The following is a 72,089-nucleotide window of genomic DNA, read 5'->3' on the forward strand; positions in this document are numbered from 1 at the left end:
TACAGAGACACTCACTGGAACACCTCAGCAAGCAAGAGTCCAAAAGTAGCAGGCCCAAACCCAGAACCTCAACCAATGGCTGATACCCAATGAGAGACTCCCCCCTGGGCACACAGAGGACTGGGCGACCTGGAAGGCACTGAACAGACTGCGCTCTGGCACCACGAGATGCAGAGCCAACCTTCAGAAATGGGGCTACAAAGTGGAATCCTCGACATGCGAGTGTGGAGAGGAGCAAACCACTGACCACCTGCTGCAATGCACCCTGAGCCCTGCCACATGCACAAGGGAGGACCTTCTTGCAGCAACACCAGAGGCACTCCAAGTGGCCAGATACTGGTCAAAGGACATTTAATCAACTCTCATACTTACAAATTCTGTAATCTGCTTGTTTGCTTTGTTTCTGTTAGAAATGTAATATAATTTGACTGGTTGTTCTGACACGACAAAAAAAATTTTTAAAACTTTTATATCCCGATCTTCTCACCTCCGTAGAGGGACTCAGACCGGCTTACAGCAAGGATTCAATGCTACTAATACAAGTTAAAACATCATACAACAATACAAGATTAAAATACATATAGATAAAATACATATATTCCAAATTGCCAAGGTAAAATCATGTTCAACTCAGTCCGCATATGTGGTCACTCACTTTGGTCTGTAATCAGTCTCAGCCATTATTCTGGGAATGCTTCGTTCCATAACCAGGATTTCACTAGCCTCCTGAAGGACAAGAGGGAGGGGGCAGATCTAATCTCACTCATGAGAGAGTTCCATAGCCAAGGGGCCACCACAGAGAAGGCCCTGTCTCTCGTCCCCACCAAACACGCTTGCGAAGGTGGTGGGACCGAGAGCAGGGTGTCTCTGGAAGACTTGCCCTTACATATTATGCATGGCTACCATGTCTCCTTTCAGCCTTCTCTTCTTCAGGCTAAATTGCATAGAATTACGGAAAAAATAGACCCATGTCTGATCCCACAGCAAGCTGGCTTCAGGAAAGGCAAAAGCTGCACATCTCAAGTGCTGAACCTCACTCAGCACATAGAAGATGGCTTTGAAAGGCAGCAGATCACAGGAGCTGTCTTCATAGACCTGTCAGCAGCCCATGATACTGTGAACCACCGCCTCCTCCTGAGAAAAATGTATAATATCACAAAGGACTACCACCTCATCTGCCTCATAGGAAACCTGCTACAAAACAGGAGCTTCTTTGTTGAGTTCCAGGGCCAGAGAAGCAGATGGCGGAAACCGAATAACGGCCTGCCTCAGGGGAATGTGCTTGCTCCATCCGTGTTCAACATCTACACAAATGACCAGCCACTGCCAGAAGGGACAGAGAGTTTCATCTATGCTGATGACCGTGCCATTACTGCTCAAGCAGGGAGATTTGAGATGGTAGAACAGAAGCTTTCCGAAGCTCTAGGTGCTCTTACTGCCTATTACAGGGAAAACCAGCTGATCCCCAACCCATCTAAAACACAGACATGTGCCTTTCATCTCAAGAACAGAGAAGCATCCCGAGCTTTGAAGATCACCAGGGACGGAATCCCACTGGAGCATTGCAGCGCACCCAAATACCTGGGACTCACTCTGGACCGTGCTCTTACCTACAAGAAGCACTGCCTGAACATCAAGCAAAAAGTGGGTGCTAGAAACAATATCATACGAAAGCTACTGGCACAACCTGAGGATCACAACCAGATACAGTGAAGACATCTGCCCTTGTGCTATGCTACTCTGCTGCTGGAACACATCTCACCACACTAAAAGAGTGGATGTGGCTCTTAATGAGACATGCCGCATTATCACGGGGTGTCTGCGCCCTACACCACTGGAGAAATTATACTGCTTAGCCGGTATTGCACCACCTGACATCCGCCGGGAAGTAGCAGCCAATAGGGAAAAGACCAAGGCAGTGACATCTCCAGCCCATCCCTGTTTGGGTATCAGCCAGCACGTCAACGACTTAAATCTAGAAATAGTTTTCTTAGATCTACAGAGACACTCGCTGGAACACCTCAGCAAGCGAGAGTCCAAAAGTGGCAGGCTCAAACCCAGAACTTCAACCAATGGCTGATACCAAATGAGAGACTCCCCCTGGGCACACAGAAGACTGGGCAACTTGGAAGGCACTGAACAGACTGCGCTCTGGCACCACGAGATGCAGAGCCAACCTTCAGAAATGGGGCTACAAAGTGGAATCCACAACATGTGAGTGTGGAGAAGAGCAAACCACTGACCACCTGCTGCAATGCAACTTGAGCCCTGCCACATGCACAATGGAGGACCTTCTTGGAGCAACACCAGAAGCACTCCAAGTGGCCAGATACTGGTCAAAGGACATTTAATCAACTACCAAATTCACAAATTTTGTATTCTCTATTTTGTCTGTTTGTTTGCTTTGTTCTGTTAGAAATGTAATATAACTGACTGCTTGCTGATGACTCGATAAATAAATAAATAAAAATATTCAGGCTAAACATGCCCAGCTCTTTAGGCCGCACCTCATAGGGTGCATGAAGTATCATTTGGACGTGGACACTTCACCCATTTGTTTACAGCCAAATACTGCAAGCAAGGCTTTAAATATCCATGAGGAACCTAGGCCTTAAATATTTATGAGGAACCTGGTTTTTCTCTGCTAGGAAATCACCTCATTCCCTTCCAACGTGCGCACTATTGTCTTCTTTGTCCTTAGTCTCACTGACATCTCCACAGGTTGGCCTGTTTCCCGCCATTTTCACCCGGGGAAGCGGATCCCTTGCTGCGCATGCGCAGTACCGCCACCTCCCCATCTCCTCCTCCTCCCTTCCCTGAATGAAAGGAGCGTCGCGTCGACGTCACGATAGAGTCCCGGATGTGTCAGGTCAGGGCGCTATGAGGAGACCACAAGGGGACGGCCGCAGCCACCGCGAATCGCTATCAGGTGAGGCGGAGCGGGCGGCGAAGGCGACTCAGGACGTGTAGGGACAAAGGGAGGGGGACACGCCGCGCCCACGGAAGATCGGCTCCAAAATAAGGAGCCCAAGGGGCCTGACGCAGGGAGAAGGGGCGGGGCAGAAGGGGAAAAAACGTTGGGGCGGGTGCTGCGCATGCGTCGCGGCGTGAGTGCCTCCATTGGAATGGTGGCGCATGCGCATTAACTCAGAGGCCTGCACAGAGCGCTGCGTCGGAAAGGGAGGGGCAGGTGAAGTCCGGGGCAAAGTTTGAGTGGCACGCCGGCCTTTTGCGCCTGCGCAAAGGGAACCAAAGGCGGAACAGTCACATCCTGCAGCTTCCTGGCTTCCCTTCCCCTCCGCCCCTTTCTTGTTGCGCCTGCGCATAACGTTGCTGCAGGGGCCTTGCGGAATAATGATCCTCTGCAGCTGCGCAAGGGGGAAAGGCTTGCTAGAGGGAGACATGCTGCCAAATAGTGAGCCATGAGTGTTGTTGCTGCCGCTTTTCACCAGGGGGAAGGAAGAGGAGGAGGAGGGGCCAGGGACGGTGGTGGAGAGTTATCCTTTGGGGTAATTGTTTTGATCTCCCCCCACTGCTCCCGCCTGGGCCACAGACTCCCTCCCTCCCGTTTAGCCTAGAAGGGAATAAAGTGGCAGAAGTTACTTACTGAGGCCAACAGGTAAGAAGAGCTTCTCATCCTGAAGCATGTGTGTGGGAGCAGTAGGCCTGCCTTCCTCCCTTCCTTATGGCAGTTGGGGAGTGAGATGGTGCTGAACCTAAACAAACTCAGCTCAGATCTGGCGTGCTCCCTTGGTTAAAGATGATTGGTGTGAACTTGTTGATGGAAGTCTAGTGAAAGTAAAAGATGTTGGCTTCTAGTAAAGGGACAGTTCTCCACCTTGACAGATAGGCCCTGAATAGCCTTTGGATGCATTCTGCCTCTTATCTTCCTAAAACCTTTTCCATCACACAAACCCAATCTTTTAAAAACTTACAATGGGAAATGCAGAGCCCTTTGAGAGGAGGATGGGGGTCCTTCTACACAGCGCTATTTCCCAGAATATCAAGGCAGAAAATCTCATATTATCTGCTTTGAAGTGGGTTATCTGAGTCCACACTCAGATGTGAGATTTTCTGCCTTGATATTCGGGGATATAGGATTGTGTGAAAGGGCCCTGGATAGGTATGTAAGTGGAGGCCCACTTTGTTTCTCTGCCAATGGCTCGTGAACACTGTAATGCCTTATCAAACCTTTTGAATGATAATTGAAGTACAGTAAGTATGATTCTGAAGGTGAAGGTGCATAAGCATGGCACAGGAACCGTGTTGAAATTTGTCTTGCTGTGACTCAAAAATAACTTGAGCGAAAAGTTCAGTATTCTTTGCTAGCTCAGTATCTGATGATGTTTCTGCATAAAATAACTTTGAGCAGATGCCACACCACCTGTCAACTGTACTGCAGTGGAGGGCAAAGCTATTTATTTATTTATTTATTTATTTATTTGAGACATTTATATGCCACCCTTCTCACCCCGAAGGGGACTCAGAGCGGCTTCCAAGATACACACACACACATACATATACATATATATACACACACACAATACATTATACCATTAGCACAGCACAATATCAATGCTATACATATATTGTATTATACAATTATATTGTAATATTACATGTAATATAAGATATATAATTATAATATATTATTATTATTAGTAGTATTATACTGTATTACATTATAATATTATAAATATTATATGTATATACAATCAGAGGCGGCCCTAGGTAATTTTCAACAGTAAGCAAACAGTATTCCCCCCCCCCCCCCAACTAATCACTGATATATATTTTCTGTTTGTCGTGGGAGTTCTGTGTGCCATATTTGGTTCAATTCCATCATTGGTGGAGTTCAGAATGATCTTTGATTGTAGGTGAACTATACATCCCAGTAACTACAACTCGCATATGTCAAGGTCTATTTTCCCCCAAGAGCGCCCCTGGGCAAAATCAACTATACTGCAAATGCTTACTTTGCGTAATGGGTTGAGCCGCACCTGTATACAATATATTATATTATAGCATAGCACAGGAGACAAGGTGGAACTGTCCCCTGTCTTCACTCTGGCTCAGAGCGGCGGTTGTTGCTGGAGGGAGGGGTCTCCAACTGATGATATATGCAGGAGACAAGACGGAACTTTTCCCTGGCCTTCATTCTCTTCATTGCTTAAAAGCTTCCTCCACAGTTATAATAAGCTAATGTCAAGCCAAGCTTCCAAATACAGTTTTGGCAAGCCCTTTAATAATAATCATCATTATTATCATCATCATTAATTTATTACTCATCTCTCCTTCTACATTGATTTTGCCATGTGGACATTCTTTTGTCTTATGTTCTTCAGTTGTATCTGTAATTTACTGAAACAAACACAACCAAACTTCTTGGGTTAGGAATGAGGACCAATTGAGCCAACTTGATGAGGACCAATTGAACCAACATTGTTGGATTAATCAAGACTTTTGGACAGTTTTACCCCACCAGATGTCCAAAAGCACATGATCAATGCCATATAAGATCAATAAGATGTCATGTAGACTATAACTTCACTATCCCCAAAACTGTTGAGAGTGTATCCCTTCTCTATCTATAGTAACTTATGAAAGTATTTTTTTTCCATCTTATATGAAGTAACTTCTCAAAGTGAAGATCTTCCATCACACATTGAGTCATGAGCTCTGGGAAGAGCTCCACAACAGGGGTTTGAGTGTAAAACATCTTGATATGCCTTGCTGTTAAATCCTGGCACACAGGGAATAAACAGCAACACGGAGTCCAATTGTTAGATGTTAGCAGTGAGTAATTGCAGTGGAAAAGATAGGAATGCAGCATAGTAAGAATGGAAACATAACTAATTAGATGGTGATGATGATGATGATGTAGTGCCATTCCACATCATGATTCTTAGTTGAGATTCCTGGGTAGATTAACCATTTCAGCCAGTTGGAACTGTTGATTGTATTGGTAGACAGGTGGAAGGAAGACTTTAAAGAGCTACTCAACTGATCAGCCTGATTAGCATGAATGGCTTTTAAGAGATCAGACACTTTTATAAACTGCTTCTTGTTTTCTTTTTAGGCATGCATTATTACCACTGATGATTTATATAGGCAGGAGAGCTAGTAAAAAAGGAGACACTAGTTATTTTTATAAAGCTAATTTGCAAGACTGTCTTAAAAGTCCAGAATAATGACTATTCAGAAGTGGTAGGTTGTTCCACGGGGTGTTAATGAGGCAGCGATGCTCTTTAAAAATTAGGTTGTGAAGTGGTGAATTTAAACTACAGAAGGAGAACTGTTCTTCTGTGAAACAAATTGGCCTAAAAGGTATGAAATTCCTTTACAGCCTTCTAAGAAAAAATACTGAAAGGAAAAAAGAGGGCAGAGCAACTTTAGGGTTCTTGGTATAGAAAGTTAGAAAGGCCAAAATAGGCCTTCACTGCAATAAATTATTTATTTTTCATTCTTGATGTAGATAAATTAAAAAGAAGCACTAAAACAAGGGAGAGCAAAATGTGACCATGGAATCACTTGCATTGAGCAGTTTTTGTTGCCCTCAGACCACTATTTTTGTTGGGTTGTATACTTTTCAGATAGAATTAGATGGTTAATTCTGGTTATTGGCCACCATTGCGTTTCTTGGCACAATCCAAAGTGGTGGCTATGACCTTACATTGAAACCTTACATGGTTTGGATCCAGGCTATTTGAAAAACGGTATCTCCCTACATAAGCTATCATGGTTAGAATCAGTACTTGTATTCACTTTGGTAAGTAAAAGGAAATAACCATATACAATATCAGTGACAGTAACAGAGTTTTGCTTTGGGAGTTCCACTTAAATAAGCAAGTGTTACCATTGTTGGAATAACTAAACCAAGAGCAATGGAAGGCCAGTCACCTTGCCTTCTTGTCCTGTATTATGTTTTTAGTATCACTGTGGCCCATAGGATGTGTGTGCATTAGTAGATTTCTTCTTGTACCTCCTGAATTCTTCCATCAGTGTCTGAAAGCCCCTTAATTTTTAAAAATATGTCTTGGCAAAATGTTCAGGCAACTTTTTCCTGAATATCACATTTTTTTTAAAAAAAATCTCTAATCATATGAGCACATGAGCTAGCTCTCATGCACACATACAATCCCCCAGAACCTCTTACTTCCAGTATCTCAATTTGCCTCTGTAGTCTCTTTCAAAATGGTGAAAGAGAGTGATGTCACAACCTGTTGCTCTTTTGAGAGAGTCTGTAGAAGAAATTGAAGGAATCTGGGGTTAAATTTACCCCTGTTCCCAATTCTGCTGTGCTTGGAGTTGGCAAAGTGGGCAGTACCAGCGGTTCGAATATGTCGTAATGTTTGGGAAAGTATTACATACTGTGTTGCCAGTATGCATACATTTCACCACAATTGCCATAAATACCAATTGTGGTATATATGCATATTCCATTATGCATGCATTTCACCACAATTGTCATAAATACTAATTGTGGTATTTATGTGTATATACTTCTGCATATCTCCTTTCCGCTATGACTGTTTGTTACAATTTCCCCTATCAATACTACACAAAGCAGTGGTGACAAACAATAATTGTTGGCCTGAAAAGGTGATAATCAAGGCTTGAGGTGGTGTGCTTATAGTAGTTCTCCTTGCCAAATGTTTATATAGGTGTGCCATAGATACTGTAGCTATACTGAGCATAGCTATCCATCCACTCTCTGAGAGAAGGAACCCTCTCAACTGCAGGTGTGATAAGCTAGTTCTCAGAGCAAACTCTCAGAGTGGTATGTGACAGGTTGATATGGATTTTGTATTGGTAAAAAAAAAAACCATAACAAAGTGCTGCTTTTATATATGGTTAGGCCAGCACTCTACCAACTAAAACACAATGCTGATCTTCATGATATTCTTATCATTGACGCACTGCTATTTGCAAACAGCTTTTGGCATTGTTGTTGGCAGTGATGTAAGGGGAAAACTTTTCAAATGTATTGTATTGACTTTAAGGGCTAAATCTCACTGCTGTAGACTCTTAGAAATCAGGCAATTTAATCAAGGGTTGGATGATTAATGTTGAATTTTTGAAGTAAATATGTTACATTTTTTCCTCAATCAAGCATTTGTGTTCAAAGTTGTTAGGATCTTACCTTTAGTACGAAGTCCAATAAACAAATTAAATTTAGGGCATTGGAAAGTTTTCTAACTCAAAGATTTACAGAAAATTCAGATATCTGTTTAATGCTACACTTTTTGTTAGTTATAGTTACTAAACTTTGATTACTTCGATGAATTCTAACTGTTTGAAGCTGTTTGATTCTCCTTCCCTTTGTCTGATTTGAGTAGTTTCCCTTTGAAATACCCTATTGCATACATTGTGATGAACATTCTGTTGTGTTTCTCTCCCTCATCCCACCTCAAATGCTTTTAAAGCATAGGTAGAATGTAAAGGGGCTTGAAATCTGGATCCTCCATATTTGGGTATGTGTGTTGCTCTTTAATCCAACTGTTTTTGTTGGTGAAGTGCTTTCAAAATCATGGCTACCTAAAATCCCTCTAATGCTGCAAGCTTGAATTTTCATGTGCAAGGTATACATTAAAAGAAAGACAGGAAATATTTGTAGCAGAAATAACACGAAGTCTACATTTATTATCTCTTGTTGTCTACTTAAACCCCATTTACACTGACCATTTAATATAGTTTCAAACCAATATTGAACAAAGTGGTTTTGCTGTGCAGGAAATCTTGGAAACCAGTTTGAGGTCCAAATGGTGATTACAGAGTATTGGTGTGCATATATTTTCCATGCTTTTGTTTGTCTGGCTGCTGCAGTTTGAAGCTAGCGTTGAACTGCATTAAATTGTCAATATAGATGAGACCTCAATCTTCCATTCATTGTGTGTTGCTGTCCACTTTTGCAATAAATTGCATACTTGGAGAATTTTAATGTGAAATTAGATGGCATGTGAAATTGGCTAGTATAGAAAAAGAAGACAATGGTAAATTGCAATCTTTTTAACTTTTAGGGCAGCCCTTTTACAAGAATTTGAAAGGTGGTATTTCCCAGATTTGATGTAAGCTTGGCTGTCTTCTATACTTGTTCATTATTTCACATTATTCCTACACAACCTAGGAACTTCCTCATATAATCAGGCATGGGCAAACATTGGCCTTCCAGGTGTTTTGGACTTCAATTCCCAGAAATCCCAGCCAGCTTACAGGCTGTTAGGAATTGTGGGAGTTGAAGTCCAAAATACCTGGAGGGCCATAGTTTCCCATGCCTGCAAGCTTATCCTCTAGCACTAAATTTCTGCATTACATTTTTCTTTTTTCCCATCCAGTGTATAAAGCTCTCCTTACATGCTATTTGAGCTATCTAGTTGATATGCAGTGTGGTTGGAAGACCACTTCAGTTTTGAAAAAAATAATAGTTTTTAACATTGGAGAGATTACTGCAATCACTTAAAAGATGAATTGCAGTCCTTGAAGGTTCCAGGATAATCAGTTCACCATTTTGTTCCAAGAGAGAGGTCAAGCATTACAAAAACATGCTGCTTTTGCACTTACTTGTACGTATTCTAGGTTCTCTCCAGAAAGAGGCAACTGATCTGTGAGTAAAAGCAATCCCCAAGTTACGAACAAGACAGGTTCTGTAGATTTGTTCTTAAATTAAATTTGTATGTAAGTAAGAACATGTACATTTTTAAGTGTAACTCTATTCATCCATCTACCTACCTACTTACCTATATATTATAAACATTGAATAGCATAGGGAAAGGTTAACACACCTCTAGTGTTTGTTTTGCTGTCTATGCTCCTGTTCAGAAGATTTCACCTCATTTTCTGTCCCTGTGATAACTGCATTTTGAACAAATTTGGCTCGTTGTGGAAACAAGGATTGGTGATAAAGCTTCAGTGGAGACACCTTTTCCCCATGCTAACTCTTTCAGGAGTGAATTTTTCTTCTGAGAGATAGATTTCTCTCACTTCCTGTTCTTTCACCTCCGTTTTTAACTTTGAGTTGTTTGTAAGTCAGATGTCTGTAACTTGGAGACTGTCTGTATTTGTAGTTTTAACTCCCACTTTGCCCTTATAGCAAGTCTAGCCAAACTCAGCCAATGTCTGAAGTGGCTATATGTTTGGATATTTCGAGATCTGTTTCCAGGCTGGCCTGCAAAAGTCTTTTCACCTCGTGCTGTGTCAATGTTCATTTTCCTTTTTGAAAAAAAAGCGATCACCAAAATTCCAGCAGCTTATTCCACTAGGACCTGCTGTATTCATAAGAGAATAGTCGCAACAGTATTTGGGATATCCGTCATGCTTTTGTTCATTTTGTTTTGGCATTCTATGCCTTTCATCCCGGACATTTCTGAAATTCTTAGAACAACTATAAAACAGGACCACTTTTCATGTGATACATAGTTATGAACCAGAAAATTTCCTGAGGGCACATTATGCTGTAGTGTAATTAAAATTAAGCAGATCTTTGCATGACCGTGGATAGCTTGTGAGTCCCATCTAAATTATTTTTAAGTTCCCTGAAGAAAGAACAGCATATCAACACACATATTTTAATAATTACACTTAGTTTAGTGCCCATGGATCACGGTGTCTAGAATTGTTTCCTCAGTGCAGAGAAACTCAGATTTAAAGAATTCTAAGCAGCCCCAGAAGGCAAACAGGGCAGTGTTAGGGTTGTTACTGTTATGATAGTTCTCAGAAACCGGGAGTCCCTGGTACTGGTGGTTGTTTGTCAACTTCCTGTCCTTGTATTAGAAAGTTTATACATGCCTACTGCTCATAGGACATTAAACATATTTGTACTCTGTGGAGAAGGGTGGCAGAATCCAGTGTTGAGTGCCTTTTTTTGGTCTAGATTTATAGCCTCTTCCAGCCCAAGGCTTTGGAAAAGCATTTGATGCAACATTTCACAATATAAAATAAGCTTGCATGTAAATAGAGCCAATTAACCTAGGCGCTTGGCAGCAGATCTATGATAAATAACTTGCTTCTATCTGAAGTCAGTTCAACCCAGTTTCACCTGCCTGTGCTCTAATATAGAAAGTGATAAAAGCTCATTTAGTTCTCCCTTAATTGTCATAACTTTACCGCTCCCTGCTTTCAAGTGCTTCTGTATTGTGGAGCAAAGTAGTTACTCCTTCCATAGGGACCAGTTAGTTCAGCCAGCCAGAACAAATATTATTTAATTTAAATTAACTTGCCCCATTGTGTAAGCTCTGTAACAAGTATCAACATTTAAAATAAAACAAGTACATTAAAAACCTGCCTATTTACTGGCCTTTCTTCTAACTATGTGTCTCTTTCATCAGTGAATTCAGTATGCACTGTCCAATTCATTGCTCCCGCTTACTATGATTATACTATTATTTCCTTCACCTCTGTATATTTTGGCTCCTTGTGCTTCAGTTTACTTTTTCTAAAGCTACCCAGCTCTCTTGATTTGTTTGTTTGTTTTGTGCATCCTTGTCCCCTATGAACCTCCTGTTTCAGTCTGTCTTTTGTGGCAATCTCTAAGGCTCCTTCCACATTGTCATATAATACAGATTATCAAAGCAAATAATCCACATTATCTTTTTTGAACTGGATTATATGATTCCACACTGCCATATAATCCAGTTCAAAGCAGATACTCTGGATTTTATCTGAAAGTATAGAAGAGGCCTAATACATATTCTGATTCAAATATCTATGACATCTCCTTTCAACCTATACTTATCTAAAACAAAATAATATGCTTTCAGCAGAAACCCTATGATTCTGTCAAAATTACTGTGGTTTTCACAAGAATCTGGAAGTTACCAATATTGACTCAACTACATATTAAATTCTCGGTTGCTAGACTTCAATTCCCAGAAACACCAGTCCTTGTAGCCAATGGTACAGGATTCTGTGACCTGTAGTTTGAAATCTGGGAATTTTCAATTTAGGAATTACTGCTGCATGTCATACAGCACCTCAAATCAGATTCTTAAGTCAGTTGAGTTCAGTAGTAGTAGTAATAGGTCATAGCTATTCTGCAGATAGACAAGTGGAAATAACACGTGAATCATTTGAAGCATTCAAATATTAAATTAGTAAAAGAGTTCAGTTTCACAGTGAAACATATATGTATGCATGACTCAAGGCAGAAGGACCTGTGCCACACCTTGAACACTAGGTAGGCAGTTTTGGGAGAGAGGGGAAAAAGAAGCAAGATCAAATGGCTTTTAAAAATAACTGGAAGACTGAAGCCTTATAGGAATTCTGAAAGATGAATTAGAACATCCTCCCAGGTATTTTGGACTTCAACTCCCAGAAGGCTCAGTCGCCTTGGCCAATTATCAAGACTCTTTCTCTGTTTAGCACCACTTCGCATAGGGAGATGGTGCCCAGAGTTTGCGGGCTTCCCATCTTACCTCTTGTTTTGCTACATTTCCATCAGCTCTAGTTTCTTAGATATGGTTATAATGATTTTCTATGAGCAAGCAGATGAAAGCTGGTGGATGGCATGTGTTCTCTGTCTCAAAACCTAGACCTGATAAGAGAAAAATGAAGCCATTTTTGGAACCAGCAGGTGAAATGTACTCAGAAAAATGTCTAATATTTGAGGCACCAAATTGTGTGTTAGCCAGTCTTAAGTGATGTATAAAAATATATGGTGCTTTCAGATATGATTGATCATAAATGGTTAAAGAACCCAGCAAGGTCCGTGATGCAGGGACTTGATAGGAGGAAAGTTCCTTGTTGGCTTTGCTTGCTTTCGACACCATTAAACATGGTGTCTTTTGGGAGTTGGTTAGAGTTTGGAGGTTGCTCTATATTCCTAGAAAGGCACTCTCAGAGATTCCTGTTTGACTCCTTGGCCACTGGCCTGCAGTGTCTCTCAGAATTCTGACTTGTCCCCTATGCTCTTTAACATCTACAAAACCATTGGGAGGGTGTCCAGAGTTTTGGGGTGAGGTGTCACCAGTATGTTGATGATGTTCCTCTATTAGTTCAGTGAAGTTGTTTCTCTGATAAACTGATGCAGGCAACTGTAATGGAGTGGATGAGGGTGAACAAATTGAAGCTGAATCCAAACAAGGCAGAGGTACGCCTATTCAATCAAAAGATAGATCTAGGACTCGGGGCTCAGCCTGTGTTTGATGGGTTATACGCCCTTTGAAAACTCAGAATTGCAGTTTTGAGAGGATTCAGCTCCAAACCTAGAGGCCCAGATTTCAGCAGTGACTAGAAGTTCTTTCGCACAGTTAAAGGTAGTGCACCAACTGCACCCATTCTTGAAGAAGTCAGATCTGGCCAGGGTATACACGGCTTGCTTGTATCCTGTTTGGATTCCTGTATGTGCTCTACATGGGGCTGCTTTGAAAAGTGCTCTGAAACTTCAGTTGGTCCAAAGAGCATCAAACAGGTTGTTAACTGGCGCTTACTACAGGGAGCACATATCTCTTTGTTGCAATAGACCCACTGGCTGCTGGCTCATTTCCAGGAACAATTCAAAGTTCTGTTTTTGATCTATAAAGGCTGGTATTGTTCCATTATCTGGGCGGACTACAAAAGGGGGCCTAGACATAGAAGGATAGTCCATTTTTATGTGGGATTGGAGCTGAAAGAGGAAAGAAATTCCCCCATTTTCACTTGTTGTTCTCTTTCTCGCCCTTTCCCATATCATAAATGGTGGTTGTTTCTATGACAGCAACATGGGTGGTGGGAATAACAGGAAAACTGGGGGAAATGGTTTAACTCCTTCATCCCCCCCCCCCCATAAAATGGACTGTCCTTCTCTGTCTAGCACCCCCTTGTGGCCTCTGCCCTGATAATGAAATAGTACCAAAGTTGTATATGATTTGGGTCCAGGTTATCTGAAGGGCTGTATCTTCCTTTATGAGACCCTTAAAGGTCTATAGACAGAGGGGTCCTTCTCTCTGTCCCACCAACTTCTCAGGCTCATTTCATGGGAATAAGGGAAAGGTCCTTTTTAGTGGCTGCTCCCAGACATTGCAACTACCTCCCTAGAGATCCCAGGATGGCACCATCCTTACTCTCCTTCCACTGGCAGATCAAAGCATTTTTGAGACTTTTATGAACTGACTAGAGTTGGGCTTTTAAAGCTCTGCAATGCTGTTTTGAAGGTTTATGTACAGACTTTTAATGAACTGTAATTATTTTTAATGTTTGACAATTTAACTTTATAAATAGATTCAATTGTTTTTTAAAATCTTATTTCATGATTTATTAATTCTCTTGTATAGTTTTTAATATCTAACATTTTAAATATGTGATTAGCTGCTTTGGGTTACATTATTCAGAGAAAGGAAGGATATAAACGAATAAAATAGTCACTAGTGGAGCAAAGATCCTTGCATTCATTGTGGTCTTGCCAACTTCTGGGCCTGGGTCTCTGATACCGTAGACTTGTTGCTTATATTATGTTTTCAATTACTGTCTCCTTTGTAGAACTAAAGATTATTTTTTAAAATATTTTGGAACTGATGTTTTGTAATTATAAATAAGAAAAGTTCAAGATGGATGTGGTCAATAGCTCCAGTGATTCTGTAAAGCTTCATGTATAGAATGGAATATTAAGTTCTGTCCTATTGCGGTAAGAGATATGATTTAAATATTTTCAGTTTACCAAAAGAATATATGTATATGCGGTAAAAGATTATGGAAATAATCCTTTTTAAATAATGATTAATGCCTTGAAGAAGAAAAAAGTCCCTACACTGCCTTCTATCTTGATTTAAGAAATGAAACAATCACAGTGTAAACACATCATGAATTCTGAGGTGGGAAAATTCTTGTCACCTGAATAACTAAATATCTCCTTGAAGTGCCATAGGATCCTTTGGGTGTTTGTTGCCATAGGTGCTATAATAATTCAGTTTGACGTCATTTTAAAATGCCGTGGCTCAATGCTATGGAATCATGCAAGCTGTAGTCTTGTGATGTTTTTAGCCTTCTCTGCTACAGAATGCTGGTGTCTCACCAAACTACAGCCCCCATGATTCCAAAGCATTTAGCCATGGCAGTCAAAGTGCTGTCAAACTGCATTAATTCTGCATGTAGATGCACCCATAGTTGCCTCTCTGGAAATTGTTTCCATGAACTGTGAGAATGATTTGGATATTTAAAAGAGTCACATATTGGCCTATTGCCATTACCTTCCATCTGTCGGGGTGGGGGGGGGGTGGGGTTCCCCCAGTTATTTTCCTTTGAGAACTAAGCCTGGTAGGAATTCATTCTGGTGCCTCAAAAACGGCATTTTATTCCAGCATTATATAGTGACCACTAAGCCAGAGCTGCCGAAAGCATTGTGTTTTCTGTTTCCCTACTGATAGACTAGGAACCGTTTTATCCTTCCTTCCACTTTTTAATGTTTGTACTTGTCACATTCTTTTGACTGACTGACACCGTTCTTGCCATGTTAAAGAAAAGCATTAATGGCAGTTTCCTTTCTGGCCTGTTAAGTAACCTTCCTTACAAATGGTCCTTTGTTTTGTTTTTTTTTGTTTTTTTTGGTTTCTTTTATGGCTTGACATTCAGACTTCTTGTCCTATTTATCTGTGTGCATCTTTCCCCTAATTATTTCTCCAATTCCTTGCTTTTGCCTTGCTGATTCTATTGTCCCTTTCATATTAGTGTCTTCACACCTTCCCATTATCCATGGTTTAAGTAGTTTTTCATTTTTGTGTCCTTTTTTTCATGATCCTGTTATTAAAGATTTTGTGTAACAGATGATTAGTCTGTTGCTTTGGATGGCTCTCTGATCCTTTTCTCTTTGTTGATTTTCTGTGGGCCCAGCTAAAGGTATCAAGACTGACATACTAGTTTCTGCTCCATTTTCAAAGCTTAATCTAAAAAGCTAGATTTATGTGGAAACTGTAGCCAATTGGAATTACTACTTTGAATGATGCAGCATCATTTTATTTTCTGCACTGGTGCACAGCGAAGAATGAGATGTATCCTATCCTGGGCGTGAAAATGGTGCTGGAGGAGTAGCAGTTTTCCATCATCAAAAATGAATGTGAGATTCAAGTCAAACCTTGAACTTTGGCCAACCTTTGCAGTGTAGAAAATGGCACATATAACTTTGGCAGACAAGTCTTCTATGTCCAATATTGAAATGAAGTGTCTGCTTAGTTTTATTAAAAGAGTATTCTCTGTTGAAAGGATTTTATTTTTTTTATTTTTTGCGTTGGCCCATGGTCTTGTTTACTGAAACAGAATGTCATGGGCTTATCTGTGCATGCTACTATTTTGGAAGACAAATGATTGCCTTTCTTTAAAAGGTTGTTCTGACACTTTCTGACTAGTGCATAACATACAGAAAAAATGTAGCTTCAATCTTATACTTCCTTACCTGGGTCCCCATCTGCAGTGCCATTATAATGCAGATTGAACTGCATTATATGGTCATATAATCCAGTTCAATGAAATTAAAACTGCATTATATGAGTCTACGCTGACCATATAATGCATTTCAATCTGTATTATAGTGGCAGTGTAGATAGGGCCTGGAACTAAGTAGACATGTAGTGGTCTCTATTTTTTTTTCAAATGAGTAGATATGTACATAACTGTACATTAAGTTGGTTGGAGCGGTGCATTTTTATCTTTTATGGCTGGGTTTTATTCGTCATCAAATTTTAAGAATTATTGTTAAAAGCAACAGCAACCACACATCCAGCAATATAGAATCATAGAGTTGGAAGAGACCTTGTGGGCCATCCAGTCCAACCCCCTGCCAAGAACCAGGAGGTTACTCATTAGATGTTGGTACATCAATGGTTGGAACAGTGCAAATACTGGAACCTATTTTTTCTCTTAAACCTGAAACCCTGAAATTTGAAAAGTAACAATAAAGAAGTCAAGTACACGTCTTTTCCACACCACAGCCAATCTTTGAGTTTGGATGAGAATTAGAAGGGGTTTGGTAAACCAGTGTACACACCAGCATATTATACAGGTTCCTTTTGATATTTTGATTCAAACTGAGAAATAAGTAGAAGACGGTGTATCTGCTTCTAGTCCTGGATAGAACTATCATTGTTTTCCTTTCCAAACCACTCATGTTTCTGTGTGTAGACTGAGGATAATGTCAGGAAGTTTTTGTTTGACAGCTAGTTGCCTAATATTGAATTGAGTTTGGGAATGCAATCAATAGGATTTTGGATATATTTGTATTGCTATGTTCTAGTAAAACAGGACACACACACTCAGTACTTCTGAGGTTTTATTTTCCAGGGACTGCTGCTGCTTTCATAGATAGACATATTTGAATATTTGTGTGCTTTGTAAACTTGTTTCTATGGAGGAAAAAAGAAATGTAAGGCATATTCACAAATATTCAAAACATTTGGCCTATCTTACCATAAGAGGATGTTCTAGAAATAGGAATTCTTCACCATATTTAAAGGAAAGCCTTTTGAAAGACTATTTTCTTTTTAGAACCAATGTCAACAGAGGAAAACACAGGTAAGAATCATGGATCATAGTTGGAGATGTAAGAGCTAACCATACACAGTTATTTTAAATAATATGAATAACAGGAAATAATCGACAGAAAGTCTTCTTCCTGCACTCTTCTTGAAAAAATATGTGTGATGAAATATGCATGCTGTGTGTTTTTAGAAAGATCTAAGTTTTTAGGGGAATGGCTTCAATAAAGTATAACAGTTCATTAAAGCAAAAAGCTATATGTAATTATTACAACACATGATAAAATACCTTTACAGTAATTGCATGAAAATTAAAATGATCAGTAATAACCTGGAGCAATAGCATCAAGGAGCAATAACAGTCGCGTTGTTTTTTTAAACGGAAAATTCTAAAAGAAAATTTAAAATGTAGCATTTAATGTTAGTCTTAAGAGAAATCGTTTGGTAAGGCATGACCTTTTAAAGATCATGTCCTTTTGGAAAACCAGAATCTCCATAACCTTTTGTAAAAATATGATTTTCCAGGGAAGAGCCAAAAACTCGTTTGAGTAAAATTTTCTCTTCAGTGGTATATATCCACATGTACTTATGCAAGGCAATTTGGCTTTCAGTTGTCAGACTGATAATCTAGTTGTCTCTGATCTGTTAGGAACAGAGGTTATGCAAAAGCACAACATATAGCAGTTCTTCAGAAGTGTTCTTTTCAGTGCTCAAAAACATCTATTCTCCCATAAAATACCTTCGTTTAAAGTAACATTTCTGGATTACTCACAAGTTTCATGTATTCAGCATACAGGTACATAACTTGTCAATCCAGTTACAGATAGGTTTGAAGTAGTTTCTCTGTGCAGAGAACACAGGGCATCTTCCTTGTAATCAACAGCAACATGAGTTTGCTCTTAACAGTCTCATGACATCTCTGTGTCCCAAAGTGGAGTTTGAGATATGAGCAGCTCCTCCCTTGGTTACTTACTTAGGCGATCCCTCGTTGTCCAGGTAGGATTGTCTTCCAAGATCGGTGTGCTGGCGGAGGGTACGTTGGTGATTGTGGAGCCCTATTCTTGATCTGCATCTTCTCCCTTAGTGAGGGCATTGGTTTCCAGACGGCAGTCCTGGTCGGAGTTGGCTTGACGCGCCTTCCTCTTGGCACCTTTCGCTCCTTCGCCCTACATTTGTGCCTCTTCAAATTCTGTAGCACTGCTGGTCACAGCTGACCTCCAGCTGGAGCACTAAAGGGCCAGGACTTCCCAGTTCTCGGTGTCTTTACCAGAGTTTTTAAGGTTGGCTTCGAGCCTGTCTTTAAATCTCTGTTCCTGTCCTCCAACATTTTGTTTTCCATTTTTGAGTTCAGAGTAGAGCAACTGCTTTGGGAGATGGTGGTCAGGCATTGGGACAACGTGGCCTGTCCAGCAGAGTTGATAGTAGAGGACCATTGCTTCAATGCTGATGGTCTTTGCTTCTTCCAGCACGCTGACATTTGTCCACCTGTCTTTCCAAGAGATTTGCAGGATTTTTTAGAGGCAATGCTGATGGAATAATTCCAGGAGTTGCATATGACGTCTGTAGATAGTCCACGTTTCGCAGGCGTATAGCAGGGTTGGGAGGACAATAGCTTTATAAACAAGTACCTTGGTATCCCTATGGATGTGCCGGTCCTCAAACACTCTGTGCAGCTCCTCCCCCAACCTCAAGAAACATAGAGTAAAGGGAAAGCTGCATACCAAAATATACATATACTGTATAATACAGTAAGCAAACAGAATAATACAAACAAATTACTAGTGGAGGCTTGAAGAAGGTTGCAGTTTCCAACAAAATCATCTTTAAAAATTGATACTTTAGACTTTGTCTGAAAGTCTGTATTGATGGAGAAATACACGTTTCAGTCATAGTAGAATTCTATGAAGAAAGAGGTAGAGTTTAAAAGGGCTGCATGACCTCAAACCTTGCTCCTTATACTCACCAGTCAAATTGCTCAAACTATATAAACGGCTTCTGCGATGTACATATCTCAAAATACAGAGATATTATTATGGGCAAAATCAGTTGGGATCAAGCAAATAGGAGCAGCAAGTGGTTTATACATTAAACACGTGCAAGGGGTCTGGGTGCCCTGGCATGTGGTCCTAGACCTCTGTTGCTTGAGGTGAGGGAGGGAGGAAGTTGTTTTGGTGAGCTGCAAGTTCTGCACTTTGCTTGTTCTCTCCTGCTGAGGATGTACAGAACAAAACTTGCAGCAAGGGCAAGCCGTATCTTGCTGAAAAACGAAGGCGAAAGTGCTCAAGACATGCCTATCTGCTTTGGCTCTTTGAGGAAAGTAAATAAGCAAAGAACGGTAGGTCTTGCTGTAAGAACAAGAAGGAACACTTTGTAAGGGAAAAGACAAAAGCCAGACGCTGGGGGCGAGAAGAATGAGCAAGAAATTTGCAGAGAATTTATTCTTTGAAGCTATGCAGCAGATTTCAGGGCCTTTCCTTCATCTGTTGTGCTGGGAGTTGGGCCCGCAAAACTCTGATTCTGCAGCACTGGAGAACAAGAACAGCTGCCCCAGACTCCACAAAGCAGAGATGAGGATGCAAAGTGTTTGCTGAATTGAAGGAATATTATGGCCTTGCTGAGAAGAAAGGGACATGTGAGTGTGATGTTGTCCGATGACTTGCTTCTGAGAGAGACAGAGGCAACACCTTATTGCCCTGAGGAGTTGTCACGGGAGGCACATTGTCTGCTTGAATATTTAGGATGTGATAGGGAGTTTGGTAAGACTAGTCAGGCTCACTGACAGTCACCCCTTCTTGCTGCTCTAAATGACTACGGGACACAGCTGTCATCATGTTACTGTGAGGCTGTAGTTTATAAGATGACGGTCAGGAAGTGTGGGTGGGCAGGTGATGTTTTGTTGCTCTTTCCTATTGAAGGAGAAAATTTGGATTCCTGGAGCAGGGTCTGTGCTTTCATAATGAAAGTTTTCTCATGGGAAATCAGTTATATCTCATGAGGATTGAAATAATGTTTTTGGCTAGAATTTTGTAAACTTGGTCACGGAGTAGCTATAAACTAACTTCATAGGGAACAACAATTCAATCCTAGATGACAGCATGATACGGGTGGTAGTTTGAATGAAAGGGTGGGCAGCAGGGTGGGTATCTTTTTACATGTAATCAGACCAGTAATACTTTCCCTTATCCCTCCCTCAAGCCTTTTTTTAATGGACAGTGAAAAAAGATTTAATTCTGGAATATTTTCTTCTAAAATAAATACCTAAGACAGGAAATTAATATATGTGCTTACTCCCCCCAAATTCTTTGGTAATGCTATCTGACAGGAAATCTTTTTCATAAGATAGTGTGCAGAATGATATTACAGGTTGAGCATCCTTTATCCAGAATTTTAATACTCAAAAATTGTTCACATGGATGACTGAGATAGTGATATTTTCCTTTGGGATGGTTCGGCATACACACATTTTGTTTCACGCACAAAACTATTCAAATACGAAACCAAAACAATTTTTGTGTTTAGACTTGTGTCTTATTTCCAAGATACCTCATTATGTACATATGTGAAAATACAGATATTTCAAAATCCAAAACATTTTGGATAAAGAAGCCCCAATCTGTATGACAACTCCTGACTTCGGTTTCCTTTTTATTTCTCTTTGTGGAAATTAATGCTTTTTCTCTGCTTGACACTACAAAGAATTGAAAGAGATAAAGTAGTTTTTCATGGCTTCTTCTGTTTTTATTGTTTTGTGTCTGCTAATAACGAAGAGCCAAAACCAAAGAGATTCCATGCAGTTCAGAACTTTGTAGCTTGATTAGTAACAAAAAGTAAGAATGCAAAGTCATCTTTCCTAAAGTCATTATTGTCTGTATAAATTGTACTCTTTAAATACCAAACACAATAACCTAATGTCAGTTAAAATTATACATAACATACTAAGTTCCTAAAATATCATAATGACTTGGATTCTGTAAAATGTGCTGATATAATGTTTTTGAAGAAAATTGGTAAAAATGTTTTTTTGCCCCATATGTCTTGGAATTTTGCATATCTTATAAGGAAACGATTGGAGTATATAATCCATGGTTTCCGTATCAAGTGGAGATAACTTGACATTCTATAGATATTTTGGACTTCAGTTCTACATTTACTAGTGCTGGCTGACAGGAATACTCCATCATAATATTTTAAGGGCATTATTTTCCTTACTATTGGCTGCCTACCAATGTGCACAGTATGGAAAGTAAACAAGGTAAGCTTGAAATCCTAACACGGAAAGACAGCTAAGTGTTTCTTACTGGCAGTTCAAGGTGGGAAAGTAAACCAGGAACTATTGTGTAGGTTTGAGTCCAAACAATGCAGTGAATGAAAGTACAGTAATTAGGGCACATGGGTAAAAATGGCCATCTAATCTTGGGAATAGTGATTTCATGATAGTGAAAGCTGTGTTAGTTCAACCTGGATCTTTTGGAAAACTGATTTTATCAATTTTTAAAAAAATCAATTGATATAAATACTTAAAGAAGGAATTTTGATAAAAACAAACTGATTTTAGTGAGCAAGAAAAATGGCAAACTGTCTTAAATAAATAGTACAGTGTTCCCTCACTTATTGTGGGTGTTACGTACCAGGACCACCTGCAAAAAGTAAAAATCCGCGAAGTAGGGATGCTATATATATCCCACATTCTGTGGGTGAGGCAGAAGCGAGGAGAGATTTAAAGGCACTGTACACTTTTTTTTGCTAGCTATAAGGAAGGGGCTATAAGGCCGTGATTTACATACTACTTTGTATCATCTCTCTCTCATTTTTTATTATTGGCTGCCTATCTCCCGAGGGGAAGGGTGAAACCCCCTTCCACACTCCATCATTGCCAGGAGGCAAAAACCCGTGAAACTGCGAGTCCACAAAAAGTGAACCACGAAGTAGTGAGGGAACACTGTAGTCTGACATATTCCAGTTTAAAGGGGAAAACTAAAGGGATGAGTGCATACCAGTAATTACAAGTTGTATCATCAGAAATATATAGTTCAAATGTTAAGGAGTAATGATTTGTCCCTGTTTTTTACTTGGATTACTTTGTGCAGTTCTGAGAATCACAGTTTAAGAAAGATGCTGAGAAACTAGAGGCGCAAAATATGGAATCAACTTGTATGATATCACTTACAAGTCCTTTTAAGTTTCTAAACTGATATATTTTTACTGAAGGAGACTCTGCTTTGTGAAAAAATAAGCCAATTGATCTATCTGGTGGGCAGATCTTTTTGTAAATTATTTGCCTTGCACTCAGGTATTCCGAAGATATTCAAGAAATATAAAAGCCTGAAATTTTCCTCCTATACACCACATTTTAGAAATTGGAACCTAATTTTGGAAGACTGTTCTCTCTCTCTCTTTTCATCTCAGAAACAACTGTTCTTTCCTTAATGTTTAAAAATGAGGCCTAGAGACGTAATATATATTTTTTTAAAAAGCTGCAGATGTGGACGGAAAAAACTCTGTTTCCTAATTTTCTTAGAGAAAAAAATGCAGTTAACACTCTTCACAGATTGAAAGTCATTGTTACTTTAGGAATAAAAAATATACGTGTAACTTGGTGGCAAAGTGGGTTAAACTGCTGAGCTGCTGAACTTGCTGACCGAAAGGTTGGTGGTTTGAATTCTGGGAGTGGGAGCAGGGTGAGCTCCTGCTGTTAGGCCCAGCTTCTGCCAACCTAGTAGTTTGAAAACATGCAAATGTGAGTAGATCAATAGGTACCACTTCTGTGGGAAGGTAATCACACTCCATGCTGGCCACATGACCTTGGAGGTGTCTACAGACATTGTCGGCTCTTCGGAATAGAAATGGAGATGAGCACCACCCTCCAGGGTTGGACACAACTAGACTTAATGTCAGGGGAAATCTTTATTTTTAACTTGGTTTGACATAAACTTATTGTATTTGATACATTAAAAGTACAGTTTATACAAGCAATAATTAAAATTACTTTTCATGTTCTTACATTTCTTGTTCCAAATGGAATCTCAAGGTCCTGAACTGTAAGGAACCTCTTTGCATAAAATAATAAAAGCAGAAGAACCTGTCAGTCGTAAAATAAAATGATTTTTATCTCATAGTGTCAAGCAGACATGAAACACTCATTCCCATAAGAACAAGAGAAGAGAAACCAAGATGCAAAACTGCAGTGATCTGATGTTGTACATAGTTTTTTTTAAACATATTTTTTTTTGTTATGAATTCTTCCTTTTAACATAAAAGGTTTCCTGTTAAATATCTGCCTCAGTTAATGATGTTCCTGGGTATTTCTTCTTTCACCGAAAATTTGATACCAGAGGCAAAAATAATGTAGAAAGAAGACAGATAGGTTCCCATACCGCAAAAAAGTAGTACAGTTCATACATGTTTCGGCAAACATCTTATTCAGAGCTTGCAGTGTGTAGATAAGAAATGAAATAACTATGTCAAGTAAGCCTCATCTGCGTGACAACATTTTGAGCCTTCTAGAGACTTCTTGAAAGGTTCTTCTCAAAATCATCCAGGACTGACATTTTCTTTCACCAGCTTCCACTCCTATGATTTCCATGTTGTTGACCAGTCTAACAGATCTCTGCTTTCTTTTTTTAACTTGATAGGAGTAGCTGGTGAGGTAGGCATATATGCTCTCCCCCTCGTAGAATCATAAGAGTTGGAAGAGACCACAGAGCCATGCAGTCCAACCCCCTGCCATGCAGGAACACACAATCAAAGCACACCCTTTTCTCTGTTTCTTTTCCCCCTCATCTTTAACGATTGTCCCAATACCGATGCTGTTAAAAAAAACTTCCAACTAAACAGAGAATGGAAACCAAAAGAGGGGTCATGGCTGGTGTAAAAAGACTTTTGTAGAAAGGAGCTTCTTTGTCAGAGGCTTTGTTCACTGAGAAATGCTATATAGTGCCAGATCTATTTTTTCGATTTCTCTGATGGGTGTCAGGGGAAGGATCTGGAGGGGAAAGTTTTTTCCCTGAATTTGTTGGGGTTTTGTGTGTTTTTTTGATCTGGAGTTCTTGTGCGGTCTGCAAAAAAAATACCCATGCCACTTATCAGAACGGTTCCTTTTCAGAGCTCTAGGAGTATGGTTGCCCTACTTGGGCCTTTAAAAAAAGACACTTCTATTCTGAAAAGCCTGGGGTTCCACTAAACATGCTGATGTCTTCAAGTCGTCTGTCATTTTATGGAGACCTTCTGAATTTCATAGGTTTTTTTTTCTTAGGCAAGGAATATTCAGAAGTGGTTTTGTAACTCTGCAGACTGGGTTTTGAAAGCCACTGGGTGACACTTTCTCAGAGGAACAACAACAACCTTTGTCTTGTTTCTTATCTGTTTAGGCAGCTTTTCGAAAAGTTTTGAGTTTGTAATAGTCTATAATCCAGCGTTTCTTAACCTTGGGGTTGGGGCCCCTGGGGGCGGTTGTGAGGGGTTGTCAGAGGGGTTGCCAAAGACCATCAGAAAACACAGTATTTTCTGTTGGTCATGGGGGTTCTGTGTGGGAAGTTTGGCCCAATTCTATCGTTGGTGGGGTTCGTGATGCTCTTTGATTGTAGGTGAATTATAAATCCCAGCAACTACAACTACAACTGCTTGCTGGCCTCATGACCTTGAAGGTGTCTACGGACAACGCTGGCTCTTCGGCTTAGAAATGGAGATGAGCACCACAGAGTGAGACATGACTGGACTTAATGTCAGGGGACTACCTTTTACCCTACAATTTCCAAATGTGAAGGTCTATTTTCCCCAAACTCCACCAGTGTTCACACTTGGACATATTGAGTATTCATGCCAAGTTTGGTCCAGATCCATCATGGTTTGAGTCCACAGTGCTATCTGGATGTAGGTGAACTACAACTTCAGAACTCCATGTCAATGCCCACCAATCCCTTTCAGTATTTTCTGTTGGTCATGGGAGTTCTGTGTGTGTCAAGTTTAGTTCAGTTCTGTCATTGGTGGAGTTCAGAATGCTCTTTGGTTGTAGGCGAACTATAAATCCTAGCTAAAACTCCCAAATGCCAAAATGCCCCCCCCCCCCAAATATTCAAATTTGGATATTTGTGCCAAATTTGGTCTAGTGACAAGATATACCCTGCATATCAGGCATTTACATTATGATTCATAACACTAGCAAAATGACAGTTATGAAGTAGCAACTAAAATAATTTTATCATTGGGGGTCACCACAACATAAGGAACTGTATTAAGGGGTTGTGGTATTAGGAAGGTTGAGAACAACTTCTATAATCTGTCTTAATTTCCTCTGCAGATGGACTACACTTCTGTTGATTATGATTTTAATTATGTCTGTAAGCAGTTTTGAATGGTCAGAAATGGAGATGTGAGCATGTTGACTGAATTAAAATCTTGACTTGAAAAATTGTGCTTTCACTTGGGAGCGTTGGTGGGTGTTTTTGCCGAAGGCAGCCCAGTTTAATACCAAATTGTGGCAGCTGATAAAGAGACTGTAGTTAACCAGCATCTGCTTATGTGGCCTTTTCTGATCTTGCATAAATTATGTTAGTTGAAAAGAGAACCAATAATGTGGTGAAATGAATCCTGCTTCAATACTCCTGCTCCACCTTAATACCATGTTGAACACCCTATTTGAGAGTCAGGTGCTGTGTTGCCACAAGTTTTCAAGAAGGGTGGTATTTCAGACATGCAGGAGCAGAGAGCTGTCTGGAGAACAGGTTTTGTCTGCTCTTTTTATCTTATTGATTGGCATTTTAAAATGTTCACTCTAAAAAACAGTATTCTGTTTTTTATTATCAGGAGCTGCCTGGGGTGTTAATGCAAGAAAGCAGGATAAAAAACAGAGGGAGAAAAGAGTCCACCTCTTTTCGTTGCTTCTCACTGTGCTGGCAAAAGAAACTTCAACTACTCATTATTTGTCAGCATGTATTTTCCCCATAGTGATGCTAGCATCTTCTCTATGGGAGCAAACAGAACTTTGGACAGGACTGGGAATGCACAAAGGCTTTGAGAAAAGCATTTGATGAACAGCTTGGACACCAAGTGTTTGTTTCCAGAAAACGTGCACGCAAGGGGACAGATAGGAAGGTATACTTTCACACAACGAACCACAGGAATTGAAACAGTAGAAAACCAAACTACCTCGCCACTCTCTTGTGTAAACTGCCTTGATGCAGAAATCTGGAGTTGGCTCAAAGTTAAAATGGAGCAACCTGTACTTTGTGCATAACTGCCAAAGTTGTTCCCTCACCAATTAAAGTACACTACTCTCTGTAAAAGTCTTAAGAGATTGTTCAGTGGAAGCAATTGTCTTTCTGAGTGCCTTAATTTGACAGCAGTGTCTTGAAACCTGAGCTCCTGGGTACCTATCTGTGAAGAATGTAAGAATGAAGACTGCCCCTTGAGTACTGGGAAGGGGAAAGATAGGCCAAAGATGCTGACTGTGGAACTGCCTAGAATTTAACTCCCATTTATTTCTGTGCCCTTTCTGTGCTTTGTAGTTACAATCTCTGAACTAAAATGTTATTCCCTAATCTTCTGTGATTAAAAAAGCATTTTACACAGGTTCCAATGGACTCTCATCAAATTTGTATATACAAAAAAAGAAAAATACCAATACTGTATATGCTTTTTCAGCCCCTCAGGGTTGACCACTTGAGAATACAAGTCACCTATGAACTGTGTGGATCATAATAAATTGTGGCAAGTTCTTGGTGGTAGGGGGATAACCACCAAGTAGCAACAGTTAGGACAGACCATGGAACAACAGACTGGTCCAAGATTGGGAAAGGAGTACAGCAGAGCTGTACTCTCACCCAACCTATTTAACTTGTATGCAGAACACATCATGCAATGTGTGAGGCTTGATGGATCCAACAACAACAACAACTACAACAACAACAATAATACTTGATTTATATTCCGTTCTATCTCCCCAAAAGGAATAAGGGCGGATTCCAAACATAAAAGGCAAACATTCAGTGCCCAAATACAACAACAATACATCCATACTAACAAAATTTATACAACCCAACATATAAACATGAATTATAACTTAACAAACTAACATTAAATAAAAAGCACAGCCTGTTATAACAGACATAAGACAAAACTCCAAGGCTGGAGTTAAAATTGCTGGAGAAAACATTAACAGTCTTAGATATGCAGATGGTACCACTTTGATGGCTGAAAGCGAGGAGGAGCTGAGGAGCCTTATAACCAAGGTGAAAAAGTAGAAGGTGCAAAAGCAGTTAAACATAAAAAAAATCAAGATTATGGCAACCAGACTGATTGATAGCTGGAAAATAGAGGGAGAAAACGTGGAGGCAGTGACAGACTTTGTATTTCTAAGTACGACAATTACTGCAGATGCAGCCAGCAGCCAGGAAATCAGGAGACGTTTACTTGGGAGGAGAGCAATGTCCAATCTCGATAAAATAGTGAAGAGTAGAGACATCACACTGTCAATGGAGATCCCAGCATAGTTGAGTAATGATATTCCCCATAGTAACCTATGGATATGAGAACTGGACCATAAGGAAGGCTGAGTGAAGGAAGATAGATGCTTTTGAACTGTGGTGTTGGAGGAAAATTCTGAGAGTGCTTTGGACCACAAGAAGATCCAACCAGTCCAGGAAATAACGCTTGACTGCTCACTGGAGGGAAGGATATTAGAGGCAAAGATAAAGTATTCTGGCCACATAATGAGAAGACAGCAAAGCTTGGAGAAGATAATAATCCTGGGGAAAATGGAAGGATAAAGGAAGAGGGGCCGACCAAGGGCAAGATGGATGGATGTTATTCTTGAAGTGATTGGCTTAACCTTGAGGGAGCTGACGGCCGACGGAGCTCTGGCGTGGGCTGGTTCATGAGGTCACAAAGAGTCAGAAGTGACTGAACAAATAAACAACAACATGAACATCTGGCACATTGAGGAGAAATCTTTTCTCTTTGCTGTTTTTAATGATTTTAATACATCAAAATGGAAAACAAATAAAATGGACACAGTGCCGAGGAAAACAAGACTTTTGCACACTTTGCCCTTATCATTTCCAGGTGGAGTCAGTTCCATTGCCAACAAAACCAAAAGTGTTGTGAAATCACTTCCAGTTTTGTTAAATGTTGCTGTTGGAAAATTTTTGGTAGAACAAAATGGCTGTATTTTATGGTGGTTTAACCATTTTATGACTAGTATTTTGGTTAAAACATCGTCTGGATTTTTAAAAAGTGGAGGACCTAGATTTGTGTGTCAGGGATCACTAAAAGGAGCTTGAGAGCTGCACATTCCTCACCCTCAAATTACAGGATCTTAATTAGGGAAGGCACAATGTCATGCCTAAGCTCTAGAAAACCAGTGTTGTCTGAACCTGTATAGCTATTTCTTTTATACCAGCGGCTCAGTATTAAAACTTCTGCTGCTCTTACAGTAAGATAGCTGCATAAATATAACATATAATGGTCTGCTTTATGCCACCCATATAAGAACACAGTGTTATCTTGTTTGATCAGACCATTTTGCTTCAACCTATGGTTGCTAAACGCTTTTAGAAAATCACAGGCTGGGTCTGGTGATGAAAGCCATGATTTTCAGCATCTGGCAGTCAGATGCATATTGTTTTTGAACATCAAAGTCCCCTTTAGCATCCATGCCTAATAGCTGTTAATAGCTCTCTGTATCTGTGAGTACAGTAGGAGAAAGAGATGACATGGTAGATAAATTCACTTCCTATCCCAGCCTTTTTTAACATGGCACATTCCAGATGTGTTAAACTGCAGTGCCCATACTGTTCTCTGCCTGGAAATGATCAGACTGCAGTTCAACACATCTGATGATCACCTGGTTAGGCATGCTCTGATGCTTCTCCCTCAGCAGGGCACAAAAAAGAGGGAGCAGAGTGCATTTTGTGGTTATCTGTATTTTTTACTGCCCCCTTCCTGTTCTCTGCTGTTCTCTCCCATTGTTTCCGGTGATAAGGATATAATGATACAACATCAAGGCTGTCATAGCCACACACACACACACACACCCCTTCACCTTCTGGATCTGAAGTTGTGTCTAGATCATCTTTCTTCATGTGATGTTGGTGTTCCGAGAATGGAAGAGCAATAGCAATTGATTTTCTATTCTTTGAAAGCAAGTTCTGATGGAAGGCCTACTCTTGTGGGAGACCAAAATGATCTTCCAGGTCCTATAGGATGGCACCTCCATATAACTAAAAAATCCATCCTAGCTGATGGCCAGTCATGCATTCTCTGGCACATTTCTCTCCTTGATATTTGAACCATCTATTTTTAAACTAATAATACCCCAGTGTACTTTAGAAGGGGGACTCTCTATCATCTTGATCATTTTAGTTGCTCTTTCTGGATCTTCACCAGTTTCATCGTTCTATCTATCTATCGCTCTATCTATCTACATAATAAAAGTGATGAAAATGTGTATGTGTGTATATGTGGTGGAGGTGTCCACGTACACAGACAGCCTCTGGCCTCCATAAACAGCTATAACCTACAGTGGCAATAAGCCATGAAAAGGACCCCCTCCAAGGACATTTCAGGTTACAGCTGGCGCTATGTACATGTCTCTCAACCTCTGCCAATGTCCTGCCCAAGCACCATACTGCCCACCACCCAATGAATGCTTTCATTCAGGGATAATTCCATCCTAGATGTTCAGTGTTCCCTCCAGAATGAACATCACAGAGTTCCTTTCTGTCTCTCCAATGGTGTGGAATTTGCATGACCCCACCCACTGCCTTTCCCTTAACCTTTTCATACCCTTTCCTATGGCACATAGCAGATGATACTTGATCAGCGACTGAAAAAGAGGCTAGGGGGGAATTGACCTTGATTTATAGGAGTTGTAGTTCACTTAAATCCAGAGAGCACTGTGAACCCAACCAGCAATGGATCTGTACCACACTTGCCACAGATGATAGGATTTGGAGTACCTTCACTCACTTCCTGAGACCACTGCGGCCCCCATGGATGATGTACCTGGACCAAACTTGCCACACAAACACCCCACCCCACCCCATTCTAGTGCAGTTTGGGAAAGGATGGACCATGGATGATGGGATTTGCAGTACCTCCATCCACATCCAGAGACTACTGCGACCCGTGCGACTGATGGAGTTGGACCAAACTTGCCACACAGATTCTCCATGACGTACTTTATATCCTGGTGAGTTTTGGGAGAGGATGGACCAGGGATGATGGGAAGTGCAGTACCTTCACTCACTTCCAGAAACCACTGCAATCTGAATGAATGATGCACCTGGACCAAATTTGGCACACAGACTCCCTGTGAAGTACTTTATGTCCTGGTGAGGATGGGGGAGTATGGACCACAGACGATATGATTTGCAGTACCTTCACCCACTGCCACAGACCACTGCGACCTCCATGAATGACAGGCCTGGACCAAACTTTGGACGCAAACCCCCCATCACCAACAGACCATAATGTTTGGGGAACGGACCCCCCATGGGAGTTGTAGTTCGCTCTGCACCCAGAGCACTCTGAACCCCACCAATTATGGATCTCGACCAAACATGGCACATACTGAAGAGGTTTGTGGGGGGACCAAGCCATCTACTTGGGAGCTGTAGTTCACCGTGCATCCAGAGCACTCTCAACCCCGCCAATAACAGATGTGAACCAAACATGGCACACGGAACTCTGGTGACCAACAGAACATACTGGAGGGGTTTGAGACACTGACCCCTCCCCCCCATGTGGAAGTTGTAGTTCGCCTGCACCCAGAGTACAGAGCCCACCAATGACAGATCTGGACCAAACAGAGTTTGTGGGAGAACTAATCCATCCACGTGGGAGTTATGGTTCACCCTACACCCAGAGAGTATTCTGAGGCCCCACAATTGCACACGTGACACACAGAAACCTGATGGCCAACAGAACGTACTGGAGGGGGAGGGGGATGACCCACCCACATGGGAGTTGTAGTTCACCCTGCATCCAGTGTACTCTAAACCCCATCAATAATGGATCTGGACGAAACTTGGCACAGAGACCCAGCGTGCCCAATTGTGAATGCAGGCAGAGTTTGGGGTGATTTCCCTGGGGATCTGGGAGTTATAGTTCACTGAGGTCCAGTGATACTGTGACCCTCGCCAACAATGGGCTGCAACCAAACTTGGCACACAGGTCCAACATGGCCCACTGTGCATACAGGCAGTATTTGGGGGGTGGTTGACCCACGATTCTGGGAAACTGTAATTCACCCACATAGTTATGTTTTTAGTAATGGGAGCATTTATAAAAAAACAAAATCAAAGACTGGCTTTTTCTAATAAATAACGTTACTGTTAAACTAAATGATGTTACCCAACACTCCAAAAATGCCTTTCTCAAATATCCCGCACATTGCCAGGTACCCAAGCTAGTTCAAAATAATAATCAGGGTTATTTTTATGATCCAGCTACCTTTGTGTGCACGGATGGCTGTGATCACACATTTTCTGTTCATCTAATCTTTTCTACAGCTCTTCATGTTTAATAGTTTTACTACTTTGCTTGATTTCCTGCATCTCTTCTTATAGTATTTAAATAACTTATTTCTAGTTTTTATCATTTCAGTTTAGCAATTGTTCCATCAAATAATTTCTTGGCTTGTCTTAATGTCAGTTCCCATTTGATTTGACAGGCTGCATACTCTAATTCTTCATGTGGGCAATAATTCAAATTATGTGACTTTTACTTTATCTGGCTACTTTCCTATTTAACCACACTGACATCTTTTTTTAATTTTTTGCTTTTCCCTTTCTGTGATTAGCATTGTGGTAAATAACTTCCAAGCTTTCTGCCGTGATCTGATCCTCTTAATTATATCTTTCAGTTTCCTTTTACCTTATCAGCTTGCTGTTGGCTTCTTGACTTTGTGCCAAGGCACAGTTGTTTCTGTGTAGAAATGCTGTTTCTTTCATGATCTGAAATTACATTTACCCAACTTGTTGAAGAGTACACGGAGTCACTTGATATTATTAAACAGAACCATCTCTGTGATTTATCACCATTTAGTGTTTTGATCAGTCAAGCAATACTATATCCTGAGTATTATGTACTCTGCATGATCAAATTGCCTCCAAGGCAGCCTATATCTGTAATGAAATATAACAAAACAAGGACGTGCATTCTTTTTTTTTTCTAGCTTATATTGATCAGCCATATAGGATTTTTTGCAGTCGAGATATAGAAATCTTTTTATGCCTTATTTGAAAAATAGTATCTCTTTCTGAAAGACTGTTACAAGCTCAGAGAAGGCCTTTCTTTGGACACCACTGTGTCAAAGTTTTTTGGTGGCTGTTCCAAAACCGTGGAATTTCTTGCACAAGAGATGTGGGTACTTGACATTCTTTCACCACAAAGTAAACCTTGACATTTAAACAAACCCTTTTATAATTAGCAGGTTATGGCTGAAAGGGGCAGTATAACCATTTTATAGTTATGTTTTTTTCAATGCTTTTAGATTTTAAGTTGGAGTGTTTTAATAGGATCACCTAGAGTGGAATCCTGTATGGAATTTAGACTAGACTCCCATATGTGTAAGCTTCATTGTTATGTAGAAACACAAGAAATCACAGCATGATTGTTCTAGTTGCTACTTACTGGAAAGCAGCTGCTGTGATCAACAGAGGTCTGCTCCCTTGTTGCTCAAGAAGCAGCTGACTGCTGTTTCCATGCCCTTCCTTAGAAATTGCTGGTGTGACAAACATAATCATGATTTCTTTCACACTGTATATTGTGCTGAAGATTGCTCACACAAGGGAAGTTGTGATGGAAATGTCCAGTGCCTTCTGATTGATAGGAGAACAGACCCCTGCTAACCACAGTGGCTGCTGCTGCCTAGTTAGTGATTGGAGTTCTTTCATGGTCCTTATGTGGTCCCTAAACTAAGGCCTACATAAGGTTTGTGAACACTTAACTGTCACAAGTGCATGTTTAAAGGTTATTGTTTTATAAATGCTAAAGAGTATTCTGGACATTGTTCATTGTTTTTACTAGTTTAGCAACAGGTCTTTAATTATAGTTTGTTTAAAGTTGTGTTGTAAGCCAACCTAGATCCAATGTTAGAACAAAGGCTGAATATAAATTATTTAAATAAGCAGATATACAAACAAACAAATGCCAACATATTATTCTAAGGTCCTGTATGTTATAGCAGCATGTTCTTTGGAAGCCAGATAGACTTGATTTCGCTTTTTCTTGCCCTGCCATATTTTGTCACCTTCAGGCTGCATTGCAGTAGATGACCATGTATTTAAGAAAGGGAAATGAACCAGCAGGGAAGAATTCAGAGGAGACCATCTGTGCCAATGCTAGGGCTATGATCTGTGTTCAGTGCTGGAACTATTAACAGGAGACCAGCTGTCAATTTGCAAAGAAAGCAAAACAAAACAAACACGGACAAAGCCAGCATACAAATAGGGAATTATTCTGTTGGCCAAGAGAGTTATCAACACGTATAGTGGAGCATCAGTTTGGGTAGGGAAATTTCCAGGTGCCTAGATTTCTAACAGCCAGATGTTCATTCTAACACTTTTACTTGACTTTTGGAACCTGTGTCTTGTCTGCTAATGAGGCACAATGGTCTGTTGGCAAATGATTAAGTCACACCTTTTTATTTTCTTCCTCACATTGTGGGACTGGTTCCTTCCATATAAGTAAACATCCTGCTCTTTATGTCAGCTTGCTATTATGCTCCTCGTATGTGGAGCTTTCTTCATATAATGTGTTGTCCTTGCAGCTGAGCAGAACTGCTGGATCAGACCAAACAGCTGCCTGGTCAATGCTCTGCTTCCTTCATTTGGCATCAAGTTGCCTCTGGAAAACCCACAAAAGAATAATATGAGCAAAGCAGTGCCCCACTTTTTGTGTTCTCCAAGAATTGGCACTGGCACTGAAAATAGCAATGTGACCTATAGCCACTGATAGTCTCCTTGGATTTTTCTAATTCCCTTTTATAGTCATCCAGCTGGTATTGAAAGACGTACAGCTGTTATACTGGAGATAATATATGTCTGATCCCATCTTAAAGATATTCAAATTAGCTACAGTCAGTACTGGAAGAAATGAAGGATTGTGATGTTGACTGTAGGAGTCAAGTCATCAAGAAATGATAGCTATTAGGATAGGGAGAAGGAGGCAAGGAGCTAATGCCAAGTCTTGGAAGACATGCTTTGTGTAAGCTGCCCACTCCTTAAGATTTCCCTGGAGATGTGTCCCAGTCCTTTCACCGCTGTCGTAAAACTGGAACCATTGAAAGGGATTTTGAGTCTTGTATCAACAATTGCTATGTTCCCTTTTCAATTTTGCCTCATTCAACATTAAAATGCATCACAAAATTTTCCATACATTTCTTTATTTCTTTTCATGTTGTTTTAAATGTGGGTTATTCAGATCTGACTTTTCTTTAAAGTGTTTTAGAATTATGCCATGTGCAGCACTAAAATTGAATACCTCTGAGCTTGTGCAGAGTTCCTTTTCCTCTCCACTGACTGAAAGCTTCCACAGACCTTGTGTCAAAGGAATATGTAAAAGGCTGGAATGCTGCTGCTTGCTAAGAGTCCTACACAGCAGGAATCAAATTAATGGCTCATTCCAAGTAGTAATTTGATGCCCTGGCATGGCAATGTGTGAAATCATCTTTTCAGAGGGAGAAGAAGCGTGGCGGGTAATCTCTCTGTGCCAGGCTAATCTCAATATCTGCTGTGTTTCTGAAAGCTTTGTTGCCTTTTGAAAAATCTATTTAATTTTCTCTTGACGATTCAGAACTCTGTTGATAATACTCTTATCAGCTTGCTTTAAGCCAGACGTGTATGGTATGTGCAGATTTGTCTGTTTATGATGGAATTTTTAACACCTTCTGTTGGTTACATTTAACTTGTCTTTGCACATCGCGGGTGGGGGGATACCACCCCTTCCTCACATTTTTAGTGAGGCTATTTTTATGCAGGTAATGTAGGTAAGCAATTGACAAGATTCATTTTTATGCAAACGTTTTCCTCTTATATCTTTAAATCCATCATATACAAATAAAATTCATCTGGAGCTTCCCTGATAGGTTCATCCCCCATTCATTCCATCAGCCCCCCACCCCTTCTTTGTTGCTAGATTGTTGGTGACTGAGAAGGTTTGAGCAAAACGGGTAGGTTAAAGAGAAAGCCAAACTGGAGCAGGGGGGCAAGGGTTTTGTAGCTGAAGCTGTCTATAATGCAGGAGTTGAGTTAGTGGATAAAAAACAATGAATTCTGACCTGGGAGTCTTGACTGTAAGACCCATTCCAATTATGAGGCTCCATCTGTGGCCTTGAATAAAGACCCAATCTCCGTTTTCTGTCTGTAAGATAGAGATGACTGTAATTTATTTCAGCAGTTGTTATAAAATGAGCATAACAAACCCTACTATGCTATGTGTAAACAGAAAAATGTTCTTTAAAACGAGTAATTGTGCAAATTGGAGAGTATGAGAACTCCACATTTAGTGATACGAGGAACTAAGGGTTTTTTTTTTCTTTTTACAGTGTCCCATCTCTAGAGATAGACAACTTGTTTTGCATGAGGATGTACTACTATTGAGGTTTTAGGGACACCTGGACCTAGTGTTATCTTTAGATACTCCAGTAGCATCTGCATTCAGGAGCACCTTTTGCTAGTTTTGCTAGTAGTGGTCCTGTTTAAAGAAACAATTTTTGGCTTCTGTTGTCCATTTGCTTGATACATCTGGGCTAATTTACTACAATGCAGTCTGTATGGGGTATCAGTCAAGACAGTTTGGAAAGTGCCTTTGGTTCAAAACGTGGCTGCCAAAGAGTGGGAGTGAAGACACATCACTTAAATTGATTTCATGGGTTATCAGTTTGTTTATGGGCTAAGGTTAAAGTGTTTGTATTGACTTTGAAACCCCAATCTGGTCCAAAATCATATAGATTCCTATGATTGACAATCTTTAGGTATTCTCACAGCCTAGACATTCTTTTTAAACTTACATTACTTTTAAATGTATTATTTTGAGTAATTTAATTCTCTTATGTTAAAACGGTATTTATATGCTTTGACTATAATTGCTTTGAAAAATTGGTTGTGAAACATGATAATGGTGATGAACTTTCATAGATGGCTGCTCACCCTCATATCTTTCCTGTATATATATTATTTAGGGATGTTCTAATATTTATGTAGCACTTTTCTCAGCCATAATAGTTTTCATAACAGCTCACATAATGAAATTAGACTTATTGGAAAATGATGTTGACCTCAAACTAAGATAAAGAGCAGATGGCATGGCGAACTTTATTAATAGTAGTTCTTTGTCAGGTACGTGGTTGATGGTATAGAAATGCTAAGGAAAATATGTGTTGGTCATCCCTTCTTGCAGACCACCACTCGTTACAGACATTATATCCCAGCGATGGGTGACCTGTGATGCTTCAGATGTTTTGGGACTCCAGCTTTCATCGACCTTGTCCACACTGGCCCACTAACATCTGCAGAACCACAGGTTTCACATCTTTGCCCTAGCTACTGCCTTGAGGGAGTGGATGTTCAGATTCCGAGCCTTTAACGTATTACCTGTTTCTAAAGCAGCGGTTCCCAACCTGTGGTCCATGGACCACCAGTGGTCAGCAAGAACTAAAATATGGTCTGAAGCCTCACTACACCGTTGCAACGAGAGCGTCTGGTCTCGCAAAACCCTCTTATACTGCCAAGGCTTATTAAATATGGTTTTCTGTGGGCGAGCAGAAGGACTACTGGATGGCATATGTTCTGTATCGGAAACTAAAAATGATGTGGTCTATCCAATGCAATTTTCTGAACCAGGACCCCAAATAACCAAGCTAAATCTCAAGTTGACAAAAAACTGATTTGTAACTTTTTTGACACTAACGTTGGAGAGAGGTTCCTGGTCATAATGGTCCCTGGTCAAAAAAAGGTTGGTAACCACTGTTCTAAAGTAAAAGTGACATTGACAAAAACAGACCTATCCATCTCTGAAGTTGATTTTTATCCATGTGGAGTATGATCACAAGAGTTATTGGGGTTGTGGCCGTTGTTCCATCTCTACTTCTGCTGCATTAGCCTCAAAAATACCCTTCAACATAATTTAGGCAATTTGAAAACCATGATCTCAAAGATGTGGAGGAAGCTTCATGAACAGGGATTTAAAATTGAATCTCCTACATCCTTGTCCAGAGCTACAGTAGGAGTGTAGCCTCATTATATGACTATTAGGAGCAAGGTGGCAATAGAAAAAATGTCAGGATCAGAAGACCCATACTATGTGACACCTGCTGTTAGTGGAGAGATGACACTTGCCAACAGATATATTGGCTCAGTCTTCCAGTCTACTGCAAAGTGGAATAAATAGATTTGAAAACTTGCCCAGTTGGTGTACATAAAAGATAAAACTGCTCAACAAGGATATTGCTGCCTTCCTCAGACTGAAGCTTTTTCAGCGGTAACATTGATCCTATTGTCATCCTTTTTTGATGCTGAGAGGTATAAGGGGATGCAAATGTCATATTCTGTGTGATGCTTGTATATTTCTTATTTAAGAAGATTGTGTCAGTTTCCCCACTTACAATGGATAAAGAATGTGTTCATATCTTGAGAGCCATGCATGGTAGGAAGTATCTGAAAATTGTATTGGAAAAGGTAATGGAAGCCTGAAATGCATGTGTCAGTTTTGATGAGAAGAGGCCTGATGGGTTTGAGGTTGTGTTCCAAAAGTGCTGCTTCTGTTCTCAATCTCCTCTCCTCCCCAATTCCAGCTTTATGGAAACATCTGTTTATCCTTAGCTCCTCTCTCACACTTCTGCTGTTAGTGGCAGTTTTGTTGTGTGTTGTTGTTGTTTTAAAAAAACTTCAGATTCCGAAGAGCGGTTTGATGCATACATTTTGCCAGCTGCTGGCACTCAAGTGTGTTAGGGAGTCACTGGGGATGGCAAGCTAACGTGCCACTCCCCTAGGACCCTGCCTGGTAGCTGTGTGTATCTTTGGATTTGGCAGGCAATATCTAGTTATGCCAGTATGGTAAGGTGATGATGTCTGCTGTGTTCTTTGCGTGCATGTGTGTTTTGTGATGGAAGGAGATAAGACTTGTGGAAAACAGATCCAAATTTCCTTTTAATCCAAGCTGACTGTGCACAAGTGGTAGGTGGGTTGTTCTGACTGCAGCTTTGAGAAGCGGATCTATAAGATATAAAAAATCAGATTTGCTCCTTGCAACTGTTTGGGGAAAGTGCCAGTTATCTCTAGAAATGCAACAGACTTGGCCACGGTGGTCCACGCTCTCGTTACATCCCAAATAAATTACTCTACATGGGGTAGCCTTTGAAGACTGCTTGGAAGCTCCAACTAGTCCAACAGATGGCAGCCAGGTTGCTCACCAGAGTGGCATACAGAGAGCATACAACCCCTCTGCTACACCAGCTCCACTGGTTGCCAATCTGCTACCGAGCACAATTCAGAGTGCTGGCTTTAGCCTATAAAGCCCTGAACGGCCCAGCTTATCTGTCTGAATGTATGTTCTGCTGGGAACCATTACGAAGTCTAAGATTGATGGGAGAGGCCCTGCTCTTGGTCCCACAATCCTCGCAAGCGCGACTGGTAGAGACAAGAGACAGGGCCTTCTCAGTGGTAACCCCTCACCTGTGGAACTCTCTACTCAGTGACATTAGATTGGCCCTCTCCTTTAGAATGAAACTCAAAACCTGGTTACGGGACCAAGCGTTCGAACAGTAGAGGCAGCAGTTCAGAATGAGACTCAATTTGTGTGAATGACAGTGGACTGACCTGGACTATAATTTCAAACCTGCGTGATTTAAACAATGTGTTAGTAATTTTAAAGCATTAAGGAATTGTTTTAATTGTCCAAATGCATCTCCCCTTATGAACCATCGTGGAGATTAAGATCCTCCGGGGAGGCCCTGCTTTCCGTCCCGCCATTGTCACAGGCATGATTGGTGGGGACGAGAGACAGGGCCTTCTCGCTGAGTGCTCCCCAGCTACGGAACTCCCTTCCTGGTGAGATCAGGTCAGCCTCCTCCCTCCTGTCCTTTAGAAGGATGGTAAAAACTTGGCTGTGGGACCAAGCTTTCAGGACAGGGCAATAAAGCAGCAATAGGAAAGATGACCAGGCTGATTAGATTTGACGCGGATGACTAGGATGGTTTTAATATTTTGATAAATGTTTTTTTGTGTTTATGTATTGTATGTGAATTTGTGTCCCGGCATTGAATGTTTGCTGTGTATATGCTGTGCTCCGCCGTGAGTCCCCTTCGGGGTGAGAAGGGCAGAATATAAATGTTTTAAATAAATACATAATAAATACATTGCTTTTATTGTTTATTAGTGTTGTTGGCATTGAATGATGCCTGTTGTGAAGCTGTCCTGAGCCCCCCTCCAGGGGTGAGAAGGACGAGATGCAAATATGCGAAATAAATAAATAAATAGACTATATTGCCCACCCTTCCGGTGCAGCTTGCTTTCCACAAAGAACCATGTCGCTCCTGTGCAGGGTTTTGCTAGGAAAGGGAGTGAAGGATTGTGTGCAATGCGAGCAAACCTCTGCTACTCACAAAGTGAATGTTGCTAACACTTGAACTGAATTTCCATCTCAGTACAATGTGGCAGCCTTTTAGTTATCCTTTCTCCCTTCAATCAGTTGTGTGTGGTGAAATTCAGACTTTAAGCTCCTTGGGGTTGATTCCTTTTTCCTTTTCCTTAGTTCATTCTGTAGAATGCAATGTATGGAGCTCTTCTGAAAAAAATATACTCTTTCAATTTGTTGTGCTACAAAATATGCAGTATCATAGGTAAGAGGGACTGGAGCAAGGAAAGCCTTATGTTTCAGCTGAGTCACATTGCCCAAAGCAAGCTGGAGTGTTAGCTAAGGATTTTTTGGTCACACAGTGGAGTCATCCTAGGATTGCATCTCACCTGTCCAGGCTACAATGCATCCATCCCCCATTAAGGGAAATGTGCTGGGCTGCCAATGGTGGTTTGTACTCATGTTCTGATACTGAAGCTGCAGTTACGGTTCATTAGGCCCTACTTCTGCTTGTGATGCAACTGCTAAATTTCATTCCGTATTTAATAAAAATGGGACTAGAGTGCATAGTAAAGCAGCTGCCATGTGTGTACAAAATGGAGACAGACTTTATATCTACTTCCAACAATCCCTCAAGATGCGTTGGATTGCAATGCTGATAACCCCACAGACAGCTGTAAAGGTTATAGTTCAACCCATCTTAAGGTATAGGAAGATGTTGTGGTTTAACTTTCAGTCAGTTGCTTTGTTGACACTAACTGGGGTGTGTACTATCTACTTCGTGTTTCTGCTGTTGAACACTCTTTGGCAGTGACAGCTGCATTTACGTTGCACGAGTTGATGATGGTTTGTAAACAGCTACAGGATTCCCTTGGATTCAGATCCCATCTCAGCAATGACTTGTGACTTTTGTTATATCTCCAACTCCAAGCTTAGTTCCCCACTGTAAAGAGGGAGTTCTAATTACTAAGTTGAATGGTAAGGGCTGTAGTGAATTTATTCTCCTCGTTGTTTAAATATTGTAAAGAAATAAGCATCAGAAGGTGCATAGTCTATTGCAGAGTTTAGAAAATCTTAAATGCATAGCAATTGAATTTATGAACCATCAACCAAATCCTGTTAATATTTCATTGAGGCTGTTACTCTCACAAAACATACATCATACAAAATGGGCACAGAAGATCAAACAGGTGTGTTTTTTATAAAAAAAATATCTGTAAAATGGCATTTTAAGACTTGCTATTTTTTTTTTGAAATGTAACAGAATTGCTGCATTTTTTAAAAATGTGCTCCTTACCCTTTTTTCCCCAACCAGGCTAAAGATTGCACAACTAGATTTTTTAAACTAACCTGTGGAATCCTGTCTGAAATCTTCCAAACTGGCAATGTCAAGGGTACCGAGTCCTCCTCCTCCGGCAGAGATGTCAAGTGGACCTGTTGCAGAGAGCTGGTGTTACACTCAAGTAAGTCTGTGATTTAGATCTTTTTCTTGACACTCCCTTAACAGTGAACAAAACATACCTTGATAGTAGTTTTAATGCTGGGAACATTCAGTGTGGCCATTTGAGCTGCTTTGACCTCAAGCAAAATATTTTGCGGCCTGTCAGGCTAGGATGCTGAGGTCTTCTTTTCAGGCTAGGATGCTGAGGTCTTCTCAAACCACTGGTGAGTATAAAATCCTAGACTTAGGGATACACATACTATCCTGGTAGGATTTCATACAGTCCAAAGTTTTACAAAGCATGAAATGTAAAATTGTTTTAAATAAAATTGGGTTAATTTTATTGTTATGCATTTTTATTTTCTGTATTTTGTTGTATTTGTATATTGTTGCACTATTGTGTGCTTTCTGTGAGCTGCCCCGAGTCCCGCTGGAGAAATGGTGGTAGGATACAAATAAAGTATTATCATTATTATTATTATTATTATTATTATTATTATTATTTGTAGCTCTTATTCTTTATATTATGTTTTCCCTGATCAAAACCAGCCTTGGAATGGGTAATATAGGAGCCCAATCCATTCATATGGAACTACATGCTTGATCCTGTAAAAGACAAGCATTTTCAAGTCTTTATGTGTTGGAAAAGAAGGAAAAAGCTTTAACACTATTCTTGCATTCGGTTCATGGAACCCATACTGCTGCTTTTTAGCTGGATAATGCCCCAGCTAAAAATGCAATAATCTCATTCCCTCTGGTTAATCCATCGAATAAGGTAATTATAGTAGTTCCTCTAGAGCACATTTGAACTGAGGTTCTTGCGTGCCTTCAAAAGAAGACAGCTTTATGTTTTGTTGGGGAGCCTGCAACACTGCCACTCTCCATGCACATAATGGGTTATGAGGATCGTTTAGCATTGTAAACAGGAAAGGTGCTCTTACCCTGTTTTAAAAACAGAGGTCAAAGTAATAAATGGGGAAAAAACAATGTAATGGAGCCACGAGGATACATTTTCCCATTGCAAGAATCCAGCAGTTTAATCCTGAGAATGTCAGCATTGATTTAAAAAAGAAAGTTGAGACCCCATGAATGTAAATAGGATTCTCAGGTCTCCCTTGAGGTGAATCAGTATAGGCCATAGGTTCTCTTCCTTTACTTCGGTTAAGAACATAAGACTCACAGGCTAAAGCTTTCTATTCACTTATATGTGTGAAGGACAAGCAAGATGCCGAAACTCTTGGATGTCTCACCACTTTTCAAAAGGATGGAGGAATTTTTAAGATGGCATAACTGTTAACCATTTCTTAATATGAATGAAAGACATCCCCCACTTGGACAAGAATGTTTCTTTGATGAGTAGCATCAATGGGATTCTTTGTGTTTCAGTCTTTCAGTAATTTTATTCTTCATACATCCATTTCTGGGTCTCCCCTCCTCCCTTTTTCTTTTACAGATTAAAGTGGTCAAATTTTCCTACATGTGGACCATCAACAATTTCAGCTTTTGCCGGGAGGAAATGGGTGAGGTCATCAAAAGTTCAACGTTTTCTTCAGGAGCTAATGATAAATTGAAATGGTAAGGACCATTGCCCAAGAAATTCTTGCCCAGAATGCAAGTGGAAATGGCATGAACATTATCTTGACTGCATATGGTTCTTTAAATCTTGGTTAAGATATACACTCACTAAAAATCTTAGACAACGTGCTAATCCTAAGTTTCAATACTTACTTCAGTAAAATGGCAAAATAGTGACTGGATAGATACTGGGTAGATAGGATTGTTTTCAGTTTGGGCATGGAATTGTTGGGGAATCTGAGCTCGGTTGGGGTGATTCCACCATAAATATAGCAGAGTACCAGAAGTAAACTTCATAACCAGCAGAAACTTATATGTGACGAGCTGGGATAAGCTTATATATCTTAGGATGGCACAAGATTGCAGAGCCAGAACTTTAAGTTCAAAAATATTTATTGAAGTAAAAGAAATACATTCTTGATAGAAAAGGTCTTGGAGCTAACTAGCTTACTAAATCCCATCTCCTAAAGAGGTAAAATGGTAAAACGTCCATGCAGCTACATTTTGTCTAGAGAGAGGCAAAATGTGCATCCTCATAGGTAGAAGGGAAAGAGACTGGAAAGAATGGCAAATGGCCACATGGCCAGCCCAAATACCTTTAAAAATGAAGTTCCCTCGCAGAATTTCATTCCTCCATCACCAAAGGGGAGGAGACAGTGGCAAGGAGGAAGAGTAAAGACCAAGCCCCCTTTTTTAGAACCATGCATAGGAATGTGGGAGGAGGTGAGGAATCCCTCAGCCTAATCCTGTTTCTAGTCTAGTTATTCATTGAGGTCTGGAAACTTGATGTCACAAGAGACTCATGCAGTCCAACAGTACTTTTTTACATGTGGTCAGTTATTTTTAGTTTTTACTCAGTTGGATCCCTAGGTATTATTGAGCAACAACTGCCTTTGCTCTTGCTGTTCTGCCATGTGGACTGGGGATAATGGGAATTCTAACCCAACAACACTTGTGGCTCTGAGGTTGGGGAAAGGTTATGTTGCGTTCCAGGGTTCTCACCCAATAACAAAACCGAAGCTTAACTAAACAAACCTAGGACGTGCCAAAACTAGTTCACTTAAACGAAGAACTAAACTGAGTCTTTTCAAGGACTGACTACAGAACAGAAATACAGCACACAGCTGAGGTAATACAAAACAAAGCTCCACATTCCAAAGGCACAATCTGTAGTCAAGGTTCCAAAATTAATTCAGATAAGCAAGGTAAAACTGAAGTTCAAAGTCCAGAAGTACAAACAGTTATTTAAGCCTTTGATTCAAGCCAGGAAGTCAGTCCAGAATTCAGGTACAAGTTTTCAAGGTATAACACATATCGAGCAAGGTTCAAGGCAGGATCACAAGAACAAGATCTAGGTATCAAGACCCAACCCAAGCCAAGATACGGGTTCCACAATTCACAGCCAAGATACGGGTTCCACAATTCAATGTTACTGTTTCCAAAGAGCAATCTCTTTTCATGCAGAGATCCTCAGCTGCTAGTCCTACAAGCAGGCCTTCACCAATAAACAGCTGATTTTAATGTAGATGTAAGTGATTTTAGTGTTTGTGTATATTTATAGTTTTATGTCCTGGAATTGAATGTTTGCTGTATTTATTTTGTGCCCCGCCCTGAGTCCCCTCCTGGGTGAGAAAGATGGAATATAAATGTTTCAAACAAACAAACAAACAAACAAACTTTACAGCCTGTGAAACATTACTTCCAAACAGGAGACAGGTTAACCCTTTCCAAGCACTCAGCAACACCTGAACCAAACCTAGCAAACTGCTGGTCATGACAGAGGACATTTTCAAGTCAAGCATTATACCCAAGCCTTGTATCTAAATTCAAACCACATTATCCTGACTATATAGAGCAAATTGAATCCTTCCAAATGGTGCCATATCACAGCTCCCATCAGATCTAGACAGGTCTATTGATGAGGTCTATTGACAGGTCTATTGATGAGGAATACAGGAGTTGTAGTACATGTTATAAAATAACATGTAAGGCCAAATTTGGCCTTCAGGCCTTGAGTTTGACACATGTGCATTACAGAATGCAATCCATTGTTCCATACAATACAAATGGTGACATATCATGAATGGGAGATTTCATGATGAATTCATCATGGAAAAAAGACGGGCCTTCAGAAAAAAAAATACCACTTGTTTCACTGGAACTGTGTGTATGACTGTATCAAGAAATTAAAAAGTGCTTTTTTCTTTGCTTCTGTAGGTGTTTGCGTGTGAATCCAAAGGGCTTGGATGAAGAGAGTAAAGATTACCTTTCACTTTACCTGTTACTAGTCAGCTGTCCAAAGAGTGAAGTTCGAGCCAAATTCAAGTTCTCTATCCTGAATGCAAAAGGAGAAGAAACAAAAGCAATGGGTATGCCTAGTTGGTGGGTAGGTGCTTGTGTTTATTTTCCAAACATGAGCAGAAGAGAAGTTAAGGCTCCAGGTATTGCTTGTCTTGGTTTTTTTTTTCCTTTCTGTTTAAACATTCTGCCATTCATATGTTCTCAGAGAGTCAGCGAGCCTACCGGTTTGTGCAAGGCAAAGACTGGGGTTTCAAGAAATTCATTAGAAGAGACTTTCTCTTGGATGAAGCCAATGGACTCCTTCCTGATGACAAACTCACTCTCTTCTGTGAGGTAAGTGGTGAAAATCTTTTTTTCTTGAAACAGTGTGCAGGAGGATGCTTCCGCCATCCTTTATAGACATGTTTATCAACATCGGGTGTCATTGTAGAATTGTTGTTGTCTAGCTTTTGGACCGCTAGATCACCTTCCTTGCTTGTGTAGCTTACTATATGGTCCATCTTGCATGCTTTAGTTCTCTGGAGTTACTTTAAACATCAGTTTTTTAGTTGTGGTTGTTTGTAACATTCTGTCAGATGAGTCACGAGAAGAGAATATGGGGAAATAAGTGCAGAACTTAGAAAAGTTACCTTTTTTGGACTAAATCAGTGGTTCTCAACCTGTGGGTCTCCAGATGTTTTGGCCTTCAACTCCCAGAAATCCTAACAGCTGGTTAACTGGCTGGGATTTCTGGAAGTTGTAGGCCAAAACACCTGGGGACCCACAGGTTGAGAACCACTGAACTAAATGTTTCAAGATTCGCCCTAGCTGAACTGTATGGAAGATTCTGGCAGTTGTGGCCCAGGAATTAATATTTCCAAACTCTCAAGTATGTGGACTAGCAGTGCTTAGTGAATCAATTTTAAAAATAGAAAGGATGTTTTTCTGACAGAAGCCTATGAATCTGTGAAACCAGGAGTGATGCACATAGATTCAAACTTGTACTGTTTATTGCTGATGGTTAGGTTTTTCCCTCCCATTTAGGTAGGTGTACCATATGTTCAACTAACTCCTTTCCTCCTCCTTGGCCACAGGTACCTCCAGTTTTGTTTCTATTTAGCAGCAACGGTGCTTGGGTTTTTCTTTTTTTAAAAAAATGTTTTTTTGGCACTGCCAAGGCTCTCTGGAGACTGGGTAACTTTTGTGAGTTGAGAGAGTCTTGTGTGGGTGTCTCTTTCCTTTAAAACTTGGAACTGCTCTAGAAGTTTGGGTTCATGTAACGCTAAAAAAATCCATTTACTTTCTGTTATGACTTCTTTCTCTAAAAATGCAAAATCATAAGCTCATTTTGGTTCTTGTGGGTTTTTTCAGGCTATATGGCCATGTTCTAGAGGCATTTCTCCTGACGTTTCGCCTGCATCTATGGCAAGCATCCTCAGAGGTGAGGTCTGCAGACCTCATCTCTGAGGATGCTTGCCATAGATGCAGGCGAAACGTCAGGAGAAATGCCTCTAGAACATGGCCATATAGCCCAAAAAACCCCACAAGAACTGAGTGATTCCAGCCATGAAAGCCTTCGACAATACATAAGCTCATTTTGTCTAAAAATGCAACAACATAGGCTGCCTAGTGGTCATGGTTGGCCCTGATTTTATGAGCCATCCTCTTATACTTGCATGGTTAATGTTTTTCTCAGACCGGTAGGGTTGAGCCCACAAGCTAGGCTACATAGGGATCCTCAAGGTACCCATTTCCATGAGCCATTTGCTGCATCAAAGAAGCAAAAGCCAGGTTCTTCACATTCCATGGGTGCAGTGCAGTATTCAGAACAGATGGCAGTGGCTTTGGGATAATTTAATATATTAAAAACATTTATGATTGTAGAGGTACTGAGCACAGTCTAGCCAGAATGGCACACTTTTTAAGTGCTATTGATTTTTGAAGGTGGAGATTGAAGCACATCTGTAACATTTCCAGTGAAATATTTATGTCCAGAGTTCTTAATTTGGGCTCTATCTTTCCTTATACTTTTATTTTTATTCAAGTTCATATAAGTAATCTCTGGTAAACTTTTTCAAAGCAGTTATTTTCTTAGCTAAATTTTCAGAGCAAGCTTGCAGATAAAACTGAAGGGGTGGATACACTCTAATTCTCATAGAAGGTGTGTGTGTATGCGTATTAGACCATCCATATCAAATTGCTCTTCTAATTTAATTACGCCAACCTGGCATTCCTCACAACCTCAGTAACTTGGCTTCAGGGTTGGATGGTCGCCTCTTTAATCCCATGGGGTGAATATATGCAAATTCCTTATTCCATCCAAGTGTGTGGGTGTACACAGGCTTTCTTTTCTGTGTCTTTCTTTCAGAAAAGGTCTGAATCACTGACTGAGAAAATCCATGGGGATTTGTTGCCGCATTTTGTTTTGCTTTATGCTTTTAGGTTCACTGCTAATCCTACTTTTGTAGAGATGCTGACCCCTGTGCTTCCTTGCAGGTGAGTGTAGTACAGGACTCTGTCAATATCTCCGGCCAGAACTCCATGAATATGGTGAAGGTGCCTGAATGCCGCTTGGCTGATGAGTTGGGAGGCCTCTGGGAAAATTCTCGCTTCACGGACTGCTGCCTATGTGTGGCAGGCCAGGAGTTCCAGGCTCACAAAGCCATATTAGCAGGTCGGTAACTTCTCAGGCAGGAGGATTAGCAGGATGACGGATGGAGAGGTCAATGACAGACTGAGTGCCTTGATGTGTCTTCCACAGGTTGTCTTTTAAAGGGCGCCAAATGGCGAATTTTTAAAAAGGGAACAATTGATTCCAGGAAGAGGATGGGGGGATATTGGGGAAACAAAAGAAACGAAAACATTAGGGTATGGGAGAAAAAAGTCCCAAATGTATCATTGCATTGTTGGCTTCAGAATGCAGCTTTCTGATGTTGTTTTTTTAAAACGTCATTTCTAGCTCTTGTGGATGCAAAGCTATATTTGAAAGTTTATGATGACTGAATGTTGAAACTAAAAAAAGCTAGATAATTAAAAAAAAAACTTGTAATTGTTGGGGACCAATTTGGTGCCCTGGTTGGTTTTTGCTCCGCCATGGCTATCAAACCTGTATGTAGCTTGGAAGATGGTATATTTTATTCACAAACCCTCACTTCAAACTAGTGAGAAGAAATATTGTTAAGGGTTCTATATATATAGCAAATGAATGGACCGCACCTTACTTAAGGTGTGATTTTCAGAAACATTCACATGGATGATGATGTCAGTTGTGATATGAAAGCTAGTTTTGCACTGATTTACTTTTTTAATGCACGTGTTGATATATTTTACTCATGAACCTTCTATCAATGTTTACTTTTCCCTATTTATGTTGGTACTTGCATCTGCAGGTACTGATTCCATGTACCAGTTTCTCTCTGGAGAGGAAGGGTTATCTCTCCTCATGGTTTTAATTGCATTTCTGTTTTTTCTCCTCGCTCCCCTCCTTCCCATCCACCTCTGGCCACAGCACGTTCTCCAGTTTTCAGTGCTATGTTTGAACATGAAATGGAAGAGAGTAAAAAAGTAAGTGAACAGAGAAGACAGCTTTCAAGTTGTGGTCCTATTTATTGTATAGATGGGGAAATGTTGAGGGGATGAAACAATTCTTGCTAGGCTCCAATAGTAGCTTGAAAGGATTTCAGACTTTGGACTTCTACCTTCAAAGATCTGGCTGAAGCACAAGGACTGAAAACAGAAATTATATCTGTGGGTTGGCATGTCCAATCTGATGGGGCATTTTGCTCTGGGAGCAGAAAAAAAAGAGAGTTAGCTTAATAAACTGGATTTCAAACAGCTTGATCTTCAAAGCTATGGAATCAACCCTGCTGATGAAAATGCAACATAGCTGTAAGTGAAACAAGTAATTGATTCAAATCCCTGTTCAGCTATGAAGCTTACTGGTTGGTGTCTTTGCTTCAGGGAAGATGGTTAGACAGCATTCCTACCTTGCAAACTTGTTGGGAAAATACACCTGAGACAGATGTCTCTAAATGTCCCTGAATTTTTCAGACTGGGCAAGAAAGAAAATTGGCATTATGAACAATTCTAAAACATTTGGAAAGTACCTCTTGTGCCATTTGAGATTCTGATTACATAACTGTAAGCACCACTTGTTACTTCTATATGCTTGAGAAGGTGGCAAAACAGAGGTGAGGGGAGCATTTCAATACACTGTTTCCTGCAGTAAAAAAAAAAAATATGTGCTGGCTCCTAAAGATTTCTTTTTTTCTCCCAAGAGTTAGTTACTCTTGGTCTCAAGAGAGAGATTTGGGCCTTGAGAGGGCCAGGTGGATGTGTTGACTGAATGTTGTAGAATAATTTCAATCTTCCATCCGTTGCAGAATCGAGTAGAAATCAATGACGTGGAACCCGAAGTTTTTAAAGAAATGATGTGCTTCATTTACACGGGAAAGGCACCCAATCTTGATAAAATGGCTGACGATTTGCTTGCAGCTGCCGACAAGGTACGCAAGAAGCATGGCAGCCCAGCTCTTCTCTTTTTATGTTTGTTTAAAAGTGGCAGAAGCCACATTGGAGACTCTGATATCAGCATGTTTTCATCTTTATTGAGCTAGTTTTCCTTATTTAATATCCTTCAAATGTTTTGAGCTATAGCTACCATCAGTCCTAGACAATATGGTCAAAGATTATGGCAGTTTGTTGTATTATATATGTATCTGAAGTCCCAATTTAGGTGAAAAGTATATATATGATAATGGTGATGGTGATTATATTAATGATGTTGTTATTTCCCCCTTTAACTACAAACAGAAACAGATTGGGCAAAAAGGGAAAGCAATTAGGATCTGCCTCCTCCCCCAAATCTCATCTTATTTGGAAATGAGAGCCATAAACAGAATAAATAAAGAAGAACAGAATAAATATTGGCAGGTTAAAACATAAATTAGGATCTTTGATATTTCACAAGCACATTATCTGCTGTTCAGTCTTTGCCCCACCGAGATTGTTTTACTCCTTACTCCATATTGTTAACATCTGAACACAGAAAGAAAATGTGTGAATTTATATCTGTGAAAACAGGGTTCTATGTATTGGAAATGTTTCAACTGCTACTGAGTTCTGATCAGTTAGAAAACAGGATTCAGTATTCTCAGACTGACCAAGTTTCAAAAAGGAATGAAACAATAGCAAGGTTCTGGCAGGGGCAAAGAATAACATTAGGGAGGATGGGCTTCTAGGAATGTGAATTGTTTTTCTAGCTCTAGTTTAATTTGTCATCAAAATAAACAGTCAGAAAGCCCTTGTGGTTTGAGCTATATCTTTGCAGAGAGAAGAAATCAATAGTGAATTTCAGATGGAAAACCTTAGTAGAGACCCCCTTTTTAATGTTCTGGTAGAAATGTATCACTTTCCAATTGGAATGCGTATTCTCCCGCACATTCTCACAACCTGTCGTTTCTCCCACTACCCAGTCATTTGGCAGATGCCAAGTGAATCTGGGTCTGGGTTGTGGCAAGTACTGTGCAATGGAAGCAGTTCTAGTTGCAGTCAAATTGAGGGGGCTTTTCATTGATGGGAGGGGGGTGTCAGGGAGTGATTATTAAGTATCTCCCTTCTCTATACATTCCTGCGTGACTTTTTTAAAACAGAAAGCAAAACCTTTTAATGGTAGCACATAAAACCTCTGTAATATTTGCCTGAGACTCTTAGAAACAGCTTGTTCTGTCTTTCTTGCTATCTCTTAGGTGAAAATAAGTAATTATACTATAAACAAAACATAGTACATATCCAAAACCCTGGAGACCTGCCATTGGCCTCTTAGGTGAAGATATGTTTAGCGAGCTAGACTTTGCCCTCCAGAGATGTTGTTCCAGAGGATGGAAAAAATACATTGTTGAATTAAAAGGACCAGAAACCATGTAGAAGCTGCTTTTTGTCATTTTATATTCATTGTGCCCAAGCTTCTAAAGTTCTGCAAATAGAATAAATTATACAGGTTACTGTATATGCTCATGGAGAAGTCTAGAAATTTTTGACAAAAATTTAACCCCATGAACCTGGGTTGACTTATCTCTGGGTCAGTGTCAATACGCTCCAGGTCCCAACAGTATCTTAACTTTTATTTTTTTTAAAGGAGCAGTCCCTTCTCTGACTAGAGTGGCAAAAGGCAAGAGCTTAGTCTGTCCTGGGATAACCCAAAAGAAGCATTGTTCCCCATCTCTGCTTTCTCCATCACAACGCCATCTTGCTATTTATGAATAAATCAGAGGGGAAATGTCAGTGGCCAAGGGTGACTTGTCCCCTGGTGGCATGTGGCATTGGCCCTTTCTCCTCTCCATGGAATGATCCTTGACTTATCTATGGGTGGCATCAAATACCTAATTTTGGCCCCAAAACCTGCGCTTGACTAATAAATGAGGTTATCCTATATATGAGTATGTATAGTAGTTGGTTATTATCATTTTGCATAATTCTGCTTCTGTGAGTGAAGTTTGGCATTGATTCCAAGCAGTTTAGTAAAATGGTTCCCAACCTTTTTTTACCTAACCCTAATCCTGGCCACTTTGACCAGGGACCACTCTCCAACATTAGTACCAAAAGGGCTATGAATCAGTTTAGGTCAACTTTAGATTCCGTTTGGTTATTTGCCGATTCAGAAAATTGCATTGCATAGACCACATAAGCTCTAGTTTCTGATACAGAACGTATGCTATCCAGTAGTTGCCATCTGCTCGCTCACAGAAAACCATATTTACTAAGCCTTGGCATGATAAGAAGGTTTCGTGAGACCAGTCACTCCTGTTGCAATGGTGTAGTGACAGTGAGGCCGCAGACCATATTTTAGTTCTTGTGGACCACTAGTGATCCACGGACCACAGGTTGGGAACCACTAGTTTAGTAGAAAGGGGGCTAGTGGAGTACAAAAAAAGTTCCTAGTTTTTCCCTCTCCAACCAGAATATGTTGTAGGTATTGTCTGAGGAGTTTGTCCTATCATTAGATGAGCAACTCCAACAGATACCAAGAACAGATTTAGTATTGCACCCCCATGCATGCTTCTATATCACTGCGCTTGAACTTTGTGCTTTAGAAGACTTCTATAATTGGAGATGGGGAATGTTCTGCATTTAGGTTTGAGCAGATTCATTGAAAACCCGATGGGACTTTACTTAGTCACAGCAAATTAAGTCTCATTGAATTCAGTGGGAGTATTTTAACCCTGACTAAATCTGGATCTATTCCACAGTGTTTTGATGCTGTTGCACAATTTTGTAAAAAAAAATTGGAATGATTCTGCAGAGTATATGTATGGAAATGTTAGCCGAATAAAAAAATGCATCTGGAGGGAACGGGCAGTCATATATGCAAAAACACAATAAAAATTAACGTGGCTGTGGAGAAGTCTCTAAATTTCAACTTCTTTTTATCTCTTAATTGATTGATTGCAGTATGCTCTGGAGCGCTTGAAGGTGATGTGTGAGGATGCCCTGTGCAGCAACCTGTCCGTAGAAAATGCAGCAGAAATTCTAATCTTGGCTGATCTACACAGTGCTGACCAGTTGAAAACTCAGGCAGTTGACTTCATAAACTAGTAAGAAGATTTTCCTTTTCTCTTTGTCCCAGAGTGGTGAAAGTCTGCAGAGCCCTGCAGAGAGCGGCCCTATAGCATTTCACTGTAAATTAGATCCAATGACTCCTTATCCCAAACTCAAATTAGCCCACCAAAAAAGATATGACCTCTTACATTCGAAGGGCAGGTACCTGCGTCTTCCTTTCCAAAAATCAGTTGTTTTCTCTCATTTTAACTGTGCCTTCACATCAGTGTAGCATGCGCCTCAGCTGTTCCTTTCTTTTACCTTCATGCCAAAAAGAGACATTGTTTTCATAAGGAGTATGGAAAAATTGCCTTTTGGAAAGGACAGTGAGAATCGCATTCATGTTCATTTTCTCCAGCATTCCACTGGGAATTAGCAAACCCTGCAGGAACAATGAAATGACAAACACTTGCACATTAGCAACAGTTTTTTTCTCCTGCAGAGTATCCCCTTTGTGATGATTGGTATGTTTATTTAAGAACTGCTTGAGTTCTAACCATTTTCATGCCCGAATGATGTGTAGTAAGTACAATGCATGGATATTTGATTGGCAGCAAGTCAGAGAATTTATTATCTGGAACAGCCTTGATATTTTTTAGGTAAATGTGTTGTCTACTCATCATTACAGTGTTGAAAAACACCCTACAAAAGGCTGTAATTCTTGGGATGGCACAGAGGAGTAATCTATATTTTCCTGTCGTAGTCACTGTGAATCGTACATTTGGTATCTCTGCGCCTGCGCAGTGCAGCACTTGGAACCTTCTAGAAAATAAAAATGACAGTTTAGACCCCAGCTAGCCACGCCCACCTCCCCTGAGTATATATAGCCCGTGGGCGGGGCTTGCTGGCAGTTCTCTTAATCCACGCTGTCAAAAGCAGCTGGAGAATCTTCTATCTCTTGCGAGCTATAAATTTGTTTAATGGACTGACTACTGAGGTAATTTGACAATTGGACTGTCTTTCGACCTTTCTACGGCCTAATCCCTGACTATGGCGACCACTTCGTTCAAAAAATGCTCCAACAGCCCGAATTTGTTGCCCGACACTGACTGCAAGTCACTTCTGGTGTGAGAGAATTGGCTGTCTGCAACGATGTTGCCCAGGGGACACCCTGATGTTTTGATGTCTTTCCATCCTTGTGGGAGGCTTCTCTCATGTCCCCGCATAGGGAGCCAGAGCTGACAGAGGGAGCTCATCCGTGCCCTCCCTGGTTTCGAACCTGCGACCTGTCGGCACAATGTCCTTCAGTCCTGCCAGCACAAGGTTTTAACCCAAGGGTCCCCAAACTTTTTAAACAGAGGGCCAGCTCACAGTCCCTCAAACAGTTAGTGGGCCGGATTCTAATTTGAAGGGAAAAAAAAGAATGAATTTCTATGCACACTAAACATATCTTATTTGTAGTGCAAAAAAAATACAATAATTAAAATGAAGAACAATTTAAAAATATATAAACTTATTAGTATTTCAATGGGAAGAGTGGGCCTGATTTGGCTGATGATGTAGCATTGTTGTTGTGTGCTTTCAAGTTGTTTCAGACTTAGGCTGACCCTGAGTGAGGGCCAGGTAAATGACCTTAGAGGGCCGTATCCAACCCCCGGGCCTTAGTTTGAGGACCCCTGGTTTAATCCATTGCGCCACCGGAGGCTCAGTAGGCTAATGATAAAGATATTTAAATAAGATGCCAAAGTGGAAAAAACAGTTTGTGAGTGAACTTCCTTTGGATGATTTTGCATTGCATGTTTATGCACCTTTCCAAACACGGAATCATCTCTTAAAATTGTTGTTGTTTGTTTACAGTCACGCTTCCGATGTCATGGAGACGTCAGGGTGGAAGTCGATGGTAGTGTCTCACCCTCATTTGGTGGCTGAAGCATACCGCTCGTTGGCCTCTGCGCAGTGTCCCTTTCTGGGGCCCCCACGCAAGCGACTGAAGCAATCCTAAAGCCTGGACCCCATCGCACAACCCCGCGCGTGTTTGTGTGTGTGTATTTTTTTAAACGGAGGTAGCAATGGAAGCCGTTGCTTCTCCCAACCTTGATCACCAGGTAGACGATGCAACCTGTGGAGCTTTTTCCTCTTTTGTGGGGCTGGGGTGGGAGGGGAGGGGGAAAGAGACTGCTTTAGGATATGCAGACTTTTAAAAGAGAACAACAAATGGCACCAAGTAAACTTGGTGCAAATTAGGGAGGGGTGGACTTTGGGTAAAGGGGACTGTTCAGCCTAATATATCCCTGTTGCTGCATTGTCTGTGTGTTTCCCTTGGACTTGGCTGAGTCAAGAACTTAAGGGGGTTGGCCAGGCGCCGGCCCAAGACAACAGATCCCAACGATGATGAATGGAATTTAAGGCAAAAGAGAGAGAGAAATAGAGACCAAACATGGCCTCTGCATTTGACAGCAGAGAACAAGAAGACAGACGTGCTTGGAGAGTGCTCTGTTTTTCTTTGGAAATGATGTTTGGGGAATAGAGGAAACTGAATTTGCCTTCGTGAAGCGGAGCCCATGAACGGGACCGTTAGTGGGATTTTACGTCAAAAGACTTTTGCGAGATGAAGAGGCCTTCTAGGCATCTTGAAGCCCTTGCATTTGTCATCCAGCTGTGATACGGTGATTGCACTCATACGTGGTGCAAAAAGGAAAAAAAAAAGTGAATCTCTTTTACAAAATGGCAACTTCCTAGAAGTCAAGAGAGGACTGATAGTGAAGAATATTCTCTGTCAAAGACATAGATAAGATGGAGGCAGCCGTGATCAGCCTTCAGGAACTGTTGGGGTGATATTCTCGACTTGGAAATTGCTATCTATGAACAATGGTTACCTGTTTAGATATTGTGGGAATTTTGTTCCTCTGGTACCTCTTTTCACCTGCTTTAGTTTTATTCCCTTTTACCTCCTGTGATTCCTTCATACCCTCTGAATCTTCTGGTTTTTTTAAAAAAAGAAAATTTATTGTTCATGAGCACTGTGTCAAAGGTTTCTTGTCCTGAGTTGCTAAAACAATTCTTATTGAGTGTTTGTACCCAATCTGCTGATTTGTAGAAGGTCTGGTCCTGTTTCATTCTAAGCCAGTGTTCTTTTTTAGAAAAAAAAAATCCCAAAATAGCTGGTAAAGCTTTTATTTTTTTTCCCTTTTATTTTCTTTGGAAATATAATTACTCTTTTGTACTGTGTGTTATTCTGTCTTGTCTTCATGGGTTTTATTTCTGTTTTTTAAAAAAGAAACACAAATGCTTCCTGGTTCAGATTTGATTGTATGTGTCTGTTTCATTGATGTTGTTATGTCTTTTGCAACCAAGGAATTGTAGCAGTTGTCACCAAGACCCCTTGGATTAATATATCAGTAAGACCTAGGCCCGGTCATGCAGCGGGTTAAACCACTGAGCTGCTGAACTTGCTAACCAAAAGGTCAGCGGTTTGAATCTGGGTAGTGGGGTGAGCTCCTGCTGTTAGCCCCAGCTTCTGCCAATCTAGCAGTTTGAAAACATGCAAATGTGAGTTGATCAATCGGTACTGCTTCGGCGGGAAGGTAACAGTGGTCCATGCAGTCATGCCAGCCACATGACCTTCGAGACATCAACAGACAACGTCGACTCTTTGGCTTAGCAATGGAGATGAACACCACCCTCCCAGAGTCGGACACAACTAGACTTAATGTCAAGGGGAAACCTTTACTTTTTAAAGATCTAGTTCACTGGCATCCCTGGAGTTTATCAAGAAAAGGTAAAGGTCTTGAACCTTGCCCCTTTTATATTGTATAAAGTGACTTAATCAGAATTTGGGAAGAAGGTTATTTTGGGGACTATAGCCTCCAAATCCACTGCTCTAAGTTACCATTCCAGCTGGTGGGTTGCTGATTTGGTACAAAAAATATTTTTCCACATTCTAGAATGCAAGCAGAAGCACATTGACAAAATCCTGGCCTTCTATCCTGCCTAACATAGAAAGCAAAGGATAAAGTGGCTGTCCTGGATATTACTTACCTTAGTTTTAAGTAGAAAGTGTGATGCCACATTTTCTCCATGATGTCCCAGTTGGTGACAATGCCATACTCAATAGGGTACTTCAGGATCAGGATCCCTCTCTTACTTTGAGCCTCGTCTCCTACAAAGCTATCTTTCTGGCTCATATCAACCATGGCAGGAGATATTTTCAGAAAGAAGGGTGGAATTTCACATGGAGCAGCCCCGTGCTAAAGTCATAATGTGAATCATTTGGATAATAGTCTCACAGTTGCAAATTTCTTTTCAGGTAAGTTAGCAGATTCTCAGATTTGGCAACAAGGGAATTGAAATGATGAATGAATGTATTGGAGGAATCTGCAAAGAAAGCTCTATACCTGGTGATTCTTAGGCTCCTCAGAGTTGAGCTTTAATGAAATAACAAACAAGACTACTAACAATGATAGATTTTGTTCTCAACTGGTAAATGGAATTCTGAATGCTAATTCTGAATAGTCCATTCCTATTAAGTTCAGACCCTTTCTCTCCTTGTCCAACTAATCGTCATTGTTCTGTGTCTACTGATTACTCATTGAACTATTTCTGGGTAGGAAGGAGGCATGTCCCTTAGATTCTGTGCTTTAAAAGGATTTCTTTTATACTTGAGCAGTGTTTCTCAATCTGGGGGATCATGAGGGGTTTCAGAGGGGTCACCAGAGACCACCAGAAAACATATATTTCTGATGATCTTAGGAACCCTTTTAGCAGAGAAGGCTGGAGATCTCTCCGCTTGTCATTCTCTTCCTTTTTGAAAACAGACCGTGAATCCTCCCACCAAAAGCTCTCCTCCACTGTGATTGGCCGGCCCCTCAGCCAAGCGGAGGACTGTTTCTGAGACTCTAAGCGTGGGGGGTGGTGGTGGTGAAGAGAGCAGGCATGCTTAGCGCATGGCAGCGTGATGCACGTGTGCGGGTGAGGGAGAGTGTGAAACTGGAGGGAGGCTCGCACCAGAGATCCCTTCAAGGCATAGGGGTTCTGTGTGGGAAATTTGGTCCAATTCTGTCGTTGGTGGGGCTCTTTGATTGTAGGTGAACTATAAATCCCAGCAACTACAACTCCCAAATGTCAAGGTCTATTTCCTGCAAACTCCACCAGTGTTCACATTTGAGTATTCATGTCAAGTTTGCTCCAGATCTATCATTGGGTTGTTGTAGATTTTTTCGGGCTGTATGGCCATGTTCTAGAGCGGTGGTTCTCAACCTGTGGGTCCCCAGATGTTTTGGCCTACAAACCCCAGAAACCCCAGCCAGTTTACCAGCTGTTAGGATTTCTGGGAGTTGAAGGCCAAATCATCTGGGGACCCACAACCTCTGAGGATGCCTGCACCAATGGCAAGCATCCTCAGAGGTTGTGAGACCTCACAATCTCTGAGGATGCTTGCCATAAATGCAGGCGAAACGTCGGGAGATAATGCCTGAAGAACATGGCCATACAGCCCGAAAAAACCTACAACAACCCAGTGATTCCAGCCATGAAAGCCTTCGACAATAGATCTATCATTGTTTGAGTCCACAGTGCTCTCTGGATGTAGGTGAACTACAACTCCAAAACTCAAGATCAATGCCCACAAAACCCTTCCAGTATTTTCTGGTGGTCATGGGAGTTCTGTGTGACAAATTTGGTTCAATTCTATCTTTGGTGGGGTTCAGAATGCTCTTTGATTGTAGGTGAACTATAAATCCCAGCAACTGCAACTCGCAAATGACAAAATCAATCTCCCCAACCTCAAGGATGGCAGTGCAATTCTGTAAGAGTAGAACAGAAGGACTATACATTTTGATGGGCAAAGTGGTTCATCCCCCTGTTCTTGTTTTCAGACATTCATGAAATAGTGAAGGATGTTAACATGAGCTGTGTATGGCTCTCCAGATGTTATTGACATGACATCTTCAAATAGCTGCAGACAGTGTAGACAATGGGAAGGGATTACAGAACTTGTAAAAACCTATTGAGGGCAAGTTGCTCATCCCTGAGGTAGGCATTTGCTACTCTTGTTATACATCTTAGGAACACAATTTGGGAAGGGTTCATTTATAACACAAGAATGAATATCTAAAATAGTTAAACGTGGCCCATTTTCCTGTCTGATTCAATCAGATGTGACACCTAATACTCTTTTTTCTTTACCAGCCTGCTAAGAGACAAGTTGCCACTGTCATACATGCTAGCTGCTATCCTACGTTTTTTTTAATAACAGATTTGTGGAGGATGGATAGGACTTAGGGGCAGGCTTCTCTTTTGCATGAAAACTAAATAGATCAGTGGAGGAGGAATGGAAATATCTACCCTTCTGATGCCAACCCACGCATTTGCCTGAATGGCATTCCTGGCTAACAAATGGCTGCTGCATGAATTCTTGAATACAAAGTTGATATAACAAAAAAGGACAGAGAACAACCTGATGTTTCCCAGATATTGTCAACTCTTATCTATTGCAGCAGTGTATCCAGTGGTCAGGCATGGGTGGAGTTGTCATCCAATAGTATTGGAAGGTCACAATTTCCTCACCTTGGTAGTACAGGATGGAAGGTGAAAGGGATAAAATAGAAAAGTAAGTGTATATGTGTTTCTGTCTGTCTGTCTCAGTGCCATAAATATGAATGACAGGTTTTTAATGACTTCCAGATGTACTAAGTGCTGTCAGGCCAAAGGGAAGAGGTAAATTCTGAGGAGCTTCTTGAAACGAGAGCATGTCGTGATGACATCAGCTGAAAAAGTAGAGAATTTCTACTGGGAAGGGAAACAAGATAGAAGGGACATAAATGAGCAATTGAGAGTACATATTCAGCAGCAGAACAATGTCAGAAGAACAGACAGTCTTGAGCTGAAGAATTAATAAGGAAGGGAGACAAGCAGCCGGAATAGATAATGATGAAACCAGCTGCCAAAGAAAAGAAGTGTAAATGAGAGTCCAATTATTATATCTGAGTGAATCATTAGATAAAATGTGGCCTGGAAATCTGTACAAATCCTCATAACAACCATGTATGTGCTGGGTTACCATTACGCAAGCCAGAAGTTTGGGAATGTTACCCTTTTGCACTATGATTCCCACAATTTCCCTTTCAGATCTGTGCTGGTTTACCGTTATGCAAACCAGTAGTTCGGGAATGTTACCCTTTTGCACTATGATTCCCAGATTTTCCCTTTTAGATCCAGTGGAAAGGTAACAGGAAGGTAGCCCCAGCTGGGAAGTTAGCCCCAGCTTCTGCCAACCTAGCAGTTTGAAAACATGCAAATGTGAATAGATCAATAGGTACTGCTCTGGCGGGAAGGTAATGGCGCTCCATGCAGTCATGCTGGCCACATGACCTTGGAGGTGTCTACGGACAACACCGGCTCTTCGGGTTAGAAATGGAGATGTGCACCAACCTCCAGAGTCGGACACGACTGGACTTAATGTCAGGGGAAAACCTTTACCTTACTAAAAAACTAAAGCTGAAGTGATCTATCCAATGCAATTTTCTGAATCAGTGCCCCAAATAGCCCTAAGAATGGGCCTAAAAACCATGACACCAAGACTTTTTTAGTTGAGTTGTGCAATTATGAAAGGACACATAGGAAACTAAGTTTATAATGAGTCAAATCCACTATTCCATCTAGTCTCGTATTGCTAATTCTGTCTGGGAGGAGTTCTCAAGGACATCAAGTATTTTATAGTGTGTGACTGGGAGATGCTGGAAGTTGTAATACACTGTTCTCTGTTTACCTTGCCCAGTCATGTACAATTTGGAAACACTCTCCTATACTATGAGATACATGTGTTATGTGCTTACATGTTATGTCAGAAATTTTCAAAAGTCAAAAGCTGGATATATGTTCAGTGTTATTATCAGCATGTTCTTTTCAGTCTGTCTTGGCAGAGAAATTGATGTGAGACATATGACACTGATTCTCATGTAAGTATTAAACAGGCTCTCTGAACAAACTACATTAGTAGCACCAATCATGTTTAAAGCCACTCTGTCAGGAGTCTTATCATTGATTTATTTTCATTTCTATCCCGCCTTCCTCTTCTAAACAAGAAAGAAAGCGGTTTACAACACTAAATACAACACCAATTATTTAAAACTGACAACATACAAACATTAAAATGGAATTAAACATCAAAAACTGGTTTTCCTCTGCTTAGAATGTTAGGAAATGATTATCCAGTACATTGAACATCTCTACGGGGAGAAACAGTTCCAAGACACATAAAAATTGGAAAAACTAAGGACCAGGAAAGCACATCTACTGTGCTCTCTGACTTTATAAACCCAATATTCCTAGTTTCCAACAAACCTCACAACTTCTGAGAATGCCTGCCATAGATACAGGCTAAATGTCAGGAGAGAATGCTTCAAGAACATGGTCATATAGCCCAAAAAACCTACAACAACCCGATTATCCAATAGTTTTCCAACATTGGCTTTACCCTTTCTCAATCATTGGTCATGCTGACTTAGAATTATGGGTATTGTGTTCCAGAAACATCTGGAAAGATCAATTTTAGGTTGACTGCTGTATGTTTATGTATCTCAATGATTCCCATCCTTTTTTGGCCAGGGACCACTTGACCAGGGACCACTTTGACTTGGGTTCGTAACCCAAAAGGGTTACGACTCAGTTTTTGTTCAACTTTAGATTCAATGTGGTTATTTGGGATGCTGATTCAGAAAATTGCATTGGATAGACCACATTGGCTCTAGTTTCTGATACGGAACATATGCCATCCAATAGTCTCCATCTGCTCGCCCACGGAAATCCATACTTGTAGAGCTGATGTGGTACTAGTACTCTTTTGTGGGTAGTCAGCCTCTCCCCTCCCAACACCCCTGTTGCCTTGGAGAATTTCGCGAGACCTGTCACTCTCGATGTCACATGGTTTTGAGGCAACGATGTAGTGATGGTTTAGGCCAGGGGTTCACAAACTTCTTAAACAGAGGGCCAGGTCACAGTCCCTCAAACTGTTGGTGGGCCGAATTATAATTTGAAAAAAACATGATTTAATTCCTATGCACACTGCAAATACCTTATTTGTAGTGCAAATAAATAAATAAATAAAAATACAATAATTAAAATTAAGAACAATGTAAACTTATTAATGTTTCAGTGGAAAGTGTGAGTCTGCTTTTGGCTGATGAGATAGAATTATTGTTGTTATTGTGTGCTTTCAAGTAGTTTCATACTTAGGTTGACCCAGAGCGAGGGCCAGGTAAATGACCTTGGAGGGCCGCATCCGGCCCCTGGGCCTTAGTTTGAGGACCCCTGGTTTAGGCCGTGGACCATATTTTTGTTCTTGCAGACCATTGGTGGTCCATGGACCACAGGTTGGGATCCAATGTTCTATCACTTCTCATGATCATTACCATCACTAAATACAATATTTTTTATTAAATCTGTCTTTCAATCTAGTCTTTCCAGTGCAGTGTAGATTGAAAAAACGAAGCCCCCATAGCAATAAATGGTTTAGCTCTATTATGTTGGTAGAGAGAATAGGGTAGATATTATCTGCATCTTTTCTGTTTTTTGCTGAGCTCCTAAGGACAGAACGATTCATATTCTGGCCAGAAATCTTCCATAACCCTTGGCATCATTTCTTTTTCTGCAACCATTAAGCATTTTTTCCTCCATTTTTATGCTGATGGCAGTATGTAAGCCCAATTTACCATTTTAAACGGTGTTTTGAGTGTTGCGTTTTTAATAACAGGAAAGCTTGCTAGAATCAATTGCATCCCGTCTGCGTCTCTAGGTAGGAGCAAGAAGGCTGCCTTAATTATTCCACATAAGAAGCTGTGTTGTTTACTGAAAGGTTTGCTGTAACTTGACAAAGATTCCATCCCCATTGGGTTTGCAGGAGCAGCAATAACTGTTCAGGGAGTCTCTTGCCTCAGCTTCTACTTGGAGGATGCAGACACACATGCAAGAAGTTAAACAGACCCTGACATCACCAGCCCTCACTTTTCTTCAGGGAGGTGCTTGACTGTAAATCAAGGCTGGTTTTGGCAATCTTCTTCCTGGGGGGAACCAAAGGCACATGGGCAGAAAAGACAATCCACGCTGGGACTTGTATGACCTTTTCTTTCCACTGAGGAAAGGCAAAGGACCAGATTGGGTCTTCTTGGCAGCTTTGGGAGATCTCTCCCCAAGCAAGTAGGTTGATTTGTATTTATGTTGATGTAAGCTGTTCATTATAAAAAAAGATTTAAATGAGAGCACAGATTAATGAATAAAGGGAAGTTTTAAATTGGAACATGTCAAAGGTTCTTCAAAGGTGGCCATCCATCTCTGGAATGCTTTAATACATATTCCTACAATCCTAGGGCTGGATAAGGTGGTCCTTGTGGTCCATTAGTATTATGATCCTACGTTTTGAGCATAATTAAAAGTACTCTCCAAGTGCATGGGTAAATTTGCAAAGCACTGGATGCAAGAGCTACTTTTTCTGTGACTTTTTTTTGTCGTGTCAGGAGTGACTTGAGAAACTGCAAGTCACTTTTGGTGTGAGAGAATTGGCCGTCTGCAAGAACGTTGCCCAGGGGACGCCTGGATGATTTGATGCTTTTATCATCCTTGTGGGAGGCTTCTCTCATGTCCCCGCATAAGGAGCTGGAGTTGATAGAGGGAGCTCATCCACCTCTCCCCGGATTCGAACCTACAACCTGTCGGTCTTCAGTCCTGCCGGCACAGGGGTTTAACCCACTGCGCCACCGGGGGCTCTTTCTGTGACATTAAATCATATTAGTAGGTCAAGGATACTTTCTACTACAGGACAGGAGGGGACAACTATAGACTCCTGATGTTTTGGATTACAACCCATATAAGCAACACCAACAGTCAAACTATAATAATAATATTGTCATCATCTTTATTTTCCTGTCGTAGTTAACTGTGAATCGCACATTGTGGTATCCCTGCGCCAGCGCAGGCCAGCTTTGGAACCTTCTAGAAAGCTCAAAGAATTGTATCCCCCTCATGGCTCCACCTCCCCCTCCTCGAGTATATAAGGCCCTACGTGGAGCCCGCCCTCCATCCTCTTTTTTTCCGCCGTTAGCAGACAGCTAAATCGAACCTTACAGCTATTTTGGACTTGACTATCGGACTGTTTATCGGAATTAGCAAGGTACTCTAATCCCCCTCGACCCGGACTGGTACAAGGACTCTTCTTCGATATCCTCATTTTGCTCCCGACGGGCAAGATGGCTACCACCTCTTTCAAAAGGTGCTCAGCATGCCCCAACGTGCTCCCCGATGCGGATGGGCACAATCTCTGCCTGACTTGCCTGGGCGAGGGTCACCTCACCCAGTCCTGTGCTGTGTGCGCGGCCTTCACGCCGCAGACAAGAAAAAGCAGGGAGCTTAGATTAAAGGCGGCCTTGTATGAGAGGGCCCTGATGCCTAAACCTCCCAGGCCCCCGCACGCTGGGAGAGAAAACCACTCTGTTGCCCGGGGCCAAGCCGCAATCCGCGGTTCCAAAGAAGAAGGCAAAGAAGCAAGGGGAGAAGGCCAGGCAAGATGGCCTCCCTGTGCTTGCCCAAGAGACAGCCTCCGGAAAAAGGGCGGGAAAGACTTCCCCGGCCCTCCAAGCGGCTGCAGAAAAGAGCCCTCTGGTGCTAGCCGAGCGGTTGCCGCTGGAGACCCGACCGTCCCCTGGGACGACCTTGCCATCGCCGGTTTCGGCTGGCTCCCCGGCACTGATGCAATCCCCTCCTACCTTGGTGAGGGAGCCGGATGCGGCCGAAGGACTCCTGGAGGCTCCCCGGACTTCTCCCGGCATCGATCTTCCGAGCTCGGCCGAGCTCCACCTGCTCGAGCTCCAAATGCCTCCCTCCCCGGGGGGCGTGGCTACAGACTGGGAGCCACTCGCCCCTCCCGCCAGGAGGGCGGAGGAAAGACCCGTGACGTCATCAAGGGCTTCCCCAGCGCCGGCAGTGGGAGCCGAATTTGCCGTCCCTGCTCCTCCGAGGCCGAGGAAGCACAGGGATAAACGCGGCTCCAGCAAGGGAAGGAGGTCCCGCTCTCCCTCTCGGCACAGCAAGAGGCACGCGGAGTCTCGGCGCCGACGATCAAAGGCCAGGTCCCGCGCGGGCTCGCCTTCCTCCTCTTCTGCGGGTGACTCCTCCTCCTCCTCCTCCTCCTCCTCTTCTGAGTCTGCTCGATCTGCCTCTACAGCGAGGAGCTCCAGGCGATCTCGTCGGGGCCAGAGGCCTCAGCCCACGATGCCCCATTGGGGACCCTATGGCCTGGGACCCTATCCGTTTGCTGGACCTTGGAACTTGGGCCCTGCTGGACATTTCATGTACGCTCAGCACGCAACCCACCCTTTCGCCCCCTTGGCAGGCATGGGAGCGATCCAGGGTATTCAGCAGAGGGGATGTGGAACTGCAACCACTGTTTTTCCCCCCACACCATCGGCCTCAACATCACTGGTTGCGCCCTCTACTGGAGGGCAAAGACAATTGAGCTCCACTCAGATTACAAATACTGAACAGGGCTCTGGTTGTACTGAGCAAAATGTTTGTGTTGAACGCTTGATATGTGCTGACCTGTCAAACTGTGAAGTTGCTAATGCTGTGAACCCTAACCCTCCTGCACCACCAAGCACCCCTCAAGTGACCCAGGAGCTAACAATGCCTTCAGGTGATCAGGCCGCCCTGGAGTTGGAAGAGTCAGATTCCTCTGTGGAACCATCTGATTCCCCTCAGGCTAGGGAAACACCCGACCCTACACCTTTGCCACCGGATTTTAATAAATTTACTTCGTTGGTAGACAGGATGGTCAAGGCCCTCGACATATCAGCTCCAAAGGCACAGGAACATGTCGAGGACCCGATGTTCCCGTCCGAGGAACAGGCCACCCCAACCCCCACATCACTCCCGATGCTTCCATATCTTCTAAAGCTGGCCAAAATCCTAGATGCTGCCCCGACTAGCGTCCCGGCCACACCCAAGAGAGTCGACTCCTTATACAGGATCGACCTCTCATCTGCCAAGTGGGTGGCTAATCCGCCAAAACCCAATACGGTGGTGGCGGAGGTAGTGAAATCAAAGAAACCAAAAAGCACTCTTTCAGCCCCTCCTGATAAGGAGGGCAAGAAATTAGATCTCCTGGGAAAGAAGGCCCATTTAGCGGCAGGATTAGTTACTAGAATGGCGCACTACGCTACCTATATGTCCGGTTACCAAACGTTCCTATGGACAAAAATCCTTCCGCATCTGGACAAACTCCCGCCTGAGGAACAACGTTTCCCAAAGGCACTACAAACAGAAGCTTTGCTATTATCAAAGGTCCAGAAAGACTTCGCAAAGCACCTTAGGGAGTCGGCGGGCCACCTTTTTGCTACGGCGACGTCTATTCGTAGACACGCGTGGCTACGCACTGCCAACTTATCTGAAGAGGGTAAGGCCCTGGCAGAGGACCTCCCTCTGCACGAGGGAGGCCTCTTCAACCCAGAAACGGACGTGACCCTAAAAGAAAAGCAGGAGGTTAGACAAGCTGCTGGTAAGTTCGGCTATACCTGGCAGCCTTACAATCAAAGTCGCACCAGGTGGCAAGCGCCCTCAAACCAATACCGTAGGAATTTTAATAATTCCTCCTCTGGGTCGACCAGAGGTAGGGGCCCACCGTCCCCCAGATTTCAGACTAACAAAAGAAGCTCCTATGGTTCAAAGTCAAGATATCAGCCTTACCAGGCCAGATCTAAAAATCAAGGTGCCCCCAGGAAGCGTCTTTGACGCTTCTTCCGAGACAGCCTCCAGAGGATACGATGAGGCACTGAACCCCTGGTTTTTATCCCCGCAGTTACCAGTTACTATTGGCTTGGATGCCTCACCCAGTGGTCAGGCCCCCCCCGCCCCCCCTAACTACAATAATAGGTTGCAGTCCTTTTATAACAGGTGGGCCAGCATTACCACGGACAAGTGGGTATTGTCTATCATTCAGAACGGTTATGCGATTGAATTCCAAAGTATCCCCCAGGTGGGCAGGGTAAGGAGTACCTCCCCTTCGGAGGCGCTGCTCTGCGAGATTGACACCCTCTTGGGGAAGGGCGCTATTTCACCTGTTGCGTGTTCAAGTTTTTCTTCATGTTTTTTCTCACGTTATTTCGTTGTTACGAAACGGGGGGGGGCGGCCTCAGAGCCATTATGGATTTAAGAGACCTAAATAAAGCAATTCTTCCAAAGAAATTTCGTATGGTGACGCTATCTTCTATCATGCCCCTCATACCAGAGGACGCATGGTTCGCCACTGTGGACTTACGAGACGCATATTTCCACTTGTCAATAGCACCTCACCACCGCCGGTTTTTGACATTTATGGTGGGTAACAGAGCTTTCCAATACAATGTCCTCCCTTTTGGACTTAGTACCTCTCCGAGAGTATTCACAAAGTGCATGGCGGTGGTAGTAGCTCACTTGCGGACTCAGGGAATAGTCGTTTATCCATACATTGATGACTGGATTATTATTGGAAGATCTGCTTCCCAACTACAAAATCATGTGCATATCACCTTGTGTCTCCTGCAGTCCCTGGGCCTGGTCGTCAACATGGAGAAGTCCTCCTTGGAACCGTCCCGCAGCATCTTGTTCATTGGCGCATTCCTCGACGCAGTGACATGCAGGGCTTATCTTCCACCGGAACGGTTCTACAACCTACAAGTGCAGGTGAAGTCGGCCCTGGATTCTACCACAGTGTCGGCCAAACAGGTCCAGACGCTGTTGGGTTACATGGCTTCCACTATGGCCGTAACTCCCTTTGCACGCTTGCGCATGCGCCCCCTCCAGTCATGGTTTGGGTCAGTCTTCAACCCTGTCAGGGATTGTCCCAAACTCAGGTTTATACTACCCAAGGAGGTCAGTATGTCCCTAGTATTGTTTGCTCGGGCCTTCCGTTCCAATACCCATACCCCACCAGAGTGGTTACGACGGATTCGTCGCTGACCGGATGGGGTGCCCATTCACAGGGATTGATAGCACAGGGGAAATGGTCTCCAGAAGAAGCCACCCTCCACATAAATGTTCTGGAACTGCTGGCCGTAGAAAGAGCTCTAAAATCGTTCGAAGGGCTCGTTCTCGGCCAAGTCGTTCAGGTGTTGACAGACAACACAACGGTTGTTTTCTACCTGAACAAGCAGGGGGGCACACACTCCCCCCAACTATTGAAACTAACGTTGAACATCTGGGAATGGTGCATTCAAAGGCAGATATATCTATACGTTGCTCACCTCCCGGGCCAGGAAAATTCATTGGCAGACACCCTGAGCAGAAATCCGTTAGGTCACCACGAGTGGTCACTTCACCCTCGAGAAGTGACCAGACTCTTTCGTCTTTGGGGGTACCCTCTAATCGATTTATTTGCCACCAACGACAACAAGAAATGCGAGATGTTTTGCTCAAGGCTTCCAACTCCCAGGGAACAAGGTTGCTTGGGGGACGCATTCCTCAGGCACTGGGGGGGGGGGGGACTGGCGTATGCGTTTCCCCCCTTTCCTCTCCTCATGAGAGTGGTGGCAAAACTGCAGAGGGACAAGGCTTGTTGCATCCTGATCACTCCATGGTGGCCTCGTCAACCGTGGTTTGCCCCTCTGCTGCAACTCTCAAGAGGGAACCACGTGAGGTTGGGGAGGAGAGTCGATCTCCTAACATCCCAGGAGGGCCAGGTGTTGTATCCAGATGTTCATCAGTTGAAACTGTCGGCATGGTTAGTGCTGCCCCAGGGGCAGATAGGGTCATGAATCTTCCCTAGAGTGTGAAACAAATTATTGAAGCAGCACACAGGCCCTCCACTAAACGTTCATACCTTTTTAAATGGGCACGTTTCAAGGAATTCGCGAAGACCAAGAGCCAAGAGCCAGAGGTCGCTCCTATTTCCACAGTTTTGGAGTTCCTGTCTTCGCTCTATGACGCAGGACTTTCTAATTCATCTCTGAAATGTTACCTCGCTGCCATTTCATGGTTTAGGAGGAAAATGGGATTGCCTTCCTGTTTTTCTGACCCATTAGTCAAATGGTTTTTGAGGGGTCTAAGTAATGTTAGACCGGCTGTAGCCCCAATTGCACCCTCGTGGGACCTTGAGCTGGTTCTCTCGGCCCTGATGAAACCTCCTTTTGAACCTTTGGCTACTGCAGAACTTGGGCCGCTTACGTGGAAAGTGGCCTTCCTAGTGGCTATTACATCTGCTAGACGGGCTAGTGAGCTGTGTGCACTCAGAATAGACCCTCCTTATCTCAGATTTCATAAGGATAAGGTAGTTCTACGTACGGATGTAGCGTTTTTGCCTAAGGTAGCCACAAGATTCCACATATCTCAGGAGGTAATTCTACCGGCGTTTTTTCAGAACCCAGAGACTCCCATGGAGAGAGCTTTGCACTCTCTCGATGTGAGAAGGGCATTAGCCTTTTACATGCAAAGGACTGCTGACTTCAGACAATCCCCGAGATTGTTTATTAAGTATCGGAGGGACACTAGGGGTGTCCCAGTTTCCTCTCAACGATTGTCAGCATGGATTGTCTCTGCTATCCGTACATCCTATAGGTTGGCGGGTAAGGAGCTGCCCTGTCAGGTTAAAGGCCATTCGACGAGGGCTGTAGCAACCTCTACGGCGTTCATGAAGGGTATTCCCTTAGAAATGATCTGTAGGGCTGCTATTTGGGCTTCTCCTTCCACTTTTGTTTCTCACTATAAGTTGGACTGTGTGTCGAGAGGAGAAGCTAGATTTGGTAGAGCGGTGCTGTTCTCGGCAGTGGCATGATCCCGCCAGCCGTTGTATAGCTCGCTAGTCTACCACAATGTGCGATTCACAGTTAACTACGACAGGAAATGGAAGGTTGCTTACCTGTAACCGTGGTTTCCTGAGTAGTTACCTGTGAATACGCACATACCCTCCCTTCCTCCCCTCGAGTTCATGCCACTTCCTCTATCGGCTTTTACGGCGGAAGAGGATGGAGGGCAGGCTCCACGTAGGGCCTTATATACTCGAGGAGGGGGAGGTGGAGCCATGAGGGGGATACAATTCTTTGAGCTTTCTAGAAGGTTCCGAAGCTGGCCTGCGCTGGCGCAGGGATACCACAATGTGCGTATTCACAGGTAACTACTCAGGAAACCACGGTTACAGGTAAGCAACCTTCCATTATAGACTGCCCTCTCTCCCCAAGGGGACTCAGGACTGTTTACACATAAGTAAGGCAGACATTCAATGCCCAACTCAAATACAAACATTTTAAAATAAACAGAACAATACCAAAATAATACCCATGAACTTGTGACAAAAATTAATACCAAAAAGAGGACCGAATACGAATAACCAAATAAACCTAATTATACAACTAACATAAATCAACCATTTAGACATAAATCCTAGAAAAGGCAATTAAAATACATTAAAATGGCTATCAAGGTTGTCCTCATACCATAGCAGCAGTGGAATACAGATAGGTTAGCCAGCATTTTGGTGGAACTGAAATATCCTAATAATCCTCCTCTCCATCCACCAAGAGCATGATCAATTAAGCCCTGATGATAAATTTTTAAATACAACTTTACAAAATTATCATATTGAAATCATATCTGATCAACTATAAAATCATTTGAAAACAAAGTAAAAAAAATAGATTCCCCTATAGAAAGGCTTGCTGCAAGTATTTATTTATTTATTTACGATATTTCTACCCCGCCCTTCTTGAACTCGAAGGTGACTGAAGGCGGCTTTACAACACAGGCAGCTATTAGATGCCATTAAAACAATGTAAAAACTACAATAAACATTTAAAACAGAATAAAATACATACATTAAAACCTTTAAAAACATATAAAACCATTACCTTCACTATTAGCCTCATTATTATTATTATTATTATTATTATTATTATTATTACTGTCCAAAAACACTGTCTAAGCTGTTTCAGTATTCGATTTCACATAGTTCTGTTTTTATCTATTGTACTAGGTTCCCAAAGTCTTGTTCAAAAAGCCATGTTTTCATTTTTCTGTGGAAGGTCAGGAGGGAAGGGGCTGATCTAATATCTCTAGGGAGGGAGTTCCATAGCCGAGGGACCACCACTGAGAAGGCCTGTCTCTTGTCCCTGCCAGTTGCACCTCCAAAGAAGGTGGGACCGAGAGCAGAGCCTCACCAGATGATCTTAAACTCCTAGATGGTTCATAGGAAGAGATATATTCGGACAGGTAAGCTGGGCCAGAACCATAATTACTGTGCTTATTAAAAGCTTGCCTAAACAAGAGCAAAAACAAAAAAGCCTAGCAAAAGGAGACCAAGTAGGAAAATGGTGTCTAGCCCCAGTGGAAGGGAATTCCACAGAGTTGGAGCAGCTATTGTTAATCCTATCCCAGTGTCCTCACAGATAGGCATATGATAGAAGTGGGATAAATAGGAAACCTTTCCCTGAGGATTTTACAATGCAGATTTGTATAATAAGGAGATATAATAATCAAACTGATAGCTAGTGAAGCTATTATGTGTTCCCATTTCGATCCACTGAAGTTCCCCCACACCCAAAAAAAATTCCTCATGTGGAGTGTGTTAAAGTAGTCCAAATGGTATGTAAATTAAGGCATATGTTGCAATCAAAAACATTCGAAAGTCATATTTCCCATGGCCTCAGTAGAGAGTGTTTCTCCAGTGGTTCTGAGATGAAGCAGCCTCTCTATTTGACCTCTTGTGCCTCCTTTTGGTTGAGAGATACTCCAACAAAATTATTCAAGCTAGGAGATACTTCCTTGTTCACAGGTGAGTCCAACTTAGAAAATAGCTGATTTCCGCCACGGCTCAGCTCTGAACCTTATTTTGAACTTGAGCAGATTATATCGTTTTCCTGAGAAGCGAATGTGGTTTTGCTCATTGTAAAGAACAGGAAGACCTCAGCTCTCTGTGAAATTTGTGGTCTCCCTCAGTACATTTAAGCTGCTGGATCTACACCTTTTAGTGAGCTGTAAGCAGAGAACAATAAATGCTGGTATGTCTTGCTGAGAAATGAGATGCATATTTGCCGTTCTGGGCCAGAGTGAAGAGAGAGGGGGCCAGGGGGCAGTTCCATCTTGTCTTCTGTGCTATGCTAATAATATATAATATAATGTAATATATTGTATATACATATAATATTTATAATATTAGAATAATACTAATATAATATAATACTACTTATAATATATTATAATTATATATTTTATATTACATGTAATGTTACTAATAATATTAC

The 72,089-nt window shown here is 41.6% G+C and overlaps 1 protein-coding gene across 2 annotated transcripts; it reads left to right on the forward strand.

Moving 5' to 3' along the window:
- The first annotated feature begins 2,819 nt into the window (after positions 1 to 2,819).
- Positions 2,820 to 56,141, forward strand: SPOP (speckle type BTB/POZ protein). 2 transcript variants are annotated; one of them, XM_060780837.2, is made up of 10 exons: positions 2,820 to 2,929; positions 41,323 to 41,470; positions 42,902 to 43,023; positions 45,241 to 45,392; positions 45,530 to 45,657; positions 47,800 to 47,977; positions 48,812 to 48,867; positions 49,686 to 49,808; positions 52,753 to 52,895; positions 54,697 to 56,141. In XM_060780837.2, the coding sequence occupies exons 2-10, from the start codon at positions 41,393 to 41,395 to the stop codon at positions 54,839 to 54,841; spliced, it is 1,125 nt and encodes a 374-aa protein (XP_060636820.1). In that variant the 5' UTR covers positions 2,820 to 2,929; positions 41,323 to 41,392; the 3' UTR covers positions 54,842 to 56,141. The 2 variants fall into 2 exon arrangements, with proteins under 2 accessions (XP_060636820.1, XP_060636821.1); XM_060780838.2 differs by lacking the exon at positions 2,820 to 2,929 and adding an exon at positions 3,324 to 3,619.
- Positions 56,142 to 72,089: the final 15,948 nt, after the last annotated feature.

The sequence above is a fragment of the Anolis sagrei genome, chromosome 6 (genome assembly GCF_037176765.1).
Source record: "Anolis sagrei isolate rAnoSag1 chromosome 6, rAnoSag1.mat, whole genome shotgun sequence".
NCBI classification, from domain to species: domain Eukaryota; kingdom Metazoa; phylum Chordata; class Lepidosauria; order Squamata; family Dactyloidae; genus Anolis; species Anolis sagrei.

What these genes read in the sequence shown, in the direction of transcription:
- SPOP (XM_060780837.2), top strand. Translation starts at nt 41,393, where the DNA reads ATGTCAAGGGTACCGAGTCCTCCTCCTCCGGCAGAGATGTCAAGTGGA. An exon ending in GCTAATGATAAATTGAAATG is followed by an intron (nt 43,024 to 45,240) that starts GTAAGGACCATT and finishes TTGCTTCTGTAG; the next exon opens with GTGTTTGCGTGTGAATCCAA. An exon ending in AACTCACTCTCTTCTGTGAG is followed by an intron (nt 45,658 to 47,799) that starts GTAAGTGGTGAA and finishes GCTTCCTTGCAG; the next exon opens with GTGAGTGTAGTACAGGACTC.